The sequence below is a fragment of the Idiotropiscis lumnitzeri genome, unplaced genomic scaffold (assembly GCF_059441095.1).
Source record: "Idiotropiscis lumnitzeri isolate Australia: NSW breed Sydney's pygmy pipehorse unplaced genomic scaffold, RoL_Ilum_1.0 HiC_scaffold_149, whole genome shotgun sequence".
Taxonomy (NCBI): domain Eukaryota; kingdom Metazoa; phylum Chordata; class Actinopteri; order Syngnathiformes; family Syngnathidae; genus Idiotropiscis; species Idiotropiscis lumnitzeri.
In genome coordinates, this window is record NW_028283687.1 from 218,191 (window position 1) to 290,279 (window position 72,089).

A 72,089-nucleotide genomic window follows, 5' to 3' on the forward strand; every position below is an offset into this window, starting at 1 on the left:
ACGCGAGCATGCCCTCCTCCTCCGGAGCTTCCATTCGGTTAAACTTAGGGGCCGCTTGGAACCGCCCGTGCCCGGGGAAGGTGCTCCTCTTCGGCTTACTGTGACGCGAGCATGCCCTCCTCCTCCGGAGCTTCCATTCGGTTAAACTTAGGGGCCGCTTGGCACCGCCCGTGCCCGGGGAAGGTGCTCCTCTACGGCTTAACTGCCACGCACGCTGGCCGGAGCTCTGGTACGGTCCGAACCGCGCGAAACGTCGCCACCGATCGTGTCCGAGGGGAACGTGCTCTTCTTCGTCCACTCTCCTCTTCGCCCACGCTCTTCTTCGGCGCACGCCGGCCGTCTAACCGCTCCAGCGCCCCGTCGTGCCGCTCGGCGAAACTACAATGCCCCCGAATATTTTTTAGACCCGCGAAGCACTGAACCCGCGAAAGGTGAACCGCGAAGTAGCGAGGGTTCACTGTATGTATAAGACCAAGACCTACAAAAAAGTCTCTTGGAGCAATGAGCTAGGTTTTACAGGAAGTCGGCCATTTTGAATTTACTTAAAAGGGGGCGGGTCACCACAATGGACTTTGTGTAGAAATTATTATTGGGGCCCGAGCAGCGACCGCGGCGAGGTCCCGATTGTTTTTGTAGAAAATATTATTACTTTTATTATTATTATTATTATTATTATTATTAGGGCCTGAGCAGCGACCGCTGCGAAGTCCCTATTGTTTTTGTAGAAATTATTATTATTATTATTTTTCCGATTGTTCGATCGCATTTTTGACCCCCGAAACATGCACAAAAACTCACCAAACTTGGCAGTCTCATCGGGCATGGCGAAAAATTTGATATTTTAACGTCTAATATGAACAGGAAGTGAGTTATGAATTTTTGAAAGTCCGAGTTTTGCCCTTTTTTGCATGTTTACAGGGGTCATTCTTTTGCACCCTGATCCTAAAGGCTTCATCTGATTGCCTTAAAGTTCTGTCTGGAGCATCTTAAGACCTGGGACAAACACTGGGGCTAAAATTTTTTGTTTCCGAAATACTATATGACGGGGGCGGGGCTTCAAAGTTTTCACTTAAGATTTCCTTCGCCGCAATGGACAAAATGCTTAATAACTCTCCTGCACATGCTGCTAAAAATCCAAAACTTCACATGTACATAAAGAGTCGGTACCTGAAGACATCTATATGTTTATATTCAGTTATACACCTTGCGCCAATCAATATCAATTTTTACATTTTGACGTACTGCACGGTGCCCTTTTAACGAATCCGATTGAAAATTGGCTAGAAAAGACTCAAGACATTGATCTTACTCTATCCCTATTTTTACGACTTTCCTTCAAAGGGCGTGGCTATTACGGTGCTGCAGAGTCTGATTATTCTCCGTGGCAACAAAAGTTCCTGCAAAATGATTCAGATGATCCATCTTCTGGAAATCTTTCACATTTGAGGATATTCAGGCCCTGAAGACGGCTGCCAACTTATTTTTGATCGCAGTGGTAGTGCCACCAACTGGTTAAAACAAATACAAATTATTTTCGTTGATGTTTTTCTCCGGGCAGGTGAACAAAATCTACCTTATATTTGCTCGGATGAGTGTTTAGGCCTTGAGCATGTCACAATACGAAAGTCTTTCGCCTTCTTCAGAGTGTCACATGATGCTGTCTTGTGACCCGTCTTTATCAGCTGATGTTCCATGAGGGCGTGACTTACCTGTCACAAGAATGAAGGCAAGTCACGCCCCCCGCTGTCCGTTCACTCCGCCAAGATGCTGGTCCAGGTGGTAGAGAGGATGAAGGCTCCCTTGTCTCTGTTCATGGTTTTTATGCCTCGCTTGCAGATCTCAATGGCCTCTCTGATCCAGCGCTGTTGTTTGTTCTCTTCTGTGCGGATGACCCTGCCCTTCTCCCGGTCCATGATGTGGTTTTCCCTTTTGCAGTGGTCAGTGATTGCTGATTTGTAATGTTCATGTTGTGCTTGTTCTTTTACTGCTCTGATTTTTTCATTTTTTTGACAGGTAAGTCACACCCTCATGGAACATCAGCTCAAGACACCATCATGCGACACTCTGAAGAAGGCGAAAGACTCGCCGAAACATGTCAGGTAAAAAATTAACCTAAAACATAATTGTCTGCTTTTAATGAATCAGTCAAATATCAATAATAAGAAGACAAAATGAACCTAATACAAATAAATGAATGCTTAATAACTCCCCTGCACATGCTCCTAAAAATCCAAACCTTCACCTGTAAATAAAACGTCCCGACCTGAAGACATCTTAATGTTATTATTTTGTTATACACACAGTGCCGCCAAGTGGAATCAAAAATTTGTTTTTATTTTAATTTTCACGTACTGCACGGTGCCCTTTTGACGAATCCGACTGAAAATGAGTCAGAAAAGATTCAAGACAATGATCTTACTCTCTGCCGAATTTTGTGACGTTTTGGCAAAAGGCGTGGCTAATAAGGTGCTGAAAAGTCCGATTGTACTCTGTGGCAACAAAAGCTCCGGCAACATGACTCAGATGATCCTATCTTCTCGAAGTTGTACACATTTGAGGATACTTCAGCCCTGAAGACATCTACCAACTTATTTTACATCGTAGTAGTAGCGCCACCAACTGGTAAAAGCTAATACAAGTTATTTTCTTGGATGTTTTTCTCCGTGCAACTCAACAAGGTCGCCCTCATATATGCTCGGATGACTGTTTCGGCCATGAGGATGTCACAATACGAAATTCGTCCTTTTTCATGAAAAGTTGTGGGAGTGGCATTGCACTGTTCGGCAATAAAACAAAGCTGATTATGAGGTTCTAAATATGAACGACAACTTGTAAAACTTTACACACACATCAGGCCGAGCAAATTTATCAATATTTTATACGTTAGTTGTGCAGCTTTTTTGAAATGGCTCGCCATGGCCCTCGAGAAATGTTAAAAAAAGCAGCTCTGGTTGAGTGTTTCACCTCGCTTTTTGTAAATTTTATGGAGTACAGTGAACCCTCGGTTATCGCGGTTAACGGGGACCGAGACCACCCGCGAAAACTGAAAATCCGCGAAGTAGCGGCGCACCTTCAAAAATGCTTAAAAAAAATAAACAGGTCACTGCTCGGGCCCTAATAATAATAATAATAATAATTTCCACAAAAACAATGGGGACCTCGTAGCGGTCGCTGCTCGGGCCCTAATAATAATTTCTACAAAAACAATAGGGACCTCGCCGCGGTCGCTGCTCGGGCCCCAATAATAATTTCTACACAAAGTCCATTGTGGTGACCCGCCCCCTTTTAAGTAAATTCAAAATGGCCGACTTCCTGTAAAACCTAGCTCATTGCTCCAAGAGTCTTTTTTGTAGGTCTTGGTCTTATACATACAGTGAACCCTCGCTACTTTCGCGGGTTCAGTGCTTCGCGGGTCTAAAAAATATTCGGGGGCATTGTAGTTTCGCCGAGCGGCACGACGGGGCGCTGGAGCGGTTAGACGGCCGGCGTGCGCCAAAGAAGAGCGTGGGCGAAGAGGAGAGTGGACGAAGAAGAGCACGTTCCCCCGGACACGATCGGTGGCGACGTTTCGCGCGGTTCGGACAGTACCAGAGCTCCGGCCGGCGTGCGTGGCAGTTAAGCCGTAGAGGAGCACCTTCCCCGGGCACGGGCGGTGCCAAGCGGCCCCTAAGTTTAACCGAATGGAAGCTCCGGAGGAGGAGGGCATGCTCGCGTCACAGTAAGCCGAAGAGGAGCACCTTCCCCGGGCACCGGCGGTTCCAAGCGGCCCCTAAGTTTAACCGAATGGAAGCTCCGGAGGAGGAGGGCATGCTCGCGTCACAGTAAGCCGAAGAGGAGCACCTTCCCCGGCCACGGGCGGTTCCAAGCGGCCCCTAAGTTTAACCGAATGGAAGCTCCGGAGGAGGAGGGCATGCTCGCGTCACAGTAAGCCGAAGAGGAGCACCTTCCCCGGGCACGGGCGGTGCCAAGCGGCCCCTAAGTTTAACCGAATGGAAGCTCCGGGGGAGGAGGGTGGGCGTGTGTCACAGTTAAGCCGAATTGGAGCACCTCTTCCGCCCGGGCACGAGCGGAGCGCGAAGCTGTCAGTTATGAATGAATAAATGAATAAATAAATAAATAAATAAAGAATGGCACCTTTCATTTCACAGGGCACACCAGACGGCGTACCAGCAGGTAAAAGTCTGAGTAATTAAATAAATACAAAAAGAATGGCTGGGGAATAAAAAAATAATACGTTTTAATAATAATTTGGTTTTTTTGTTATAACATCAATTTCACTCTCTCTCTCTCTCCCCGTATATATATATATATATATATTTATATATTTATTATATATATTGTATTTTTTTTTAAGCATTTTTGAAGGTGCGCCGCTACTTCGCGGATTTTCAGTTTTCGCGGGTGGTCTCGGTCCCCATTAACCGCGATAACCGAGGGTTCACTGTACTCCATAAAATTTACAAAAAGCGAGGTGAAACACTCAACCAGGGCTGCTTTTTTTAACATTTCTCGAGGGCCATGGCGAGCCATTTCAAAATAGCTGCACAACTAACGTATAAAATATTGATAAATTTGCTCTGCCTGATGTGTGTGTAAAGTTTCACGAGTTGTCGTTCATATTTAGAACCTCATAATCAGCGTTGTTTTATTGCCGAACAGTGCAATGCCACTCCCACAACTTTTCACGAAAAAGGATGAATTTCGTATTGTGACATCCTCATGGCCGAAACAGTCATCCGAGCATATATGAGGGCGACCTTGTTGAGTTGCACGGAGAAAAACATCCAAAAAAATAACTTGTATTAGCTTTTACCAGTTGGTGGCGCTACTACTACGATGAAAAATAAGTTGGTGGATGTCTTCAGGGCTGAAGTATCCTCAAATGTGTACAACTTCGAGAAGATAGTATCATCTGAGTAATGTTGCCGGAGCTTTTGTTGCCACAGAGTACAATCGGACTTTTCAGCACCGTAATAGCCACGCCTTTTGCCAAAACGTCACAAAATTCGGCAGAGAGTAAGTGAGTCTTTTCTGACTAATTTTCAGTCGGATTCGTCAAAAGGGCACCGTGCAGTACGTGAAAATTAAAATAAAAACAAATTTTTGATTCCACTTGGCGGCGCTGTGTGTATAACAAAATAATAACATTAAGATGTCTTCAGGTCGGGACGTTTTATTTACAGGTGAAGGTTTGGATTTTTAGGAGCATGTCCAGGGGAGTTATTAAGCATTCATTTATTTGTATTAGGTTCATTTTGTCTTCTTATTATTGATATTTGACTGATTCATTAAAAGCAGACAATTATGTTTTAGGTTAATTTTTTACCTGACATGTTTCGGCGAGTCTTTCGCCTTCTTCAGAGTGTCGCATGATGGTGTCTTGAGACCCGTCTTTATCAGCTGATGTTCCATGAGGGTGTGACTTACCTGTCAAAAAAATTAAAAAATCAGAGCAGTAAAAGAACAAGCACAACATGAACATTACAAATCAGCAATCACTGACCACTGCAAAAGGGAAAACCACATCATGGACTGGGAGAAGGGCAGGGTCATCCGCACCGGAGAGAACAAACTACAGCGCTGGATCAAAGAAGCAATTGAGATCTGCAAGCGAGGCATAAAAACCATGAACAGAGACAAGGGAGCCTTCATCCTCTCTACCACCTGGAGCAGCATCTTGGCGGAGTGAACGGACAGCGGGGGGCGTGACTTGCCTTCATTCTTGTGACAGGTAAGGCACGCCTTCATGGAACATCAGCTGATTAAGACTGGTCACAAGACACCATCACAGGGTTCGAAGTTAACTTTAAAAACTGCTTCCCCATAGGGCAAGTGCCACTAAAATTTGCCTTGCCCGAGTGGCCAAATTACTTGCCCAACTTGGGCAAGTGACAATTCTTTTTCTCTTGCCCTGAGTGACTTTTTGTATGACAAAGTGTCTAATTACAAATTGCATGAATTTTTTGTTCGGACAGTTCCCGCCTAGAAAGAATTAAAAATACGTTACAATCATAAGTGTTGCTTATATAAAAATGTATCATGTATTAACACATTAATTAGGTGTCTGCTGACCCAGGATTATGTTATTGTTATGTTATGTTATATATCAATGAGAATGTGGAATGACACTGAACGATGGAAGGTGGAAGGATGTGGAAAGATCGTGAATGACATTGAATGATTTGGAATGACACTGAAAGATTTTGAATAATACTGAATGACACTGAATGAAGTAAAACTCTCTGGGAACGGGCCAATTCAAGATAGCTGCCGCACTGTGGGGGAGGCTTTGGTACCAAATTTGGAAAGAGACCCAAACGGTTGGGTCCATTTTATATCAGTGTGGGGGTGAAACGTTGGTCTCTGCGGAGCTGTCTGAATATTGGAGAAGTGAGAAGACAAAGTAAAACAGAACAATTAAAATCACTCTTCAAATACATATTGTTTGGTAAGCAGAGCATGATTTACAGCTCACCATTTTATTGCATGCACCAAGCATGTTATACATTTTTCTGTCCACGGGATGGCGTAGTCAAGAAAAATGAAGCATCTCGAAGCCCATTCGTGTGTGAAGTATTTCCCTGCAGGGCTTGGCTGCTTTATGGGGCTTCATTTTGCCATCACTAGTTTTAGATAGTTTTTATTTTTGAAAGAGCATTTTCATTTTACAGTGAACCCTCGCTACTTCGCGGTTCACCTTTCGCGGGTTCAGTGCTTCGCGGGTCTAAAAAATATTCGGGGGCATTGTAGTTTCGCCGAGCGGCACGACGGGGCGCTGGAGCTGTTAGACGGCCGGCATGCGCCGAAGAAGAGCGTGGGCGAAGAGGAGAGTGGACGAAGAAGAGCACGTTCCCACGGGCACGATTTGGGGCGACGTTTCGCGCGGTTCGGACCGTACCAGAGCTCCGGCCAGCGTGCGTGGCAGTTAAGCCGAAGAGGAACAACTTCCGCCCGGGCACTAGCGGGGCGACATTTCGCTCTGTTCGGGAGCGTACGAGAGCTCCGGAGGAGGCCGGCCGGCGTGCGTGGCAGTTAAGCCGAAGAGGAGCACCTTCCCCGGGCACGGGCGGTGTCAAGCGGCCCCTAAGTTTAACCGAATGGAAGCTCCGGAGGAGGAGGGCATGCTCGCGTCACAGTTAAGCCGAAGAGAAGCACCTTCCCCGGGCACGGGCGGGGCGAAATGAAACCGAGTTCAACCGAACGGAGACACGCTTCGGGGGAGCAGGTCCGGCGTGCATGACAATTAAGCCGAAGAGGAGCACCTCTTCCGCCCGAGCACGAGCGGAGCGCGAGGCTGTCAGTTATGAATGAATAAATGAATAAAAAAAATAAATGAAGAATGCCACCTTTCATTTCACAGGGCACACCGGACGGCGTACCAGCAGGTAAAGGTCGAAGTAATTAAAAAAATACAAAAAGAAGTAATTGAATAAATACAAAAATAATGGCTGGGGAATAAAAAAATAATAAGTTTTAATAATATTTTTTTTTTTTTTGTTATAGCATGAATTTCACTCTCTCTCTCTCTACCCGTGTATATATATATATATATATATACATATATATATATATATATACATATTTATTTTTTTTTTTTTTTAAGCATTTTTGAAGGTGCACCACTACTTCGCACTTTTTTTTTTGAAGCATTTTTGAAGGTGCGCCGCTACTTCGCGGATTTTCAGTTTTCGCGGGTGGTCTCGGTCCCCATTAACCGCGATAACCGAGGGTTCACTGTATTTTTTTCATTATCGAATTTTATTTTTTTCTATTCAAGTTTTGAGTTCATTTTCGTTTACTAAAATAACCTTGGGCTGCAACTACTATCACAGCAACGGCTCATTATATTTTGGCTGCTAAATATGCCAATTTGTCAGAGAGAAGACCGTGACAAAGAATGGCCCAATCGCAATAAACACTCTACACCATACGTTCCTCGTTGACGTGTACATGGGGTGTTGCAGAGCACAGGTTCCAAGCGTACCGATATTGCAAAATTGGGACAATGCGTGTGACGACACCAACTTCCGCCTCCTATGTCATCGAGCTTGGCGGCACGTTATCATTATGTATTTATTTGTAACAATTTTGACGTTGAGAGTGATATTAAAACTTAAGTAATGTGGTAGTTAAGAAAAAACCCTGGCTTGGGACCCACCGGAACAAGCTATAGCTTCATTTGTACTATTTGAGGCGCTCTCACAATCTGCGGCGCATGCACACAAGGTCGCTAAGTACGCTAGCTGCACTCGGACAAAACACGTAGGTGACTTTAAAAGAGTGACCGAAATTGCACACATGCAACTGTTTATCATAATGTCATAATTTGATATGTACATTTGAAGAGAATTTTTTTCAGCATGGGCACAAGAATTCCACCGAACATCGCCAGTTCAATGGGATTTTGGTTAAGTCCGCAAATAATTGTGGACAATATACTTTGGCTGCGCGCTCGAATAATTTTACTCGTATATACTTCAATGAGGGTGTAGTGTGGGTATCGGGATCTTTAACACGCCCTAACACGAAGCTGACTCTCCAACCGCCACAGCCTTTTAATGACGAAATTATAAAATAAACAAAAACACTGTTCAACAACATAAAATAAAATAAAAAATCACATCATACTTACATTTATAAACTTTAATCCTCAAGAACATTATTCTCAGGTTGACCGAAAGACGAGGACACGGGAGCGCCTCGGGCATGTTCTTCTTCCTTGTGTAGGCGAATGACGTTTTAAGGTGCTTGTCCGCCACCTGCTGTGCTGAACTATGTATTAAATAAGAAAAGCAAATTGTTGAATGTTTTTTCCCCAATGAAGACTGAATTGTAAAATACCCGGAAATGGCTTTTCTGTTTTATTGTGCATTTAAAAAAAATTCAGATTGTCCTTTTTTGTTGAGATAATTGTTGAATATTGAAATTGCACATGTAACTGGTAATTTAGTTTTAGATATTATTTGAACCAGTGGAGGGCCATGCATTTCACACCTGGGCCTTCAATGAAGTCCTACTTCGTCCTACTTGAATAAATCCCCCTCATAATACCATAATTTATGACACCACGGGTGGACAAACAATATACAGAAAAGCACTTAGACAGCACTGACCGAGTGTTGGACGATATAGCTTCTCTTGAAAGGTCCGTGTTGAAAATGGCCTCGCAAGTGAATCTTCAATTTCTAAAGATAAAGATGTCTTTTAATTGTCCCATAACGGGGACATTTGCAGTGTTACAGCAGCAAAGATATACATCACACAGTGGCACCGACGTAATGTAGCCGTTAATGTATAACATTGGCAGCAGGCATTCATAAAAAGCATGCAAATATACACAGTATATACGTATATACACAGATCCCCATGTATATACACACTTACAGCCCACAACATATACAAGTGTAAGGAAACACTCCTAATGCCTGTCTATGGTTCAGAGGGGAAATAAATAAAAACGCTGCAATGATAAAAAAAAATACTGAATGATTGAAAATACTGCAATGATAAAAATACTGCAAGAATAAAAGTACTGTACCCAGCCAACATGTCCAACTGGGCCCCAAATGGGGTAAATGCGGGATTCCTGGGTACCAAGTGGGAATGGGCTAGAAGTGGGCAATGGTACAGGGTTCCATGTGGGCGCCATCTGGGATTGGTGGGCATGGGCTTAAACTGGGCAAATATTGTGGGTGCAATACGGGTTGTGTATGGGCTAAGTGGGCATGGGTTAGAACTGGTAAAGATAAAGATAAAGATGTCCTTTATTAGTCCCACAATGGGGAAATTTGAGGTGTTACAGCAGCAAAGATATAGCTCACACAGAGTCGGCGGCGTAATGTAGCCGTTAATGTATAACATTAGCAGCAGACATTCATAAAAAGCATGCAAATATACACAGTATAAACGTATCTAAGTGTAAGGAAACACTCCTAATGTCTGTCCATTATACAGAGGGGAAAATGCTGTAATGATAAAAACTACTGAATCTACTACTGAAACCATTTATAGGTCCTATTTGGGTTATGTGTGGGCTAAGTGGGCATGGGTTAGAACTGGTCAACCATGTGAGGGTCTCATATGGGCTGTATATGGGCCAAGTGGGCATGGGTTAGAGCTGGTCAACCATGTCTGGGTCCTATTTGGGTTATGTGTGGGCTAAGTGGGCATGGGTTAGAAGTGGTCACCATTTATCGGTCCTGTTTGGGTTATGTGTGGGATAAGTGGGCATAGGTTAGAGCTGGTCAACCATGTCTGGGTCCTGTATGGGTTATAGATGAGCTAAGCGGGCATGGGTTTGAAAATTTGTTCTGGAGCCTTTTTGACATTTAATGCATGCTATGCTAATAGTAACCACCCGAAGACTATTCTCAGTAGAACTATTCAATGGATGCCAAAACGATAGAGACATGGCCATGGAGCCTATGCTGCGAGATTGTGAAAGGACTAAAATAAGTGTAGGATTTTTGAGGACCAGAAGTCAGCTTTTATTAGGTTTGACATTGATTTAACTTATGGAACAATGCAAATTATGGTCGGGTTGTTGTTGGACTTTTTCCGCTTTTGACTAAGGGACGGGTGTTTTTATTTTCTGGGACTCTTTAGAACAAGTGGCACGGTGGCGGACTGGTTAGCAAGTCCGCATCACAGTACAGAAGTGCAAGGTTCTCCCTATGCCTGCTAGGGTTTTCGCCGGTTTCCTCCCACTTTCCAAAAACATTCATGATAGGTTGATTGGTCACTGGTCCAAGGTCTGAGTGTGAGAGCGGATGGTTGCTTGTCTCTGTGTGCCCTGCGATTGACTGGCAACCAGTTCAGGGTGTACCCTGTCGACTGCCCGAAGACAGCTGGGATAGGCTCCAGCACTCCCGGGGACCCTTGTGAGGACAAGAAGCAGTACAGAGGATTGATTGATTTATTAAAATTAAAATTAAATTCATGTATTTATCTATGCTAAATTTAACAACGCTGGACGTTATATTTTGTGAATTTACATGTACCCCCAACTGTGACTTAATAACCCTTAAGGGACAAGATAACATTTTATAATATTCCAGACAGCTAAGATTGTCATCTATGAACTATTTGACAAGGCAGGTCCAGCATTGTCAGCCACATCCAACAGTCAACACAGTTACTTTTTTTTTAATAAACAAAATCAACATTATTAATTAATGTTATTTTATTAATTCTGTATGCTGTGAAAGATCTTTATTCAAAGTATATTTGAAGTTATTTCTACCTTATTGCTTGATTTTTGTAGATTCAAGTTGGAGTTGTCAAAATTACAGATTCTTTTGAAGGCAGCATATTCAAACTGTGAGAAAAGGAGCGAATGCAAGCTACGCGGTCTTTGAGGTGCGGCAGAAGAGCTGAAAGCACGGTGAGTCCCGAACGATAATTGAATTAATTAATTAATCTTGGGTAAATGTCTGGCTCTCATTTTTTAGACTTACTTTACAATGTGTTTTGTAATTTTTCAAGGTTGCCTGTGTTGGAAAACTGCTTGGTGCGTTAGCTAAAACACAGTATGCTAAAATGATAAGTGACGAGAACACAGAGGGTATATCAACAACGTACGTACTCGAATTATTTTGGGGAAAACTTAAGTACATTATAATCACCCTTTTAATAATACTGATAAGCGTTGTGTGTTTTATTTATTTTTATGAGGACCTTTACAACGAGCTACATATTGTTAGCATTGGGCCTACGACGCTAAACACAGTGTCCCTCGATCTCTCTCCAAAATTCTCCAAAAGACTTAAGCTTTCACTCAAATTAATACAATCTACTCCACTAGCTCATTTAAGGCTTTTTTGTGATGTGTTTGATTTGGGTAAGTAAAGCAAAACATATTAACTGTTGAATGTTGCCTGTTATTTAAATAATAGAAATTCAAGATGAAAGTTGAACAGATATTGAAATGCTAGATTGGCTCATTCAGAATCATGCCACAATGTGCTTTGTATGTTTTGTGTGTGGGTTTATCAAGCTCTAATTCAATGCAGTGTCCAAAACGAGCGCGCATAATTGTTGGATGAATGTTGGTTAATAGAGTCAGATAATAGTTAAAATTCCAACAGTTGAACAGATGTTGAAATGCTAGATTGGCTCATTCAGAATCATGCCACAATGTGCTTTGTATGTTTTGTGTGTAGGCTTATCAAGCTCTAATTCAATGCAGTGTTGAGCTGCATTTGAGAGGAACTACGTAAGTAACTAATGTGGAAAAATTGTGACTTCTTTGTGTACTTTTATTTTGAATATTCAAATTTTGTGGGTAAAGGTTAGAGAAAATAAGTTAAAAATGAGAGCTGTACAGGTATTTAAGTTTTTGGTTTGTAAAATACCCGAATGTGGGTTTCAGCAGGTGAGGCAATGATTGGACAGAGCAAAAGCTATGCTCCAAAATAGAAGTGATTACACCTTCACTAGACTAACCTGCAGCTAATTACATAATTATAAAATTAACACTTTAACCTGGCTTCCCCATCACAGATGTATTCTTTTAAATGCAAAGCTTTTTGTTCTAGCTTTTGTTGTTAAATGACATTCATGCCCAAGTGTCTATGCATCCATTGCAGGGATGTTTTCTCAAGTGACGAGTCTGATGCCTGTGATGACGAAGTACCATCTACACCTCCCCATGGATTGTCACAGAGAAAAAGCTTCCTAACCAAGAGAGGCGCTGCAGAAGGTCCTTGAGTACGTCCAACGTGTTGAGTCTGTGAGTCTACTGCAGGATCTAATGCAGGTATGAAAATGATGAAATTTTAATGTATTATCTTCAAAATTATAAATAATTATTTAATTTTTTTGAAATATAAAATTAGGTACCCTAAACCCAAGTAGGAACCCCAGTCCCAGTACATTCCTGATTCTGGAGCTACAGAGATCAAACCATCCTACTGTATCACTAAATAGCCCCACCTCTAAAACCCTGATTCGGAAGGCCGAGTTGAAAGACTTCAGAGTTCAAGATGGTCAACTGCAACTATGATAAGCCGAATGTGTTCACCCCAAGTCGGAAACTGAGAAAAAGACTCAATTTTCACATGATTTCAGTCCCTTCTATATTTAAAAGAATGTATTGGGGCTCTAAAAATGTGAAATATTTTTACAAGTATTTCTTTTACTACTCATAGGCAGTTTCATAATAATAGTACAATTTGGCATCGTGTATTGTTTTTTGGTTCCATTCAAAATGCACAAGACGTATAGACATATTTTGTTTGTGGATCGCTGCAGCATCACACGAGCGCACAGAGACAAACGTGGCAGCAACTTAAAACAATTAAAATATCGAATCGAAATCGAGAACTGAAAATCAAAAATCGAATCGGGGCTTGAGTGAATCGTTACCTCCCTAATCATAATCATTTTGGTAGAATGTTGGGCTCTTGCCCTTTGAGTGTATATGGCGTTACCGAAGCTGTTCACTTAATCGACAATTCCTTTCCTGTGACGTTTATCATACCCAGTTTAACTGCCAAAATATTTTTAAGTGTGTGATGATTATCTGGATCGAGTGACACCCATGTTATAATGGTTGCAGGTATTGGTGGATTGGACGATAGTGTCAGAACAATGATGGCGTTCATCATGACAAATCCTCTGTCTCTGAAGTACAATCTCTTTGGACATCGTAGCAAGAACAAGCGCCGAGACCTGCCTTTTTCTGATGTTCTATACGGTAATATATTTTTTATTTTTTTTAAGGGATTGTGGTGTGAAGACATTTCAGCATGTCCCATAAGGTTTCACAATCATTAAATAGCTTTACTAAGTTGGCTTCTTGTCTTTTTTGTTTTAGGAGCACTGAAAAGGAATGGAGCCACAAAGGACATCAACGAGAAGGACACAGGCAACCCTGTCCAAGTGGTTCATGGGAGCTTGTGATCAAGGTGGGAATAGGGCAGTTCGAGCTCAGAGATCTCAAGGCAACTGTCAGGTTTAAAACGTCCTGACGCCATTTTTAGACTGAAGGTGGCATAAATCCAGACCAAACCAGTTAGAGTTTTGTTTTTGACCATTCGCGAATGGGAGAGGAAGTCAGGAGGTGAAGCAGGCGTCTTGCCAGTTCAATCTCGCGCACTCTCTCTCACTCTCTACCACCCGTTCGGTCTTTTATCAGCAACCTAAGCAGACAATGGAGGTCTGTCTGAAATTCTAGCAGGCAGGCAGGAAGCAATCAACCACAGTAGTCAGTCAGGAATTCGAAACTAAAGTGTGTGCGTGTGTTCCAGTTGTGCGCGTGTGTGCTAAAGCAATAATGTGAGTGTCTGTGTGTGTGTGCGCAATTATAACTGATACAAATAGTGTATAAAAACATGATTAGAAATACACAAACTATTTACATATCCTCATCCCATCTCACATTCCCCCGTTTGTGGGTTTAAATCATGTCCTTACGGCTTTAAGACAGATCATCATAATGAAATCATACAACAGTGTGGTCATCCGTGGAGGGGCGAAAACCCTCAGTAGGGACAAAATTCCCCTCCTCCCTTCCGGCGTGGAACGAGATTCTCATGGTATGTTGGTCACTTGGGAATAAAACATAAAAAAACTTCAATATACCTAGTGAAAAATAACAAAACTGTCTCCACGCAGAGCTTGTCTCCACGCAGAGCTTGTCTCTGCGGCGACTTGATGGAGGCCCTTGCCTCGTTGTAGGAGGGGACAGCCGTCTTTACCTCCCGGATCTTCGTGTGTGGTGTATGTGTGTGCATGTGTGGGGGCAGGGGCAAAAGGGTCCATGTGTTATTTAGGTTTCAGTGTCCAGTTCGAGTTTGTCATTGTCCAGTTCGAATTCGTCATTCTCAACATCAATCAGGTTGTAATGGTACATTTGGGCAACAAACATGCAGTTAATAATCATCTTTGTCATAAGAATAATGCAACATGAACAGACTACACATAACAAAAATGAAAACCATAATTATCCCGATATATTGTCTTTCAAATTCTTCGTAGTGGTCATAACATCAATAATTGTTTCATTTTATTAAAAATGTAAATGCAGTAATGTTCTCCAATCAAGGCTAAAATTCTTTATGTACGTCATTAATTTCCAAACAATATCTAATCTTTTTGTTCTGTGGCTTCAACATTCGTATCTGTGGCTGGTTGTGCGGTTCCGATGTGCGTGTGGTCCGATATTGTGACTCAGGTGGGCTCCTGTTCGAGGGATTCGCGTTGCTCGGCCTTTAGCTGGAAACCGGAGAAGCTTGTACTGCAACTGGTGGATCCAGCTGCCACGCCCCGCGACCTTTGCTGCCGTCGGGGTCACTGCAATCATCTGGCGAGGGCCATCTCAGCATTCACTTGTCCCAACGAAGTCGTTTCAGCACCTTGAAGAAGAGTTGGTCTCCCACACGGACGTGATTTCTCTGTGGATCAGAACACACTGGCCAGTAATTGCGTCTTTTTTTTTTTTTTTTTTTTTTTTTTGGGCAAAACATGTTTCCCATGTGGACTGGGACTGATGTGCCAGTCGCTGGTGGTTCTGATGAACCTGAGAGTCGATAGGGGATAGTGTCCTAACTTCGGCTGGCACTATCCTCATTGCTGTGATTGAAACACAGTCTGGTCATTGTCTCCTTTTTTTCCCTCATATTCTTGATAAGTCTGCCCTTAACAGTCCCATTAGTGCGTTCCACAAGTCCTGCAGACTGTATGCACAATGACGCTTTGAGTCAATTTTGCAACAACTGTCCCACTTGTTACAACATCATTCACAAAATGCATAATTTTCACTTCAAATCACTTCTTGAAATTCCAAATGTCAGGATAATTTGTGTTAGGTTGAAGATGTATTTTATCCCATATTTTACTCTATTAGTATTGCAAAAGAATTGTTCCACAGCGTGACCCATGTTTGACCATATGGATGAGAAGACTTCACAGAGAAGCGGATGCCTGAAGACTGGATCAACGTCTGCAACATCAAAGGAGGTGTGCTGAGACACACCTCTGAAACAAAAGGACTGAGACTTTAGTACCAGAGCACTAAAAGGGCATATCTGCCTTTTCAATCAGTGGATGACTGCCATTGATGTCTGTCTTTCCTCTTGTGTCTGAGATGTTTACATGTTCCTGCTGGTGCTCCCCCCTTCATCTCTTAGTGCAAATACATTGTATTGTTAGGGACTTCCCTAATAAAATAGAGGGCTCGGCGGAGTGTGCTCCAGAACGAATTTGGAGATGTAACTGAGCACACCTCTGTTCGTTCTCCTCGCGAGTAAAAGATCAACTCTTGTCTTCCTTCCATTCATTTAGCCTATGTTCAGTGAATGCTTAGGTGATTGAACCTGACAATTTGATTACACAACACTTTTTCCAACTGTTTTAGCATCAACATATGTTGTCGGAAACAACTTAATCCATTTTGAAAACATATGAATTACAACCAAACAATATTGCATCTCAAACAAATAACACTGTCTAAAAAAAAGTTTTTTGTTGAAAAGTCTGTATGTGGGAACAATTTCATATCATACTACCCCTCTCTTGACTCATGGTTATGCTCGTGTGTCACTCTTATTACTTTTCCAATCAATGAATTAGGCAGCCAGGATTTGCCATCTGCCAATTTGCTGATCCTGTCCTCAGCAATGTTTGCACCTTTGTTCTCCCAATTTGTGCGTTCAATTACTGGTACCTTTTTCCCTGGCGTGGGATCAAATTGTCAAGTTGATTTTCTGCGTGTGTGTGCGTGTGGGGGTGTGTTCATTTTCCCTTTTAGCTGCGCTGTGTCGATATAAAGGCGAGGCAGTTTCCAATTGTAATTGTGTCATTTTCTGTTAAGTGAATTTTGCGTTCACAAATAACTATTTTAGACGTGCTTTATGCACAACTTTTCTTTTCCTGTTGTGGTTTTTAAAGCCCAATGTCGACAGAACGCATGAACATTTATCTTGACTGTCAGTCCACATTGTAACCATACAACTCATACAAGATGGGAAACCCCAAATTTTAATTAGCTCACACCCGCCTACGCTCTTCCTGCTTATCCTAACAATCTCTTATCCGTTGGTATCACAATGTTAGTACTCCCATCGCATAAAAGTCAGTTTGATTTCAGGCTGCGACCTTGGTTCTCAAACACTTTTACTTCTTATCAGTCTGGAATGCGCACCTGGTCTGTGTTACAAGTCTGAGTTCCTCCAGTCGGGAGGAAGGTCAAGTCGCGGTTTGGTGATAATTTGGACGGCTCCACAGTCGTGTGGCGCCTCCTAGATGATGCGGGGAAAAAATGACGCTGGGCTGAAATGCACCGCAACTTATCAGTATAATGTGTCCCTGTGACAATTAGGCCGGCGTGCAATGTGAATGTGGTGGGAAAAGAATGTAATTTTTTGATTCCTTAAAGCAGCAGTGAAAGCTCTTAATCACACTCTAAGTGGTTCTCTGCCACGAAATCCAAATTGTTGTGACTAAATATGCAAATGAATTCATTTTGCCCTGGTTCCTGCAGTAACCCAGGCTAATGAAGTCATTTTTTGCAGTCACTGTTTTGCTCAAATGGCTTATAATAATTTGGTAGTGCGTTAAGATGCTTTGTCGATACAATCTTGTAGTGTATCTTCACAAGTTCCAACATACACAACCCATTCCATGGCCATGACGATACTGTTTTAAAGATTACCAAGGCTTGTTGGACCTTTCTCTGCCACATAAATTACAGCCCTGAGAGGCACTGGGCCTCAACTTTATCTATGAAGGGTCAGGGATTTAATGGGGGTCACCGAGGCGTCCCAAGGAAAGTTTTTACAGAAAAGTGGTCTGGCAATATCTTTTCTCTTTCTTATCACTGACAATGCGCCCCTTTAAAGTTTTGACGTTTGTTTGAATTCGCCCGTGCTTATTAATTCTATTGAAGTCCAATTTTGTCAGTGTATCACGGCCTAATGAGTAAAACGCATGTTGATGTAGAACTCCTTCTACACACACTTTTATGTTTGACTTTTTACGTCACGTGATCCTCCATTGCTACCACAACTCGTCCTGAAAAGTTAATGTTTTGTAACAAGACTTACTGCTTCCTCCTTTCTTTCTTTTCTTTTTCCTTCCTTCTGCCCAACACGTTCATGCTTTCTGTGCATAATTTAGAATTTTCTTTTCCATTTTACAAGTTGGCCAATTTAAATTAGGTTGTTTTATTTGAAAAGCCTGTAATTCTCTTTTTTTTCCCCTTTTCACCTAATCACAAATTTCTTATCACAAAAATGAACATGTTAATTCTATTTTATTTCCTATTTTTCCAATCTTGTGACTCATTTCACTTCAACCAGTTCTACCTTAAAGTGGACAAGTACACATCAATGTTTTTTGTAGTTTCTATTTTCTTCTCTGCTTTAATGAAAATTATAGCCCTTCTAGCCAAATTTTTCCTGTGTCATTTCTATCTCTGCATTTCATTCCATTTCTGGCCTACCTTAATACTAAAACAAAAATGCTCTTTCAAAAATTAAAACTATCTAAAACTAGTGATGGCAAAATGAAGCCCCATAAAGCAGCCAAGCCCTGCAGGGAAATACTTCACACACGAATGGGCTTCGAGATGCTTCATTTTTCTTGACTACGCCATCCCATGGACAGAAAAATGTATAACATGCTTGGTGCATGCAATAAAATGGTGAGCTGTAAATCATGCTCTGCCCACCAAACAATATGTATTTGAAGAGTGATTTTAATTGTTCTGTTTTACTTTGTCTTCTAACTTCTCCAATATTCAGACAGCTCCGCCGAGACCAACGTTTCACCCCCACACTGATATAAAATGGACCCAACCGTTTGGGTCTCTTTCCAAATTTGGTACCAAAGCCTCCCCCACAGTGCGGCAGCTATCTTGAATTGGCCCGTTCCCAGAAAGTTTTACTTCATTCAGTGTCATTCAGTATTATTCAAAATCTTTCAGTGTCATTCCAAATCATTCAATGTCATTCACAATCTTTCCACATCCTTCCACCTTCCATCGTTCAGTGTCATTCCACATTCTCTTTCATATATAACATAACATAACAATAACATAATCCTGGGTCAGCAGACACCTAATTAATGTGTTAATACATGATACATTTTTCTATAAGCAACCCTTATGATTGTAACGTAATTTTAATTCTTTCTAGGCGGGAACTGTCCGAACAAAAAATTCATGCAATTTGTAATTAGACACTTTGTCATACAAAAAGTCACTCAGGGCAAGAGAAAAAAAATTGTCACTTGCCCAAGTTGGGCAAGTAATTTGGCCACTCGGGCAAGGCAAATTTTAGTGGCACTTGCCCTATGGGCAAGCAGTTTTTAAAGTTAACTTCGAACCCTGTGATGGTGTCTTGTGACCTGTCTTTATCAGCTGATGTTCCATGAAGGCGTGCCATACCTGTCACAAGAATGAAGGCAAGTCACGCCCCCCGCTGTCCATTCACTCCGCCAAGACGCTGCTCCAGGTGGTAGAGAGGATGAAGGCTCCCTTGTCTCTGTTCATGGTTTTTATGCCTCGCTTGCAGATCTCAATGGCCTCTCTGATCCAGCGCTGTTGTTTGTTCTCTTCTGTGCGGATGACCCTGCCCTTCTCCCGGTCCATGATGTGGTTTTCCCTTTTGCAGTGGTCAGTGATTGCTGATTTGTAATGTTCATGTTGTGCTTGTTCTTTTACTGCTCTGATTTTTCATTTTTTTGACAGGTAAGTCACACCCTCATGGAACATCAGCTGATAAAGACGGGTCTCAAGACACCATCATGCGACACTCTGAAGAAGGCGAAAGACTCGCCGAAACATGTCAGGTAAAAAATTAACCTAAAACATAATTGTCTGCTTTTAATGAATCAGTCAAATATCAATAATAAGAAGACAAAATGAACCTAATACAAATAAATGAATGCTTAATAACTCCCCTGCACATGCTCCTAAAAATCCAAACCTTCACCTGTAAATAAAACGTCCCGACCTGAAGACATCTTAATGTTATTATTTTGTTATACACACAGTGCCGCCAAGTGGAATCAAAAATTTGTTTTTATTTTAATTTTCACGTACTGCACGGTGCCCTTTTGACGAATCCGACTGAAAATTTGTCAGAAAAGACTCAAGACAATGATCTTACTCTCTGCCGAATTTTGTGACGTTTTGGCAAAAGGCGTGGCTATTAAGGTGCTGAAAAGTCCGATTGTACTTTGTGGCAACAAAAGCTCCGGCAACATGACTCAGATGATCCTATCTTCTCGAAGTTGTACACATTTGAGGATACTTCAGCCCTGAAGACATCTACCAACTTATTTTACATCGTAGTAGTAGCGCCACCAACTGGTAAAAGCTAATACAAGTTATTTTCTTGGATGTTTTTCTCCGTGCAACTCAACAAGGTCGCCCTCATATATGCTCGGATGACTGTTTCGGCCATGAGGATGTCACAATACGAAATTCGTGATTTTTCGTGAAAAGTTGTGGGAGTGGCATTGCACTGTTCGGCAATAAAACAAAGCTGATTATGAGGTTCTAAATATGAACGACAACTCGTAAAACTTTACACACACATCAGGCCGAGCAAATTTATCAATATTTTATAAGTTAGTTGTGCAGCTTTTTTGAAATGGCTCGCCATGGCCCTCGAGAAATGTTAAAAAAAAGCAGCTCTGGTTGAGTGTTTCACCTCGCTTTTTGTAAATTTTATGGAGTACAGTGAACCCTCGGTTATCGCGGTTAATGGGGACCGAGACCACCCGCGAAAACTGAAAATCCGCGAAGTAGCGGCGCACCTTCAAAAATGCTTAAAAAAAATATACAATATATATAATAAATATATATATATATATATATATATATATATATATATATATATATATATATACGGGGAGAGAGAGAGTGAAATTCATTTTACAACAAAAAAACCAAATTATTATTAAAACGTATTATTTTTTTATTCCCCAGCCATTCTTTTCGTATTTATTTAATTACTCCGACTTTTACCTGCTGGTACGCCGTCCGGTGTGCCCTGTGAAATGAAAGGTGGCATTCTTTATTTATTTATTCATTTATTCATTCATAACTGACAGCCTCGCGCTCCGCTCGTGCCCGGGCGGAAGAGGTGCTCCAATTCGGCTTAACTGTGACACACGCCCGCCCTCCTCCCCCGGAACTTCCATTCGGTTAAACTTAGGGGCCGCTTGGCACCGCCCGTGCCCGGGGAAGGTGCTCCTCTTCGGCTTACTGTGACGCGAGCATGCCCTCCTCCTCCGGAGCTTCCATTCAGTTAAACTTAGGGGCCGCTTGGAACCGCCCGTGCCCGGGGAAGGTGCTCCTCTTCGGCTTACTGTGACGCGAGCATGCCCTCCTCCTCCGGAGCTTCCATTCGGTTAACCTTAGGGGCCGCTTGGAACCGCCCGTGCCCGGGGAAGGTGCTCCTCTTCGGCTTACTGTGACGCGAGCATGCCCTCCTCCTCCGGAGCTTCCATTCGGTTAAACTTAGGGGCCGCTTGGCACCGCCCGTGCCCGGGGAAGGTGCTCCTCTACGGCTTAACTGCCACGCACGCCGGCCGGAGCTCTGGTACGGTCCGAACCGCGCGAAACGTCGCCACCGATCGTGTCCGGGAGAACGTGCTCTTCTTCGTCCACTCTCCTCTTCGCCCACGCTCTTCTTCGGCGCACGCCGGCCGTCTAACCGCTCCAGCGCCCCGTCGTGCCGCTCGGCGAAACTACAATGCCCCCGAATATTTTTTAGACCCGCGAAGCACTGAACCCGCGAAAGGTGAACCGCGAAGTAGCGAGGGTTCACTGTATGTATAAGACCAAGACCTACAAAAAAGTCTCTTGGAGCAATGAGCTAGGTTTTACAGGAAGTCGGGCATTTTGAATTTACTTAAAAGGGGGCGGGTCACCACAATGGACTTTGTGTAGAAATTATCATTGGGGCCCGAGCAGCGACGGCGGCGAGGTCCCTATTGTTTTTGTAGAAATTATTATTAGGGCCTGAGCAGCGACCGCTACGAGGTCCCCATTGTTTTTGTGGAAATTATTATTATTTTTATTATTATTATTATTAGGGCCCGAGCAGTGACCGCTGCGAGGTCCCTATTGTTTTTCTAGAAATTGTTATTAGGGCCCGAGCTGCGACGGCTGCGAGGTCCCTATTGTTTTTGTAGAAAATATTATTACTTTTATTATTATTAATATTATTATTATTATTATGAGGGCCTGAGCAGCGACCGCTGCGAAGTCCCTATTGTTTTTGTAGAAATTATTATTATTATTATTTTTCCGATTGTTCGATCGCATTTTTGACCCCGAAACATGCACAAAAACTCACCAAACTTGGCAGTCTCATCGGGCATGGCGAAAAATTTGATATTTTAACGTCTAATATGAACAGGAAGTGAGTTATGAATTTTTGAAAGTCCGACTTTTGCCCTTTTTTGCATGTTTACAGGGGTCATTCTTTTGCACCCTGATCCTAAAGGCTTCATCTGATTGCCTTAAAATTCTGTCTGTAGCATCTGAAGACCTGGGACAAACACTGGGGCTAAAATTTTTTGTTTCCGAAATACTATATGACGGGGGCGGGGCTTCAAAGTTTTCACTTAAGATTTCCTTCGCCGCAATGGACAAAATGCTTAATAACTCTCCTGCACATGCTGCTAAAAATCCAAAACTTCACATGTACATAAAAAGTCTGTACCTGAAGACATCTACATGTTTATATTCAGTTATACACCTTGCGCCAATCAATATCATTTTTTACATTTTGACGTACTGCACGGTGCCCTTTTAACGAATCTGATTGAAAATTGGCTAGAAAAGACTCAAGACATTGATCTTACTCTATCCCTATTTTTGTGACTTTCCTTCGAAGGGCGTGGCTATTACGGTGCCGCAGAGTCTGATTATTCTCCGTGGCAACAAAAGTTCCTGCAAAATGATTCATATGATCCATCTTCTCGAAATTTTTCACATTTGAGGATATTCAGGCCCTGAAGACGGCTGCCAACTTATTTTTGATCGCAGTGGTAGCGCCACCAACTGGTTAAAACAAATACAAATTATTTTCGTTGATGTTTTTCTCCGGGCAGGTGAACAAAATCTACCTTATATTTGCTCGGATGAGTGTTTAGGCCTTGAGCATGTCACAATACGAAAGTCTTTCGCCTTCTTCAGAGTGTCACATGATGCTGTCTTGTGACCCGTCTTTATCAGCTGATGTTCCATGAGGGCGTGACTTACCTGTCACAAGAATGAAGGCAAGTCACGCCCCCCGCTGTCCGTTCACTCCGCCAAGATGCTGGTCCAGGTGGTAGAGAGGATGAAGGCTCCCTTGTCTCTGTTCATGGTTTTTATGCCTCGCTTGCAGATCTCAATGGCCTCTCTGATCCAGCGCTGTTGTTTGTTCTCTTCTGTGCGGATGACCCTGCCCTTCTCCCGGTCCATGATGTGGTTTTCCCTTTTGCAGTGGTCAGTGATTGCTGATTTGTAATGTTCATGTTGTGCTTGTTCTTTTACTGCTCTGATTTTTTTCATTTTTTTGACAGGTAAGTCACACCCTCATGGAACATCAGCTCAAGACACCATCATGCGACACTCTGAAGAAGGCGAAAGACTCGCCGAAACATGTCAGGTAAAAAATTAACCTAAAACATAATTGTCTGCTTTTAATGAATCAGTCAAATATCAATAATAAGAAGACAAAATGAACCTAATACAAATAAATGAATGCTTAATAACTCCCCTGCACATGCTCCTAAAAATCCAAACCTTCACCTGTAAATAAAACGTCCCGACCTGAAGACATCTTAATGTTATTATTTTGTTATACACACAGTGCCGCCAAGTGGAATCAAAAATTTGTTTTTATTTTAATTTTCACGTACTGCACGGTGCCCTTTTGACGAATCTGACTGAAAATTTGTCAGAAAAGACTCAAGACAATGATCTTACTCTCTGCCGAATTTTGTGACGTTTTGGCAAAAGGCGTGGCTATTAAGGTGCTGAAAAGTCCGATTGTACTTTGTGGCAACAAAAGCTCCGGCAACATGACTCAGATGATCCTATCTTCTCGAAGTTGTACACATTTGAGGATACTTCAGCCCTGAAGACATCTACCAACTTATTTTACATCGTAGTAGTAGCGCCACCAACTGGTAAAAGCTAATACAAGTTATTTTCTTGGATGTTTTTCTCCGTGCAACTCAACAAGGTCGCCCTCATATATGCTCGGATGACTGTTTCGGCCATGAGGATGTCACAATACGAAATTCGTGATTTTTCGTGAAAAGTTGTGGGAGTGGCATTGCACTGTTCGGCAATAAAACAAAGCTGATTATGAGGTTCTAAATATGAACGACAACTCGTAAAACTTTACACACACATCAGGCCGAGCAAATTTATCAATATTTTATAAGTTAGTTGTGCAGCTTTTTTGAAATGGCTCGCCATGGCCCTCGAGAAATGTTAAAAAAAAGCAGCTCTGGTTGAGTGTTTCACCTCGCTTTTTGTAAATTTTATGGAGTACAGTGAACCCTCGGTTATCGCGGTTAATGGGGACCGAGACCACCCGCGAAAACTGAAAATCCGCGAAGTAGCGGCGCACCTTCAAAAATGCTTAAAAAAAATATACAATATATATAATAAATATATATATATATATATATATATATATATATATATATATATATATATATATATATATATATACGGGGAGAGAGAGAGTGAAATTCATTTTCCAACAAAAAAACCAAATTATTATTAAAACGTATTATTTTTTTATTCCCCAGCCATTCTTTTAGTATTTATTTAATTACTCCGACTTTTACCTGCTGGTACGCCGTCCGGTGTGCCCTGTGAAATGAAAGGTGGCATTCTTTATTTATTTATTCATTTATTCATTCATAACTGACAGCCTCGCGCTCCGCTCGTGCCCGGGCGGAAGAGGTGCTCCAATTCGGCTTAACTGTGACACACGCCCGCCCTCCTCCCCCGGAACTTCCATTCGGTTAAACTTAGGGGCCGCTTGGCACCGCCCGTGCCCGGGGAAGGTGCTCCTCTTCGGCTTACTGTGACGCGAGCATGCCCTCCTCCTCCGGAGCTTCCATTCAGTTAAACTTAGGGGCCGCTTGGAACCGCCCGTGCCCGGGGAAGGTGCTCCTCTTCGGCTTACTGTGACGCGAGCATGCCCTCCTCCTCCGGAGCTTCCATTCGGTTAACCTTAGGGGCCGCTTGGAACCGCCCGTGCCCGGGGAAGGTGCTCCTCTTCGGCTTACTGTGACGCGAGCATGCCCTCCTCCTCCGGAGCTTCCATTCGGTTAAATTTAGGGGCCGCTTGGCACCGCCCGTGCCCGGGGAGGGTGCTCCTCTACGGCTTAACTGCCACGCACGCCGGCCGGAGCTCTGGTACGGTCCGAACCGCGCGAAACGTCGCCATCGATCGTGTCCGGGAGAACGTGCTCTTCTTCGTCCACTCTCCTCTTCGCCCACGCTCTTCTTCGGCGCACGCCGGCCGTCTAACCGCTCCAGCGCCCCGTCGTGCCGCTCGGCGAAACTACAATGCCCCCGAATATTTTTTAGACCCGCGAAGCACTGAACCCGCGAAAGGTGAACCGCGAAGTAGCGAGGGTTCACTGTATGTATAAGACCAAGACCTACAAAAAAGTCTCTTGGAGCAATGAGCTAGGTTTTACAGGAAGTCGGCCATTTTGAATTTACTTAAAAGGGGGCGGGTCACCACAATGGACTTTGTGTAGAAATTATTATTGGGGCCCGAGCAGCGACGGCGGCGAGGTCCCTATTGTTTTTGTAGAAATTATTATTAGGGCCTGAGCAGCGACCGCTACGAGGTCCCCATTGTTTTTGTGGAAATTATTATTATTTTTATTATTATTATTATTAGGGCCCGAGCAGTGACCGCTGCGAGGTCCCTATTGTTTTTCTAGAAATTGTTATTAGGGCCCGAGCTGCGACGGCTGCGAGGTCCCTATTGTTTTTGTAGAAAATATTATTACTTTTATTATTATTAATATTATTATTATTATTATTAGGGCCTGAGCAGCGACCGCTGCGAAGTCCCTATTGTTTTTGTAGAAATTATTATTATTATTATTTTTCCGATTGTTCGATCGCATTTTTGACCCCGAAACATGCACAAAAACTCACCAAACTTGGCAGTCTCATCGGGCATGGCGAAAAATTTGATATTTTAACGTCTAATATGAACAGGAAGTGAGTTATGAATTTTTGAAAGTCCGACTTTTGCCCTTTTTTGCATGTTTACAGGGGTCATTCTTTTGCACCCTGATCCTAAAGGCTTCATCTGATTGCCTTAAAATTCTGTCTGTAGCATCTGAAGACCTGGGACAAACACTGGGGCTAAAATTTTTTGTTTCCGAAATACTATATGACGGGGGCGGGGCTTCAAAGTTTTCACTTAAGATTTCCTTCGCCGCAATGGACAAAATGCTTAATAACTCTCCTGCACATGCTGCTAAAAATCCAAAACTTCACATGTACATAAAAAGTCTGTACCTGAAGACATCTATATGTTTATATTCAGTTATACACCTTGCGCCAATCAATATCATTTTTTACATTTTGACGTACTGCACGGTGCCCTTTTAACGAATCTGATTGAAAATTGGCTAGAAAAGACTCAAGACATTGATCTTACTCTATCCCTATTTTTGTGACTTTCCTTCGAAGGGCGTGGCTATTACGGTGCCGCAGAGTCTGATTATTCTCCGTGGCAACAAAAGTTCCTGCAAAATGATTCAGATGATCCATCTTCTCGAAATTTTTCACATTTGAGGATATTCAGGCCCTGAAGACGGCTGCCAACTTATTTTTGATCGCAGTGGTAGCGCCACCAACTGGTTAAAACAAATACAAATTATTTTCGTTGATGTTTTTCTCCGGGCAGGTGAACAAAATCTACCTTATATTTGCTCGGATGAGTGTTTAGGCCTTGAGCATGTCACAATACGAAAGTCTTTCGCCTTCTTCAGAGTGTCACATGATGCTGTCTTGTGACCCGTCTTTATCAGCTGATGTTCCATGAGGGCGTGACTTACCTGTCACAAGAATGAAGGCAAGTCACGCCCCCCGCTGTCCGTTCACTCCGCCAAGATGCTGGTCCAGGTGGTAGAGAGGATGAAGGCTCCCTTGTCTCTGTTCATGGTTTTTATGCCTCGCTTGCAGATCTCAATGGCCTCTCTGATCCAGCGCTGTTGTTTGTTCTCTTCTGTGCGGATGACCCTGCCCTTCTCCCGGTCCATGATGTGGTTTTCCCTTTTGCAGTGGTCAGTGATTGCTGATTTGTAATGTTCATGTTGTGCTTGTTCTTTTACTGCTCTGATTTTTTTCATTTTTTTGACAGGTAAGTCACACCCTCATGGAACATCAGCTCAAGACACCATCATGCGACACTCTGAAGAAGGCGAAAGACTCGCCGAAACATGTCAGGTAAAAAATTAACCTAAAACATAATTGTCTGCTTTTAATGAATCAGTCAAATATCAATAATAAGAAGACAAAATGAACCTAATACAAATAAATGAATGCTTAATAACTCCCCTGCACATGCTCCTAAAAATCCAAACCTTCACCTGTAAATAAAACGTCCCGACCTGAAGACATCTTAATGTTATTATTTTGTTATACACACAGTGCCGCCAAGTGGAATCAAAAATTTTTTTTTATTTTAATTTTCACGTACTGCACGGTGCCCTTTTGACGAATCCGACTGAAAATTAGTCAGAAAAGACTCAAGACAATGATCTTACTCTCTGCCGAATTTTGTGACGTTTTGGCAAAAGGCGTGGCTATTAAGGTGCTGAAAAGTCCGATTGTACTCTGTGGCAACAAAAGCTCCGGCAACATGACTCAGATGATCCTATCTTCTCGAAGTTGTACACATTTGAGGATACTTCAGCCCTGAAGACATCTACCAACTTATTTTACATCGTAGTAGTAGCGCCACCAACTGGTAAAAGCTAATACAAGTTATTTTCTTGGATGTTTTTCTCCGTGCAACTCAACAAGGTCGCCCTCATATATGCTCGGATGACTGTTTCGGCCATGAGGATGTCACAATACGAAATTAGTCCTTTTTCGTGAAAAGTTGTGGGAGTGGCATTGCACTGTTCGGCAATAAAACAACGCTGATTATGAGGTTCTAAATATGAACGACAACTCGTGAAACTTTACACACACATCAGGCCGAGCAAATTTATCAATATTTTATACGTTAGTTGTGCAGCTTTTTTGAAATGGCTCGCCATGGCCCTCGAGAAATGTTTTAAAAAAAGCAGCTCTGGTTGAGTGTTTCACCTCGCTTTTTGTAAATTTTATGGAGTACAGTGAACCCTCGGTTATCGCGGTTAATGGGGACCGAGACCACCCGCGAAAACTGAAAATCCGCGAAGTAGCGGCGCACCTTCAAAAATGCTTAAAAAAAATATACAATATATATAATAAATATATATATATATATATATATATATATATATATATATATATATATATACGGGAAGAGAGAGAGTGAAATTCATGTTATAACAAAAAAAACTAATTATTATTAAAACGTATTATTTTTTTATTCCCCAGCCATTCTTTTTGTATTTATTTAATTACTCCGACTTTTACCTGCTGGTACGCCGTCCGGTGTGCCCTGTGAAATGAAAGGTGGCATTCTTTATTTATTTATTCATTTATTCATTCATAACTGACAGCCTCGCGCTCCGCTCGTGCCCGGGCAGAAGAGGTGCTCCAATTTGGCTTAACTGTGACACACGCCCGCCCTCCTCCCCCGGAGCTTCCATTCGGTTAAACTTAGGGGCCGCTTGGCACCGCCCGTGCCCGGGGAAGGTGCTCCTCTTCGGCTTACTGTGACGCGAGCATGCCCTCCTCCTCCGGAGCTTCCATTCGGTTAAACTTAGGGGCCGCTTGGAACCGCCCGTGCCCGGGGAAGGTGCTCCTCTTCGGCTTACTGTGACGCGAGCATGCCCTCCTCCTCCGGAGCTTCCATTCGGTTAAACTTAGGGGCCGCTTGGCACCGCCCGTGCCCGGGGAAGGTGCTCCTCTACGGCTTAACTGCCACGCACGCTGGCCGGAGCTCTGGTACGGTCCGAACCGCGCGAAACGTCGCCACCGATCGTGTCCGGGGGAACGTGCTCTTCTTCGTCCACTCTCCTCTTCGCCCACGCTCTTCTTCGGCGCACGCCGGCCGTCTAACCGCTCCAGCGCCCCGTCGTGCCGCTCGGCGAAACTACAATGCCCCCGAATATTTTTTAGACCCGCGAAGCACTGAACCTGCGAAAGGTGAACCGCGAAGTAGCGAGGGTTCACTGTATGTATAAGACCAAGACCTACAAAAAAGTCTCTTGGAGCAATGAGCTAGGTTTTACAGGAAGTCGGCCATTTTGAATTTACTTAAAAGGGGGCGGGTCACCACAATGGACTTTGTGTAGAAATTATTATTGGGGCCCGAGCAGCGACCGCGGCGAGGTCCCTATTGTTTTTGTAGAAAATATTATTACTTTTATTATTATTATTATTATTATTATTAGGGCCTGAGCAGCGACCGCTGCGAAGTCCCTATTGTTTTTGTAGAAATTATTATTATTATTATTTTTCCGATTGTTCGATCGCATTTTTGACCCCCGAAACATGCACAAAAACTCACCAAACTTGGCAGTCTCATCGGGCATGGCGAAAAATTTGATATTTTAACGTCTAATATGAACAGGAAGTGAGTTATGAAATTTTGAAAGTCCGACTTTTGCCCTTTTTTGCATGTTTACAGGGGTCATTCTTTTGCACCCTGTTCCTAAAGGCTTCATCTGATTGCCTTAAAATTCTGTCTGTAGCATCTGAAGACCTGGCACAAACACTGGGGCTAAAATTTTTTGTTTCCGAAATACTATATGACGGGGGCGGGGCATCAAAGTTTTCACTTAAGATTTCCTTCGCCGCAATGGACAAAATGCTTAATAACTCTCCTGCACATGCTGCTAAAAATCCAAAACTTCACATGTACATAAAGAGTCTGTACCTGAAGACATCTATATGTTTATATTCAGTTATACACCTTGCGCCAATCAATATCATTTTTTACATTTTGACGTACTGCACGGTGCCCTTTTAACGAATCTGATTGAAAATTGGCTAGAAAAGACTCAAGACATTGATCTTACTCTATCCCAATTTTTGTGACTTTCCTTCGAAGGGCGTGGCTATTACGGTGCCGCAGAGTCTGATTATTCTCCGTGGCAACAAAAGTTCCTGCAAAATGATTCAGATGATCCATCTTCTCGAAATTTTTCACATTTGAGGATATTCAGGCCCTGAAGACGGCTGCCAACTTATTTTTGATCGCAGTGGTAGCGCCACCAACTGGTTAAAACAAATACAAATTATTTTCGTTGATTTTTTTCTCCGGGCAGGTTAACAAAATCTACCTTACATTTGCTCGGATGAGTGTTTAGGCCTTGAGGATGTCACAATACGAAAGTCTTTCGCCTTCTTCAGAGTGTCACATGATGGTGTCTTGTGGCCCGTCTTTATCAGCTGATGTTCCATGAGGGCGTGACTTACCTGTCACAAGAATGAAGGCAAGTCACGCCCCCCGCTGTCCGTTCACTCCGCCAAAATGCTGCTCCAGGTGGTAGAGAGGATGAAGGCTCCCTTGTCTCTGTTCATGGTTTTTATGCCTCGCTTGCAGATCTCAATGGCCTCTCTGATCCAGCGCTGTTGTTTGTTCTCTTCGGTGCGGATGACCCTGCCCTTCTCCCGGTCCATGATGTGGTTTTCCCTTTTGCAGTGGTCAGTGATTGCTGATTTGTAATGTTCATGTTGTGCTTGTTCTTTTACTGCTCTGATTTTTCATTTTTTTGACAGGTAAGTCACACCCTCATGGAACATCAGCTGATAAAGACGGGTCTCAAGACACCATCATGCGACACTCTGAAGAAGGCGAAAGACTCGCCGAAACATGTCAGGTAAAAAATTAACCTAAAACATAATTGTCTGCTTTTAATGAATCAGTCAAATATCAATAATAAGAAGACAAAATGAACCTAATACAAATAAATGAATGCTTAATAACTCCCCTGCACATGCTCCTAAAAATCCAAACCTTCACCTGTAAATAAAACGTCCCGACCTGAAGACATCTTAATGTTATTATTTTGTTATACACACAGTGCCGCCAAGTGGAATCAAAAATGTGTTTTTATTTTAATTTTCACGTACTGCACGGTGCCCTTTTGACGAATCCGACTGAAAATTAGTCAGAAAAGACTCAAGACAATGATCTTACTCTCTGCCGAATTTTGTGACGTTTTGGCAAAAGGCGTGGCTATTAAGGTGCTGAAAAGTCCGATTGTACTCTGTGGCAACAAAAGCTCCGGCAACATGACTCAGATGATCCTATCTTCTCGAAGTTGTACACATTTGAGGATACTTCAGCCCTGAAGACATCTACCAACTTATTTTACATCGTAGTAGTAGCGCCACCAACTGGTAAAAGCTAATACAAGTTATTTTCTTGGATGTTTTTCTCCGTGCAACTCAACAAGGTCGCCCTCATATATGCTCGGATGACTGTTTCGGCCATGAGGATGTCACAATACGAAATTCGTGATTTTTCGTGAAAAGTTGTGGGAGTGGCATTGCACTGTTCGGCAATAAAACAAAGCTGATTATGAGGTTCTAAATATGAACGACATCTCGTAAAACTTTACACACACATCAGGCCGAGCAAATTTATCAATATTTTATAAGTTAGTTGTGCAGCTTTTTTGAAATGGCTCGCCATGGCCCTCGAGAAATGTTAAAAAAAAGCAGCTCTGGTTGAGTGTTTCACCTCGCTTTTTGTAAATTTTATGGAGTACAGTGAACCCTCGGTTATCGCGGTTAATGGGGACCGAGACCACCCGCGAAAACTGAAAATCCGCGAAGTAGCGGCGCACCTTCAAAAATGCTTAAAAAAAATATACAATATATATAATAAATATATAAATATATATATATATATATATATATATATATATATATATATATATATATATATATATATATATACGGGGAGAGAGAGAGTGAAATTCATGTTATAACAAAAAAACCAAATTATTATTAAAACGTATTATTTTTTTATTCCCCAGCCATTCTTTTTGTATTTATTTAATTACTCCGACTTTTACCTGCTGGTACGCCGTCCGGTGTGCCCTGTGAAATGAAAGGTGGCATTCTTTATTTATTTATTCATTCATAACTGACAGCCTCGCGCTCCGCTCGTGCCCGGGCAGAAGAGGTGCTCCAATTTGGCTTAACTGTGACACACGCCCGTCCTCCTCCCCCGGAGATCCCATTCGGTTAAACTTAGGGGCCGCTTGGCACCGCCCGTGCCCGGGGAAGGTGCTCCTCTTCGGCTTACTGTGACGCGAGCATGCCCTCCTCCTCCGGAGCTTCCATTCGGTTAAACTTAGGGGCCGCTTGGAACCGCCCGTGCCCGGGGAAGGTGCTCCTCTTTGGCTTACTGTGACGCGAGCATGCCCTCCTCCTCCGGAGCTTCCATTCGGTTAAACTTAGGGGCCGCTTGGCACCGCCCGTGCCCGGGGAAGGTGCTCCTCTACGGCTTAACTGCCACGCACGCTGGGCGGAGCTCTGGTACGGTCCGAACCGCGCGAAACGTCGCCACCGATCGTGTCCGGGGGAACGTGCTCTTCTTCGTCCACTCTCCTCTTCGCCCACGCTCTTCTTCGGCGCACGCCGGCCGTCTAACCGCTCCAGCGCCCTGTCGTGCCGCTCGGCGAAACTACAATGCCCCCGAATATTTTTTAGACCCGCGAAGCACTGAACCCGCGAAAGGTGAACCGCGAAGTAGCGAGGGTTCACTGTATGTATAAGACCAAGACCTACAAAAAAGTCTCTTGGAGCAATGAGCTAGGTTTTACAGGAAGTCGGCCATTTTGAATTTACTTAAAAGGGGGCGGGTCACCACAATGGACTTTGTGTAGAAATTATTATTGGGGCCCGAGCAGCGACGGCGGCGAGGTCCCTATTGTTTTTCTAGAAATTGTTATTAGGGCCCGAGCTGCGACGGCTGCGAGGTCCCTATTGTTTTTGTAGAAAATATTATTACTTTTATTATTATTATTATTATTATTATTAGGGCCTGAGCAGCGACCGCTGCGAAGTCCCTATTGTTTTTGTAGAAATTATTATTATTATTATTTTTCCGATTGTTCGATCGCATTTTTGACCCCCGAAACATGCACAAAAACTCACCAAACTTGGCAGTCTCATCGGGCATGGCGAAAAATTTGATATTTTAACGTCTAATATGAACAGGAAGTGAGTTATGAATTTTTGAAAGTCTGACTTTTGCCCTTTTTTGCATGTTTACAGGGGTCATTCTTTTGCACCCTGATCCTAAAGGCTTCATCTGATTGCCTTAAAATTCTGTCTGTAGCATCTGAAGACCTGGCACAAACACTGGGGCTAAAATTTTTTGTTTCCGAAATACTATATGACGGGGGCGGGGCATCAAAGTTTTCACTTAAGATTTCCTTCGCCGCAATGGACAAAATGCTTAATAACTCTCCTGCACATGCTGCTAAAAATCCAAAACTTCACATGTACATAAAGAGTCTGGACCTGAAGACATCTATATGTTTATATTCAGTTATACACCTTGCGCCAATCAATATCATTTTTTACATTTTGACGTACTGCACGGTGCCCTTTTAACGAATCTGATTGAAAATTGGCTAGAAAAGACTCAAGACATTGATCTTACTCTATCCCTATTTTTGTGACTTTCCTTCGAAGGGCGTGGGTATTACGGTGCCGCAGAGTCTGATTATTCTCCGTGGCAACAAAAGTTCCTGCAAAATGATTCAGATGATCCATCTTCTCGAAATTTTTTACATTTGAGGATATTCAGGCCCTGAAGACGGCTGCCAACTTATTTTTGATCGCAGTGGTAGCACCACCAACTGGTTAAAACAAATACAAATTATTTTCGTTGATTTTTTTCTCCGGGCAGGTTAACAAAATCTACCTTACATTTGCTCGGATGAGTGTTTAGGCCTTGAGGATGTCACAATACGAAAGTCTTTCGCCTTCTTCAGAGTGTCACATGATGGTGTCTTGTGGCCCGTCTTTATCAGCTGATGTTCCATGAGTGCGTGACTTACCTGTCACAAGAACGAAGGCAAGTCACGCCCCCCGCTGTCCGTTCACTCCGCCAAAATGCTGCTCCAGGTGGTAGAGAGGATGAAGGTTCCCTTGTCTCTGTTCATGGTTTTTATGCCTCGCTTGCAGATCTCAATGGCCTCTCTGATCCAGCGCTGTTGTTTGTTCTCTTCTGTGCGGATGACCCTGCCCTTCTCCCGGTCCATGATGTGGTTTTCCCTTTTGCAGTGGTCAGTGATTGCTGATTTGTAATGTTCATGTTGTGCTTGTTCTTTTACTGCTCTGATTTTTTAATTTTTTTGACAGGTAAGTCACACCCTCATGGAACATCAGCTGATAAAGACTGGTCTCAAGACACCATCATGCGACACTCTGAAGAAGGCGAAAGACTCGCCGAAACATGTCAGGTAAAAAATTAACCTAAAACATAAATGTCTGCTTTTAATGAATCAGTCAAATATCAATAATAAGAAGACAAAATGAACCTAATACAAATAAATGAATGCTTAATAACTCCCCTGCACATGCTCCTAAAAATCCAAACCTTCACCTGTAAATAAAACGTCCCGACCTGAAGACATCTTAATGTTATTATTTTGTTATACACACAGTGCCGCCAAGTGGAATAAAAAATTTGTTTTTATTTTAATTTTCACGTACTGCACGGTGCCCTTTTGACGAATCCGACTGAAAATTAGTCAGAAAAGACTCAAGACAATGATCTTACTCTCTGCCGAATTTTGTGACGTTTTGGCAAAAGGCGTGGCTATTAAGGTGCTGAAAAGTCCGATTGTACTTTGTGGCAACAAAAGCTCCGGCAACATGACTCAGATGATCCTATCTTCTCGAAGTTGTACACATTTGAGGATACTTCAGCCCTGAAGACATCTACCAACTTATTTTACATCGTAGTAGTAGCGCCACCAACTGGTAAAAGCTAATACAAGTTATTTTCTTGGATGTTTTTCTCCGTGCAACTCAACATGGTCGCCCTCATATATGCTCGGATGACTGTTTCGGCCATGAGGATGTCACAATACGAAATTCATGATTTTTCGTGAAAAGTTGTGGGAGTGGCATTGCACTGTTCGGCAATAAAACAAAGCTGATTATGAGGTTCTAAATATGAACGACAACTCGTAAAACTTTACACACACATCAGGCCGAGCAAATTTATCAATATTTTATAAGTTAGTTGTGCAGCTTTTTTGAAATGGCTCGCCATGGCCCTCGAGAAATGTTAAAAAAAAGCAGCTCTGGTTGAGTGTTTCACCTCGCTTTTTGTAAATTTTATGGAGTACAGTGAACCCTCGGTTATCGCGGTTAATGGGGACCGAGACCACCCGCGAAAACTGAAAATCCGCGAAGTAGCGGCGCACCTTCAAAAATGCTTAAAAAAAATATACAATATATATAATAAATATATATATATATATATATATATATATATATATATACGGGGAGAGAGAGAGTGAAATTCATTTTAGAACAAAAAAACCAAATTATTATTAAAACGTATTATTTTTTTATTCCCCAGCCATTCTTTTTGTATTTATTTAATTACTCCGACTTTTACCTGCTGGTACGCCGTCCGGTGTGCCCTGTGAAATGAAAGGTGGCATTCTTTATTTATTTATTCATTTATTCATTCATAACTGACAGCCTCGCGCTCCGCTCGTGCCCGGGCGGAAGAGGTGCTCCAATTCGGCTTAACTGTGACACACGCCCGCCCTCCTCCCCCGGAACTTCCATTCGGTTAAACTTAGGGGCCGCTTGGCACCGCCCGTGCCCGGGGAAGGTGCTCCTCTTCGGCTTACTGTGACGCGAGCATGCCCTCCTCCTCCGGAGCTTCCATTCAGTTAAACTTAGGGGCCGCTTGGAACCGCCCGTGCCCGGGGAAGGTGCTCCTCTTCGGCTTACTGTGACGCGAGCATGCCCTCCTCCTCCGGAGCTTCCATTCGGTTAAACTTAGGGGCCGCTTGGAACCGCCCGTGCCCGGGGAAGGTGCTCCTCTTCGGCTTACTGTGACGCGAGCATGCCCTCCTCCTCCGGAGCTTCCATTCGGTTAAACTTAGGGGCCGCTTGGCACCGCCCGTGCCCGGGGAAGGTGCTCCTCTACGGCTTAACTGCCACGCACGCCGGCCGGAGCTCTGGTACGGTCCGAACCGCGCGAAACGTCGCCACCGATCGTGTCCGGGAGAACGTGCTCTTCTTCGTCCACTCTCCTCTTCGCCCACGCTCTTCTTCGGCGCACGCCGGCCGTCTAACCGCTCCAGCGCCCCGTCGTGCCGCTCGGCGAAACTACAATGCCCCCGAATATTTTTTAGACCCGCGAAGCACTGAACCCGCGAAAGGTGAACCGCGAAGTAGCGAGGGTTCACTGTATGTATAAGACCAAGACCTACAAAAAAGTCTCTTGGAGCAATGAGCTAGGTTTTACAGGAAGTCGGCCATTTTGAATTTACTTAAAAGGGGGCGAGTCACCACAATGGACTTTGTGTAGAAATTATTATTGGGGCCCGAGCAGCGACGGCGGCGAGGTCCCTATTGTTTTTGTAGAAATTATTATTCGGGCCTGAGCAGCGACCGCTACGAGGTCCCCATTGTTTTTGTGGAAATTATTATTATTTTTATTATTATTATTATTAGGGCCCGAGCAGTGACCGCTGCGAGGTCCCTATTGTTTTTCTAGAAATTGTTATTAGGGCCCGAGCTGCGACGGCTGCGAGGTCCCTATTGTTTTTGTAGAAAATATTATTACTTTTATTATTATTAATATTATTATTATTATTATTAGGGCCTGAGCAGCGACCGCTGCGAAGTCCCTATTGTTTTTGTAGAAATTATTATTATTATTATTTTTCCGATTGTTCGATCGCATTTTTGACCCCCGAAACATGCACAAAAACTCACCAAACTTGGCAGTCTCACCGGGCATGGCGAAAAATTTGATATTTTAACGTCTAATATGAACAGGAAGTGAGTTATGAATTTTTGAAAGTCCGACTTTTGCCCTTTTTTGCATGTTTACAGGGGTCATTCTTTTGCACCCTGATCCTAAAGGCTTCATCTGATTGCCTTAAAATTCTGTCTGTAGCATCTGAAGACCTGGGACAAACACTGGGGCTAAAATTTTTTGTTTCCGAAATACTATATGACGGGGGCGGGGCTTCAAAGTTTTCACTTAAGATTTCCTTCGCCGCAATGGACAAAATGCTTAATAACTCTCCTGCACATGCTGCTAAAAATCCAAAACTTCACATGTACATAAAAAGTCTGTACCTGAAGACATCTATATGTTTATATTCAGTTATACACCTTGCGCCAATCAATATCATTTTTTACATTTTGACGTACTGCACGGTGCCCTTTTAACAAATCTGATTGAAAATTGGCTAGAAAAGACTCAAGACATTGATCTTACTCTATCCCTATTTTTGTGACTTTCCTTCGAAGGGCGTGGCTATTACGGTGCCGCAGAGTCTGATTATTCTCCGTGGCAACAAAAGTTCCTGCAAAATGATTCAGATGATCCATCTTCTCGAAATTTTTCACATTTGAGGATATTCAGGCCCTGAAGACGGCTGCCAACTTATTTTTGATCGCAGTGGTAGCGCCACCAACTGGTTAAAACAAATACAAATTATTTTCGTTGATGTTTTTCTCCGGGCAGGTGAACAAAATCTACCTTATATTTGCTCGGATGACTGTTTCGGCCATGAGGATGTCACAATACGAAATTCGTCCTTTTTCGTGAAAAGTTGTGGGAGTGGCATTGCACTGTTCGGCAATAAAACAAAGCTGATTATGAGGTTCTAAATATGAACGACAACTCGTAAAACTTTACACACACATCAGGCCGAGCAAATTTATCAATATTTTATACGTTAGTTGTGCAGCTTTTTTGAAATGGCTCGCCATGGCCCTCGAGAAATGTTAAAAAAAGCAGCTCTGGTTGAGTGTTTCACCTCGCTTTTTGTAAATTTTATGGAGTACAGTGAACCCTCGGTTATCGCGGTTAACGGGGACCGAGACCACCCGCGAAAACTGAAAATCCGCGAAGTAGCGGCGCACCTTCAAAAATGCTTAAAAAAAATAAACAATATATATAATAAATATATATATATATATATATATATATATATATATATATATATACGGGGAGAGAGAGAGTGAAATTCATGTTATAACAAAAAAACCAAATTATTATTAAAACGTATTATTTTTTTATTCCCCAGCCATTCTTTTAGTATTTATTTAATTACTCCGACTTTTACCTGCTGGTACGCCGTCCGGTGTGCCCTGTGAAATGAAAGGTGGCATTCTTTATTTATTTATTCATTTATTCATTCATAACTGACAGCCTCGCGCTCCGCTCGTGCCCGGGCAGAAGAGGTGCTCCAATTTGGCTTAACTGTGACACACGCCCGCCCTCCGCCCCCGGAGCTTCCATTCGGTTAAACTTAGGGGCCGCTTGGCACCGCCCGTGCCCGGGGAAGGTGCTCCTCTTCGGCTTACTGTGACGCGAGCATGCCCTCCTCCTCCGGAGCTTCCATTCGGTTAAACTTAGGGGCCGCTTGGAACCGCCCGTGCCCGGGGAAGGTGCTCCTCTACGGCTTAACTGCCACGCACGCCGGCCGGAGCTCTGGTACGGTCCGAACCGCGCGAAACGTCGCCACCGATCGTGTCCGGGGGAACGTGCTCTTCTTCGTCCACTCTCCTCTTCGCCCACGCTCTTCTTCGGCGCACGCCGGCCGTCTAACCGCTCCAGCGCCCCGTCGTGCCGCTCGGCGAAACTACAATGCCCCCGAATATTTTTTAGACCCGCGAAGCACTGAACCCGCGAAAGGTGAACCGCGAAGTAGCGAGGGTTCACTGTATGTATAAGACCAAGACCTACAAAAAAGTCTCTTGGAGCAATGAGCTAGGTTTTACAGGAAGTCGGCCATTTTGAATTTACTTAAAAGGGGGCGGGTCACCACAATGGACTTTGTGTAGAAATTATTATTGGGGCCCGAGCAGCGACCGCGGCCAGGTCCCTATTGTTTTTGTAGAAAACATTATTACTTTTATTATTATTATTATTATTATTATTAGGGCCTGAGCAGCGACCGCTGCGAAGTCCCTATTGTTTTTGTAGAAATTATTATTATTATTATTTTTCCGATTGTTCGATCGCATTTTTGACCCCCGAAACATGCACAAAAACTCACCAAACTTGGCAGTCTCATCGGGCATGGCGAAAAATTTGATATTTTAACGTCTAATATGAACAGGAAGTGAGTTATGAATTTTTGAAAGTCCGACTTTTGCCCTTTTTTGCATGTTTACAGGGGTCATTCTTTTGCACCCTGATCCTAAAGGCTTCATCTGATTGCCTTAAAATTCTGTCTGTAGCATCTGAAGACCTGGGACAAACACTGGGGCTAAAATTTTTTGTTTCCGAAATACTATATGACGGGGGCGGGGCTTCAAAGTTTTCACTTAAGATTTCCTTCGCCGCAATGGACAAAATGCTTAATAACTCTCCTGCACATGCTGCTAAAAATCCAAAACTTCACATGTACATAAAGAGTCTGTACCTGAAGACATCTATATGTTTATATTCAGTTATACACCTTGCGCCAATCAATATCATTTTTTACATTTTGACGTACTGCATGGTGCCCTTTTAACGAATCCGATTGAAAATTGGCTAGAAAAGACTCAAGACATTGATCTTACTCTATCCCTATTTTTGTGACTTTCCTTCGAAGGGCGTGGGTATTACGGTGCCGCAGAGTCTGATTATTCTCCGTGGCAACAAAAGTTCCTGCAAAATGATTCAGATGATCCATCTTCTCGAAATTTTTCACATTTGAGGATATTCAGGCCCTGAAGACGGCTGCCAACTTATTTTTGATCGCAGTGGTAGCACCACCAACTGGTTAAAACAAATACAAATTATTTTCGTTGATTTTTTTCTCCGGGCAGGTTAACAAAATCTACCTTACATTTGCTCGGATGAGTGTTTAGGCCTTGAGGATGTCACAATACGAAAGTCTTTCGCCTTCTTCAGAGTGTCACATGATGGTGTCTTGTGGCCCGTCTTTATCAGCTGATGTTCCATGAGGGCGTGACTTACCTGTCACAAGAACGAAGGCAAGTCACGCCCCCCGCTGTCCGTTCACTCCGCCAAAATGCTGCTCCAGGTGGTAGAGAGGATGAAGGCTCCCTTGTCTCTGTTCATGGTTTTTATGCCTCGCTTGCAGATCTCAATGGCCTCTCTGATCCAGCGCTGTTGTTTGTTCTCTTCTGTGCGGATGACCCTGCCCTTCTCCCGGTCCATGATGTGGTTTTCCCTTTTGCAGTGGTCAGTGATTGCTGATTTGTAATGTTCATGTTGTGCTTGTTCTTTTACTGCTCTGATTTTTTAATTTTTTTGACAGGTAAGTCACACCCTCATGGAACATCAGCTGATAAAGACTGGTCTCAAGACACCATCATGCGACACTCTGAAGAAGGCGAAAGACTCGCCGAAACATGTCAGGTAAAAAATTAACCTAAAACATAAATGTCTGCTTTTAATGAATCAGTCAAATATCAATAATAAGAAGACAAAATGAACCTAATACAAATAAATGAATGCTTAATAACTCCCCTGCACATGCTCCTAAAAATCCAAACCTTCACCTGTAAATAAAACGTCCCGACCTGAAGACATCTTAATGTTATTATTTTGTTATACACACAGTGCCGCCAAGTGGAATCAAAAATTTGTTTTTATTTTAATTTTCACGTACTGCACGGTGCCCTTTTGACGAATCCGACTGAAAATTAGTCAGAAAAGACTCAAGACAATGATCTTACTCTCTGCCGAATTTTGTGACGTTTTGGCAAAAGGCGTGGCTATTAAGGTGCTGAAAAGTCCGATTGTACTTTGTGGCAACAAAAGCTCCGGCAACATGACTCAGATGATCCTATCTTCTCGAAGTTGTACACATTTGAGGATACTTCAGCCCTGAAGACATCTACCAACTTATTTTACATCGTAGTAGTAGCGCCACCAACTGGTAAAAGCTAATACAAGTTATTTTCTTGGATGTTTTTCTCCGTGCAACTCAACATGGTCGCCCTCATATATTCTCGGATGACTGTTTCGGCCATGAGGATGTCACAATACGAAATTCATGATTTTTCGTGAAAAGTTGTGGGAGTGGCATTGCACTGTTCGGCAATAAAACAAAGCTGATTATGAGGTTCTAAATATGAACGACAACTCGTAAAACTTTACACACACATCAGGCCGAGCAAATTTATCAATATTTTATAAGTTAGTTGTGCAGCTTTTTTGAAATGGCTCGCCATGGCCCTCGAGAAATGTTAAAAAAAAGCAGCTCTGGTTGAGTGTTTCACCTCGCTTTTTGTAAATTTTATGGAGTACAGTGAACCCTCGGTTATCGCGGTTAATGGGGACCGAGACCACCCGCGAAAACTGAAAATCCGCGAAGTAGCGGCGCACCTTCAAAAATGCTTAAAAAAAATATACAATATATATAATAATATATATATATATATATATATATATATATATATATATATATATATATATATATACGGGGAGAGAGAGAGTGAAATTCATTTTAGAACAAAAAAAACAAATTATTATTAAAACGTTTTATTTTTTTATTCCCCAGCCATTCTTTTTGTATTTATTTAATTACTCCGACTTTTACCTGCTGGTACGCCGTCCGGTGTGCCCTGTGAAATGAAAGGTGGCATTCTTTATTTATTTATTCATTTATTCATTCATAACTGACAGCCTCGCGCTCCGCTCGTGCCCGGGCGGAAGAGGTGCTCCAATTCGGCTTAACTGTGACACACGCCCGCCCTCCTCCCCCGGAACTTCCATTCGGTTAAACTTAGGGGCCGCTTGGCACCGCCCGTGCCCGGGGAAGGTGCTCCTCTTCGGCTTACTGTGACGCGAGCATGCCCTCCTCCTCCGGAGCTTCCATTCAGTTAAACTTAGGGGCCGCTTGGAACCGCCCGTGCCCGGGGAAGGTGCTCCTCTTCGGCTTACTGTGACGCGAGCATGCCCTCCTCCTCCGGAGCTTCCATTCGGTTAAACTTAGGGGCCGCTTGGAACCGCCCGTGCCCGGGGAAGGTGCTCCTCTTCGGCTTACTGTGACGCGAGCATGCCCTCCTCCTCCGGAGCTTCCATTCGGTTAAACTTAGGGGCCGCTTGGCACCGCCCGTGCCCGGGGAAGGTGCTCCTCTACAGCTTAACTGCCACGCACGCCGGCCGGAGCTCTGGTACGGTCCGAACCGCGCGAAACGTCGCCACCGATCGTGTCCGGGAGAACGTGCTCTTCTTCGTCCACTCTCCTCTTCGCCCACGCTCTTCTTCGGCGCACGCCGGCCGTCTAACCGCTCCAGCGCCCCGTCGTGCCGCTCGGCGAAACTACAATGCCCCCGAATATTTTTTAGACCCGCGAAGCACTGAACCCGCGAAAGGTGAACCGCGAAGTAGCGAGGGTTCACTGTATGTATAAGACCAAGACCTACAAAAAAGTCTCTTGGAGCAATGAGCTAGGTTTTACAGGAAGTCGGCCATTTTGAATTTACTTAAAAGGGGGCGAGTCACCACAATGGACTTTGTGTAGAAATTATTATTGGGGCCCGAGCAGCGACGGCGGCGAGGTCCCTATTGTTTTTGTAGAAATTATTATTAGGGCCTGAGCAGCGACCGCTACGAGGTCCCCATTGTTTTTGTGGAAATTATTATTATTTTTATTATTATTATTATTAGGGCCCGAGCAGTGACCGCTGCGAGGTCCCTATTGTTTTTCTAGAAATTGTTATTAGGGCCCGAGCTGCGACGGCTGCGAGGTCCCTATTGTTTTTGTAGAAAATATTATTACTTTTATTATTATTAATATTATTATTATTATTATTAGGGCCTGAGCAGCGACCGCTGCGAAGTCCCTATTGTTTTTGTAGAAATTATTATTATTATTATTTTTCCGATTGTTCGATCGCATTTTTGACCCCCGAAACATGCACAAAAACTCACCAAACTTGGCAGTCTCATCGGGCATGGCGAAAAATTTGATATTTTAACGTCTAATATGAACAGGAAGTGAGTTATGAATTTTTGAAAGTCCGACTTTTGCCCTTTTTTGCATGTTTACAGGGGTCATTCTTTTGCACCCTGATCCTAAAGGCTTCATCTGATTGCCTTAAAATTCTGTCTGTAGCATCTGAAGACCTGGGACAAACACTGGGGCTAAAATTTTTTGTTTCCGAAATACTATATGACGGGGGCGGGGCTTCAAAGTTTTCACTTAAGATTTCCTTCGCCGCAATGGACAAAATGCTTAATAACTCTCCTGCACATGCTGCTAAAAATCCAAAACTTCACATGTACATAAAGAGTCTGTACCTGAAGACATCTATATGTTTATATTCAGTTATACACCTTGCGCCAATCAATATCATTTTTTACATTTTGACGTACTGCATGGTGCCCTTTTAACGAATCCGATTGAAAATTGGCTAGAAAAGACTCAAGACATTGATCTTACTCTATCCCTATTTTTATGACTTTCCTTCAAAGGGCGTGGCTATTACGGTGCCGCAGAGTCTGATTATTCTCCGTGGCAACAAAAGTTCCTGCAAAATGATTCAGATGATCCATCTTCTGGAAATCTTTCACATTTGAGGATATTCAGGCCCTGAAGACGGCTGCCAACTTATTTTTGATCGCAGTGGTAGCGCCACCAACTGGTTAAAACAAATACAAATTATTTTCGTTGATGTTTTTCTCCGGGCAGGTGAACAAAATCTACCTTATATTTGCTCGGATGAGTGTTTAGGCCTTGAGCATGTCACAATACAAAAGTCTTTCGCCTTCTTCAGAGTGTCACATGATGCTGTCTTGTGACCCGTCTTTATCAGCTGATGTTCCATGAGGGCGTGACTTACCTGTCACAAGAATGAAGGCAAGTCACGCCCCCCGCTGTCCGTTCACTCCGCCAAGATGCTGGTCCAGGTGGTAGAGAGGATGAAGGCTCCCTTGTCTCTGTTCATGGTTTTTATGCCTCGCTTGCAGATCTCAATGGCCTCTCTGATCCAGCGCTGTTGTTTGTTCTCTTCTGTGCGGATGACCCTGCCCTTCTCCCGGTCCATGATGTGGTTTTCCCTTTTGCAGTGGTCAGTGATTGCTGATTTGTAATGTTCATGTTGTGCTTGTTCTTTTACTGCTCTGATTTTTTCATTTTTTTGACAGGTAAGTCACACCCTCATGGAACATCAGCTGATAAAGACGGGTCTCAAGACACCATCATGCGACACTCTGAAGAAGGCGAAAGACTCGCCGAAACATGTCAGGTAAAAAATTAACCTAAAACATAATTGTCTGCTTTTAATGAATCAGTCAAATATCAATAATAAGAAGACAAAATGAACCTAATACAAATAAATGAATGCTTAATAACTCCCCTGCACATGCTCCTAAAAATCCAAACCTTCACCTGTAAATAAAACGTCCCGACCTGAAGACATCTTAATGTTATTATTTTGTTATACACACAGTGCCGCCAAGTGGAATCAAAAATTAGTTTTTATTTTAATTTTCACGTACTGCACGGTGCCCTTTTGACGAATCCGACTGAAAATGAGTCAGAAAAGACTCAAGACAATGATCTTACTCTCTGCCGAATTTTGTGACGTTTTGGCAAAAGGCGTGGCTATTAAGGTGCTGAAAAGTCCGATTGTACTCTGTGGCAACAAAAGCTCCGGCAACATGACTCAGATGATCCTATCTTCTCGAAGTTGTACACATTTGAGGATACTTCAGCCCTGAAGACATCTACCAACTTATTTTCCATCGTAGTAGTAGCGCCACCAACTGGTAAAAGCTAATACAAGTTATTTTCTTGGATGTTTTTCTCCGTGCAACTCAACAAGGTCGCCCTCATATATGCTCGGATGACTGTTTCGGCCATGAGGATGTCACAATACGAAATTCGTCCTTTTTCATGAAAAGTTGTGGGAGTGGCATTGCACTGTTCGGCAATAAAACAAAGCTGATTATGAGGTTCTAAATATGAACGACAACTCGTAAAACTTTACACACACATCAGGCCGAGCAAATTTATCAATATTTTATACGTTAGTTGTGCAGCTTTTTTGAAATGGCTCGCCATGGCCCTCGAGAAATGTTAAAAAAAGCAGCTCTGGTTGAGTGTTTCACCTCGCTTTTTGTAAATTTTATGGAGTACAGTGAACCCTCGGTTATCACGGTTAACGGGGACCGAGACCACCCGCGAAAACTGAAAATCCGCGAAGTAGCGGCGCACCTTCAAAAATGCTTAAAAAAAATAAACAATATATATAATAAATATATATATATATATATATATATATATATATATATATATATATACGGGGAGAGAGAGAGTGAAATTCATGTTATAACAAAAAAACCAAATTATTATTAAAACGTATTATTTTTTTATTCCCCAGCCATTCTTTTAGTATTTATTTAATTACTCCGACTTTTACCTGCTGGTACGCCGTCCGGTGTGCCCTGTGAAATGAAAGGTGGCATTCTTTATTTATTTATTCATTTATTCATTCATAACTGACAGCCTCGCGCTCCGCTCGTGCCCGGGCAGAAGAGGTGCTCCAATTTGGCTTAACTGTGACACACGCCCGCCCTCCTCCCCCGGAGCTTCCATTCGGTTAAACTTAGGGGCCGCTTGGCACCGCCCGTGCCCGGGGAAGGTGCTCCTCTTCGGCTTACTGTGACGCGAGCATGCCCTCCTCCTCCGGAGCTTCCATTCGGTTAAACTTAGGGGCCGCTTGGAACCGCCCGTGCCCGGGGAAGGTGCTCCTCTACGGCTTAACTGCCACGCACGCCGGCCGGAGCTCTGGTACGGTCCGAACCGCGCGAAACGTCGCCACCGATCGTGTCCGGGGGAACGTGCTCTTCTTCGTCCACTCTCCTCTTCGCCCACGCTCTTCTTCGGCGCACGCCGGCCGTCTAACCGCTCCAGCGCCCCGTCGTGCCGCTCGGCGAAACTAAAATGCCCCCGAATATTTTTTAGACCCGCGAAGCACTGAACCCGCGAAAGGTGAACCGCGAAGTAGCGAGGGTTCACTGTATGTATAAGACCAAGACCTACAAAAAAGTCTCTTGGAGCAATGAGCTAGGTTTTACAGGAAGTCGGCCATTTTGAATTTACTTAAAAGGGGGCGGGTCACCACAATGGACTTTGTGTAGAAATTATTATTGGGCCCCGAGCAGCGACCGCGGCGAGGTCCCTATTGTTTTTGTAGAAAACATTATTACTTTTATTATTATTATTATTATTATTATTAGGGCCTGAGCAGCGACCGCTGCGAAGTCCCTATTGTTTTTGTAGAAATTATTATTATTATTATTTTTCCGATTGTTCGATCGCATTTTTGACCCCCGAAACATGCACAAAAACTCACCAAACTTGGCAGTCTCATCGGGCATGGCGAAAAATTTGATATTTTAACGTCTAATATGAACAGGAAGTGAGTTATGAATTTTTGAAAGTCCGACTTTTGCCCTTTTTTGCATGTTTACAGGGGTCATTCTTTTGCACCCTGATCCTAAAGGCTTCATCTGATTGCCTTAAAATTCTGTCTGTAGCATCTGAAGACCTGGGACAAACACTGGGGCTAAAATTTTTTGTTTCCGAAATACTATATGACGGGGGCGGGGCTTCAAAGTTTTCACTTAAGATTTCCTTCGCCGCAATGGACAAAATGCTTAATAACATTCCTGCACATGCTGCTAAAAATCCAAAACTTCACATGTACATAAAGAGTCTGTACCTGAAGACATCTATATGTTTATATTCAGTTATACACCTTGCGCCAATCAATATCAATTTTTACATTTTGACGTACTGCACGGTGCCCTTTTAACGAATCTGATTGAAAATTGGCTAGAAAAGACTCAAGACATTGATCTTACTCTATCCCTATTTTTGTGACTTTCCTTCGAAGGGCGTGGCTATTACGGTGCCGCAGAGTCTGATTATTCTCCGTGGCAACAAAAGTTCCTGCAAAATGATTCAGATGATCCATCTTCTCGAAATTTTTCACATTTGAGGATATTCAGGCCCTGAAGACGGCTGCCAACTTATTTTTGATCGCAGTGGTAGCGCCACCAACTGGTTAAAACAAATACAAATTATTTTCGTTGATTTTTTTCTCCGGGCAGGTTAACAAAATCTACCTTACATTTGCTCGGATGAGTGTTTAGGCCTTGAGGATGTCACAATACGAAAGTCTTTCGCCTTCTTCAGAGTGTCACATGATGGTGTCTTGTGGCCCGTCTTTATCAGCTGATGTTCCATGAGGGCGTGACTTACCTGTCACAAGAATGCAGGCAAGTCACGCCCCCCGCTGTCCGTTCACTCCGCCAAAATGCTGCTCCAGGTGGTAGAGAGGATGAAGGCTCCCTTGTCTCTGTTCATGGTTTTTATGCCTCGCTTGCAGATCTCAATGGCCTCTCTGATCCAGCGCTGTTGTTTGTTCTCTTCGGTGCGGATGACCCTGCCCTTCTCCCGGTCCATGATGTGGTTTTCCCTTTTGCAGTGGTCAGTGATTGCTGATTTGTAATGTTCATGTTGTGCTTGTTCTTTTACTGCTCTGATTTTTTCATTTTTTTGACAGGTAAGTCACACCCTCATGGAACATCAGCTGATAAAGACGGGTCTCAAGACACCATCATGCGACACTCTGAAGAAGGCAAAAGACTCGCCGAAACATGTCAGGTAAAAAATTAACCTAAAACATAATTGTCTGCTTTTAATGAATCAGTCAAATATCAATAATAAGAAGACAAAATGAACCTAATACAAATAAATGAATGCTTAATAACTCCCCTGCACATGCTCCTAAAAATCCAAACCTTCACCTGTAAATAAAACGTCCCGACCTGAAGACATCTTAATGTTATTATTTTGTTATACACACAGCGCCGCCAAGTGGAATCAAAAATTTGTTTTTATTTTAATTTTCACGTACTGCACGGTGCCCTTTTGACGAATCCGACTGAAAATTAGTCAGAAAAGACTCAAGACAATGATCTTACTCTCTGCCGAATTTTGTGACGTTTTGGCAAAAGGCGTGGCTATTACGGTGCTGAAAAGTCCGATTGTACTCTGTGGCAACAAAAGCTCCGGCAACATGACTCAGATGATCCTATCTTCTCGAAGTTGTACACATTTGAGGATACTTCAGCCCAGAAGACATCTACCAACTTATTTTACATCGTAGTAGTAGCGCCACCAACTGCTAAAAGCTAATACAAGTTATTTTCTTGGATGTTTTTCTCCGTGCAACTCAACAAGGTCGCCCTCATATATGCTCGGATGACTGTTTCGGCCATGAGGATGTCACAATACGAAATTAGTCCTTTTTCGTGAAAAGTTGTGGGAGTGGCATTGCACTGTTCGGAAATAAAACAACGCTGATTATGAGGTTCTAAATATGAACGACAACTCGTGAAACTTTACACACACATCAGGCCGAGCAAATTTATCAATATTTTATACGTTAGTTGTGCAGCTTTTTTGAAATGGCTCGCCATGGCCCTCGAGAAATGTTAAAAAAAGCAGCTCTGGTTGAGTGTTTCACCTCGCTTTTTGTAAATTTTATGGAGTACAGTGAACCCTCGGTTATCACGGTTAACGGGGACCGAGACCACCCGCGAAAACTGAAAATCCGCGAAGTAGCGGCGCACCTTCAAAAATGCTTAAAAAAAATAAACAATATATATAATAAATATATATATATATATATATATATATATATATATATATATATATATATACGGGGAGAGAGAGAGTGAAATTCATGTTATAACAAAAAAACCAAATTATTATTAAAACGTATTATTTTTTTATTCCCCAGCCATTCTTTTAGTATTTATTTAATTACTCCGACTTTTACCTGCTGGTACGCCGTCCGGTGTGCCCTGTGAAATGAAAGGTGGCATTCTTTATTTATTTATTCATTTATTCATTCATAACTGACAGCCTCGCGCTCCGCTCGTGCCCGGGCAGAAGAGGTGCTCCAATTTGGCTTAACTGTGACACACGCCCGCCCTCCTCCCCCGGAGCTTCCATTCGGTTAAACTTAGGGGCCGCTTGGCACCGCCCGTGCCCGGGGAAGGTGCTCCTCTTCGGCTTACTGTGACGCGAGCATGCCCTCCTCCTCCGGAGCTTCCATTCGGTTAAACTTAGGGGCCGCTTGGAACCGCCCGTGCCCGGGGAAGGTGCTCCTCTACGGCTTAACTGCCACGCACGCCGGCCGGAGCTCTGGTACGGTCCGAACCGCGCGAAACGTCGCCACCGATCGTGTCCGGGGGAACGTGCTCTTCTTCGTCCACTCTCCTCTTCGCCCACGCTCTTCTTCGGCGCACGCCGGCCGTCTAACCGCTCCAGCGCCCCGTCGTGCCGCTCGGCGAAACTAAAATGCCCCCGAATATTTTTTAGACCCGCGAAGCACTGAACCCGCGAAAGGTGAACCGCGAAGTAGCGAGGGTTCACTGTATGTATAAGACCAAGACCTACAAAAAAGTCTCTTGGAGCAATGAGCTAGGTTTTACAGGAAGTCGGCCATTTTGAATTTACTTAAAAGGGGGCGGGTCACCACAATGGACTTTGTGTAGAAATTATTATTGGGCCCCGAGCAGCGACCGCGGCGAGGTCCCTATTGTTTTTGTAGAAAACATTATTACTTTTATTATTATTATTATTATTATTATTAGGGCCTGAGCAGCGACCGCTGCGAAGTCCCTATTGTTTTTGTAGAAATTATTATTATTATTATTTTTCCGATTGTTCGATCGCATTTTTGACCCCCGAAACATGCACAAAAACTCACCAAACTTGGCAGTCTCATCGGGCATGGCGAAAAATTTGATATTTTAACGTCTAATATGAACAGGAAGTGAGTTATGAATTTTTGAAAGTCCGACTTTTGCCCTTTTTTGCATGTTTACAGGGGTCATTCTTTTGCACCCTGATCCTAAAGGCTTCATCTGATTGCCTTAAAATTCTGTCTGTAGCATCTGAAGACCTGGGACAAACACTGGGGCTAAAATTTTTTGTTTCCGAAATACTATATGACGGGGGCGGGGCTTCAAAGTTTTCACTTAAGATTTCCTTCGCCGCAATGGACAAAATGCTTAATAACATTCCTGCACATGCTGCTAAAAATCCAAAACTTCACATGTACATAAAGAGTCTGTACCTGAAGACATCTATATGTTTATATTCAGTTATACACCTTGCGCCAATCAATATCAATTTTTACATTTTGACGTACTGCACGGTGCCCTTTTAACGAATCTGATTGAAAATTGGCTAGAAAAGACTCAAGACATTGATCTTACTCTATCCCTATTTTTGTGACTTTCCTTCGAAGGGCGTGGCTATTACGGTGCCGCAGAGTCTGATTATTCTCCGTGGCAACAAAAGTTCCTGCAAAATGATTCAGATGATCCATCTTCTCGAAATTTTTCACATTTGAGGATATTCAGGCCCTGAAGACGGCTGCCAACTTATTTTTGATCGCAGTGGTAGCGCCACCAACTGGTTAAAACAAATACAAATTATTTTCGTTGATTTTTTTCTCCGGGCAGGTTAACAAAATCTACCTTACATTTGCTCGGATGAGTGTTTAGGCCTTGAGGATGTCACAATACGAAAGTCTTTCGCCTTCTTCAGAGTGTCACATGATGGTGTCTTGTGGCCCGTCTTTATCAGCTGATGTTCCATGAGGGCGTGACTTACCTGTCACAAGAATGCAGGCAAGTCACGCCCCCCGCTGTCCGTTCACTCCGCCAAAATGCTGCTCCAGGTGGTAGAGAGGATGAAGGCTCCCTTGTCTCTGTTCATGGTTTTTATGCCTCGCTTGCAGATCTCAATGGCCTCTCTGATCCAGCGCTGTTGTTTGTTCTCTTCGGTGCGGATGACCCTGCCCTTCTCCCGGTCCATGATGTGGTTTTCCCTTTTGCAGTGGTCAGTGATTGCTGATTTGTAATGTTCATGTTGTGCTTGTTCTTTTACTGCTCTGATTTTTTCATTTTTTTGACAGGTAAGTCACACCCTCATGGAACATCAGCTGATAAAGACGGGTCTCAAGACACCATCATGCGACACTCTGAAGAAGGCAAAAGACTCGCCGAAACATGTCAGGTAAAAAATTAACCTAAAACATAATTGTCTGCTTTTAATGAATCAGTCAAATATCAATAATAAGAAGACAAAATGAACCTAATACAAATAAATGAATGCTTAATAACTCCCCTGCACATGCTCCTAAAAATCCAAACCTTCACCTGTAAATAAAACGTCCCGACCTGAAGACATCTTAATGTTATTATTTTGTTATACACACAGCGCCGCCAAGTGGAATCAAAAATTTGTTTTTATTTTAATTTTCACGTACTGCACGGTGCCCTTTTGACGAATCCGACTGAAAATTAGTCAGAAAAGACTCAAGACAATGATCTTACTCTCTGCCGAATTTTGTGACGTTTTGGCAAAAGGCGTGGCTATTACGGTGCTGAAAAGTCCGATTGTACTCTGTGGCAACAAAAGCTCCGGCAACATGACTCAGATGATCCTATCTTCTCGAAGTTGTACACATTTGAGGATACTTCAGCCCAGAAGACATCTACCAACTTATTTTACATCGTAGTAGTAGCGCCACCAACTGCTAAAAGCTAATACAAGTTATTTTCTTGGATGTTTTTCTCCGTGCAACTCAACAAGGTCGCCCTCATATATGCTCGGATGACTGTTTCGGCCATGAGGATGTCACAATACGAAATTAGTCCTTTTTCGTGAAAAGTTGTGGGAGTGGCATTGCACTGTTCGGAAATAAAACAACGCTGATTATGAGGTTCTAAATATGAACGACAACTCGTGAAACTTTACACACACATCAGGCCGAGCAAATTTATCAATATTTTATACGTTAGTTGTGCAGCTTTTTTGAAATGGCTCGCCATGGCCCTCGAGAAATGTTCAAAAAAGCAGCCCTGATTGAGTGTTTCACCTCGCTTTTTGTAAATTTTATGGAGTACAGTGAACCCTCGGTTATCGCGGTTAATGGGGACCGAGACCACCCGCGAAAACTGAAAATCCGCGAAGTAGCGGCGCACCTTCAAAAATGCTTAAAAAAAATATACAATATATATATATATATATATATATATATATATATATATATATATATATATACGGGGAGAGAGAGAGTGAAATTCATTTTATAACAAAAAAACCAAATTATTATTAAAACGTATTATTTTTTTATTCCCCAGCCATTCTTTTTGTATTTATTTAATTACTCCGACTTTTACCTGCTGGTACGCCGTCCGGTGTGCCCTGTGAAATGAAAGGTGGCATTCTTTATTTATTTATTCATTTATTCATTCATAACTGACAGCCTCGCGCTCCGCTCGTGCCCGGGCGGAAGAGGTGCTCCAATTCGGCTTAACTGTGACACACGCCCGCCCTCCTCCCCCGGAACTTCCATTCTGTTAAACTTAGGGGCCGCTTGGCACCGCCCGTGCCCGGGGAAGGTGCTCCTCTTCGGCTTACTGTGACGCGAGCATGCCCTCCTCCTCCGGAGCTTCCATTCAGTTAAACTTAGGGGCCGCTTGGAACCGCCCGTGCCCGGCCGGGGAAGGTGCTCCTCTTCGGCTTACTGTGACGCGAGCATGCCCTCCTCCTCCGGAGCTTCCATTCGGTTAAACTTAGGGGCCGCTTGGAACCGCCCGTGCCCGGGGAAGGTGCTCCTCTTCGGCTTACTGTGACGCGAGCATGCCCTCCTCCTCCGGAGCTTCCATTCGGTTAAACTTAGGGGCCGCTTGGCACCGCCCGTGCCCGGGGAAGGTGCTCCTCTACGGCTTAACTGCCACGCACGCCGGCCGGAGCTCTGGTACGGTCCGAACCGCGCGAAACGTCGCCACCGATCGTGTCCGGGAGAACGTGCTCTTCTTCGTCCACTCTCCTCTTCGCCCACGCTCTTCTTCGGCGCACGCCGGCCGTCTAACCGCTCCAGCGCCCCATTTGAGGATATTCAGGCCCTGAAGACGGCTGCCAACTTATTTTTGATCGCAGTGGTAGCGCCACCAACTGGTTAAAACAAATACAAATTATTTTCGTTGATTTTTTTCTCCGGGCAGGTTAACAAAATCTACCTTACATTTGCTCGGATGAGTGTTTAGGCCTTGAGGATGTCACAATACGAAAGTCTTTCGCCTTCTTCAGAGTGTCACATGATGGTGTCTTGTGGCCCGTCTTTATCAGCTGATGTTCCATGAGGGCGTGACTTACCTGTCACAAGAATGAAGGCAAGTCACGCCCCCCGCTGTCCGTTCACTCCGCCAAAATGCTGCTCCAGGTGGTAGGTGCTCCAATTCGGCTTAACTGTGACACACGCCCGCCCTCCTCCCCCGGAACTTCCATTCTGTTAAACTTAGGGGCCGCTTGGCACCGCCCGTGCCCGGGGAAGGTGCTCCTCTTCGGCTTACTGTGACGCGAGCATGCCCTCCTCCTCCGGAGCTTCCATTCAGTTAAACTTAGGGGCCGCTTGGAACCGCCCGTGCCCGGGGAAGGTGCTCCTCTTCGGCTTACTGTGACGCGAGCATGCCCTCCTCCTCCGGAGCTTCCATTCGGTTAAACTTAGGGGCCGCTTGGAACCGCCCGTGCCCGGGGAAGGTGCTCCTCTTCGGCTTACTGTGACGCGAGCATGCCCTCCTCCTCCGGAGCTTCCATTCGGTTAAACTTAGGGGCCGCTTGGCACCGCCCGTGCCCGGGGAAGGTGCTCCTCTACGGCTTAACTGCCACGCACGCCGGCCGGAGCTCTGGTACGGTCCGAACCGCGCGAAACGTCGCCACCGATCGTGTCCGGGAGAACGTGCTCTTCTTCGTCCACTCTCCTCTTCGCCCACGCTCTTCTTCGGCGCACGCCGGCCGTCTAACCGCTCCAGCGCCCCATTTGAGGATATTCAGGCCCTGAAGACGGCTGCCAACTTATTTTTGATCGCAGTGGTAGCGCCACCAACTGGTTAAAACAAATACAAATTATTTTCGCTCGGCGAAACTACAATGCCCCCGAATATTTTTTAGACCCGCGAAGCACTGAACCCGCGAAAGGTGAACCGCGAAGTAGCGAGGGTTCACTGTATGTATAAGACCAAGACCTACAAAAAAGTCTCTTGGAGCAATGAGCTAGGTTTTACAGGAAGTCGGCCATTTTGAATTTACTTAAAAGGGGGCGGGTCACCACAATGGACTTTGTGTAGAAATTATTATTGGGGCCCGAGCAGCGACGGCGGCGAGGTCCCTATTGTTTTTGTAGAAATTATTATTAGGGCCTGAGCAGCGACCGCTACGAGGTCCCCATTGTTTTTGTGGAAATTATTATTATTTTTATTATTATTATTATTAGGGCCCGAGCAGTGACCGCTGCGAGGTCCCTATTGTTTTTCTAGAAATTGTTATTAGGGCCCGAGCTGCGACGGCTGCGAGGTCCCTATTGTTTTTGTAGAAAATATTATTACTTTTATTATTATTAATATTATTATTATTATTATTAGGGCCTGAGCAGCGACCGCTGCGAAGTCCCTATTGTTTTTGTAGAAATTATTATTATTATTATTTTTCCGATTGTTCGATCGCATTTTTGACCCCCGAAACATGCACAAAAACTCACCAAACTTGGCAGTCTCATCGGGCATGGCGAAAAATTTGATATTTTAACGTCTAATATGAACAGGAAGTGAGTTATGAATTTTTGAAAGTCCGACTTTTGCCCTTTTTTGCATGTTTACAGGGGTCATTCTTTTGCACCCTGATCCTAAAGGCTTCATCTGATTGCCTTAAAATTCTGTCTGTAGCATCTGAAGACCTGGGACAAACACTGGGGCTAAAATTTTTTGTTTCCGAAATACTATATGACGGGGGCGGGTCTTCAAAGTTTTCACTTAAGATTTCCTTCGCCGCAATGGACAAAATGCTTAATAACTCTCCTGCACATGCTGCTAAAAATCCAAAACTTCACATGTACATAAAAAGTCTGTACCTGAAGACATCTATATGTTTATATTCAGTTATACACCTTGCGCCAATCAATATCATTTTTTACATTTTGACGTACTGCACGGTGCCCTTTTAACGAATCTGATTGAAAATTGGCTAGAAAAGACTCAAGACATTGATCTTACTCTATCCCTATTTTTGTGACTTTCCTTCGAAGGGCGTGGCTATTACGGTGCCGCAGAGTCTGATTATTCTCCGTGGCAACAAAAGTTCCTGCAAAATGATTCAGATGATCCATCTTCTCGAAATTTTTCACATTTGAGGATATTCAGGCCCTGAAGACGGCTGCCAACTTATTTTTGATCGCAGTGGTAGCGCCACCAACTGGTTAAAACAAATACAAATTATTTTCGTTGATTTTTTTCTCCGGGCAGGTTAACAAAATCTACCTTACATTTGCTCGGATGAGTGTTTAGGCCTTGAGGATGTCACAATACGAAAGTCTTTCGCCTTCTTCAGAGTGTCACATGATGGTGTCTTGTGGCCCGTCTTTATCAGCTGATGTTCCATGAGGGCGTGACTTACCTGTCACAAGAATGCAGGCAAGTCACGCCCCCCGCTGTCCGTTCACTCCGCCAAAATGCTGCTCCAGGTGGTAGAGAGGATGAAGGCTCCCTTGTCTCTGTTCATGGTTTTTATGCCTCGCTTGCAGATCTCAATGGCCTCTCTGATCCAGCGCTGTTGTTTGTTCTCTTCGGTGCGGATGACCCTGCCCTTCTCCCGGTCCATGATGTGGTTTTCCCTTTTGCAGTGGTCAGTGATTGCTGATTTGTAATGTTCATGTTGTGCTTGTTCTTTTACTGCTCTGATTTTTTCATTTTTTTGACAGGTAAGTCACACCCTCATGGAACATCAGCTGATAAAGACGGGTCTCAAGACACCATCATGCGACACTCTGAAGAAGGCAAAAGACTCGCCGAAACATGTCAGGTAAAAAATTAACCTAAAAGATAATTGTCTGCTTTTAATGAATCAGTCAAATATCAATAATAAGAAGACAAAATGAACCTAATACAAATAAATGAATGCTTAATAACTCCCCTGCACATGCTCCTAAAAATCCAAACCTTCACCTGTAAATAAAACGTCCCGACCTGAAGACATCTTAATGTTATTATTTTGTTATACACACAGCGCCGCCAAGTGGAATCAAAAATTTGTTTTTATTTTAATTTTCACGTACTGCACGGTGCCCTTTTGACGAATCCGACTGAAAATTAGTCAGAAAAGACTCAAGACAATGATCTTACTCTCTGCCGAATTTTGTGACGTTTTGGCAAAAGGCGTGGCTATTACGGTGCTGAAAAGTCCGATTGTACTCTGTGGCAACAAAAGCTCCGGCAACATGACTCAGATGATCCTATCTTCTCGAAGTTGTACACATTTGAGGATACTTCAGCCCAGAAGACATCTACCAACTTATTTTACATCGTAGTAGTTGCGCCACCAACTGGTAAAAGCTAATACAAGTTATTTTCTTGGATGTTTTTCTCCGTGCAACTCAACAAGGTCGCCCTCATATATGCTCGGATGACTGTTTCGGCCATGAGGATGTCACAATACGAAATTAGTCCTTTTTCGTGAAAAGTTGTGGGAGTGGCATTGCACTGTTCGGAAATAAAACAACGCTGATTATGAGGTTCTAAATATGAACGACAACTCGTGAAACTTTACACACACATCAGGCCGAGCAAATTTATCAATATTTTATACGTTAGTTGTGCAGCTTTTTTGAAATGGCTCGCCATGGCCCTCGAGAAATGTTCAAAAAAGCAGCCCTGATTGAGTGTTTCACCTCGCTTTTTGTAAATTTTATGGAGTACAGTGAACCCTCGGTTATCGCGGTTAATGGGGACCGAGACCACCCGCGAAAACTGAAAATCCGCGAAGTAGCGGCGCACCTTCAAAAATGCTTAAAAAAAATATACAATATATATATATATAGATATATATATATATATATATATATATATATACGGGGAGAGAGAGAGTGAAATTCATTTTATAACAAAAAAACCAAATTATTATTAAAACGTATTATTTTTTTATTCCCCAGCCATTCTTTTTGTATTTATTTAATTACTCCGACTTTTACCTGCTGGTACGCCGTCCGGTGTGCCCTGTGAAATGAAAGGTGGCATTCTTTATTTATTTATTCATTCATAACTGACAGCCTCGCGCTCCGCTCGTGCCCGGGCGGAAGAGGTGCTCCAATTCGGCTTAACTGTGACACACGCCCGCCCTCCTCCCCCGGAACTTCCATTCTGTTAAACTTAGGGGCCGCTTGGCACCGCCCGTGCCCGGGGAAGGTGCTCCTCTTCGGCTTACTGTGACGCGAGCATGCCCTCCTCCTCCGGAGCTTCCATTCAGTTAAACTTAGGGGCCGCTTGGAACCGCCCGTGCCCGGGGAAGGTGCTCCTCTTCGGCTTACTGTGACGCGAGCATGCCCTCCTCCTCCGGAGCTTCCATTCGGTTAAACTTAGGGGCCGCTTGGAACCGCCCGTGCCCGGGGAAGGTGCTCCTCTTCGGCTTACTGTGACGCGAGCATGCCCTCCTCCTCCGGCGCTTCCATTCGGTTAAACTTAGGGGCCGCTTGGCACCGCCCGTGCCCGGGGAAGGTGCTCCTCTACGGCTTAACTGCCACGCACGCCGGCCGGAGCTCTGGTACGGTCCGAACCGCGCGAAACGTCGCCACCGATCGTGTCCGGGAGAACGTGCTCTTCTTCGTCCACTCTCCTCTTCGCCCACGCTCTTCTTCGGCGCACGCCGGCCGTCTAACCGCTCCAGCGCCCCATTTGAGGATATTCAGGCCCTGAAGACGGCTGCCAACTTATTTTTGATCGCAGTGGTAGCGCCACCAACTGGTTAAAACAAATACAAATTATTTTCGTTGATTTTTTTCTCCGGGCAGGTTAACAAAATCTACCTTACATTTGCTCGGATGAGTGTTTAGGCCTTGAGGATGTCACAATACGAAAGTCTTTCGCCTTCTTCAGAGTGTCACATGATGGTGTCTTGTGGCCCGTCTTTATCAGCTGATGTTCCATGAGGGCGTGACTTACCTGTCACAAGAATGAAGGCAAGTCACGCCCCCCGCTGTCCGTTCACTCCGCCAAAATGCTGCTCCAGGTGGTAGGTGCTCCAATTCGGCTTAACTGTGACACACGCCCGCCCTCCTCCCCCGGAACTTCCATTCTGTTAAACTTAGGGGCCGCTTGGCACCGCCCGTGCCCGGGGAAGGTGCTCCTCTTCGGCTTACTGTGACGCGAGCATGCCCTCCTCCTCCGGAGCTTCCATTCAGTTAAACTTAGGGGCCGCTTGGAACCGCCCGTGCCCGGGGAAGGTGCTCCTCTTTGGCTTACTGTGACGCGAGCATGCCCTCCTCCTCCGGAGCTTCCATTCGGTTAAACTTAGGGGCCGCTTGGAACCGCCCGTGCCCGGGGAAGGTGCTCCTCTTCGGCTTACTGTGACGCGAGCATGCCCTCCTCCTCCGGAGCTTCCATTCGGTTAAACTTAGGGGCCGCTTGGCACCGCCCGTGCCCGGGGAAGGTGCTCCTCTACGGCTTAACTGCCACGCACGCCGGCCGGAGCTCTGGTACGGTCCGAACCGCGCGAAACGTCGCCACCGATCGTGTCCGGGAGAACGTGCTCTTCTTCGTCCACTCTCCTCTTCGCCCACGCTCTTCTTCGGCGCACGCCGGCCGTCTAACCGCTCCAGCGCCCCATTTGAGGATATTCAGGCCCTGAAGACGGCTGCCAACTTATTTTTGATCGCAGTGGTAGCGCCACCAACTGGTTAAAACAAATACAAATTATTTTCGCTCGGCGAAACTACAATGCCCCCGAATATTTTTTAGACCCGCGAAGCACTGAACCCGCGAAAGGTGAACCGCGAAGTAGCGAGGGTTCACTGTATGTATAAGACCAAGACCTACAAAAAAGTCTCTTGGAGCAATGAGCTAGGTTTTACAGGAAGTCGGCCATTTTGAATTTACTTAAAAGGGGGCGGGTCACCACAATGGACTTTGTGTAGAAATTATTATTGGGGCCCGAGCAGCGACGGCGGCGAGGTCCCTATTGTTTTTGTAGAAATTATTATTAGGGCCTGAGCAGCGACCGCTACGAGGTCCCCATTGTTTTTGTGGAAATTATTATTATTTTTATTATTATTATTATTAGGGCCCGAGCAGTGACCGCTGCGAGGTCCCTATTGTTTTTCTAGAAATTGTTATTAGGGCCCGAGCTGCGACGGCTGCGAGGTCCCTATTGTTTTTGTAGAAAATATTATTACTTTTATTATTATTAATATTATTATTATTATTATTAGGGCCTGAGCAGCGACCGCTGCGAAGTCCCTATTGTTTTTGTAGAAATTATTATTATTATTATTTTTCCGATTGTTCGATCGCATTTTTGACCCCCGAAACATGCACAAAAACTCACCAAACTTGGCAGTCTCATCGGGCATGGCGAAAAATTTGATATTTTAACGTCTAATATGAACAGGAAGTGAGTTATGAATTTTTGAAAGTCCGACTTTTGCCCTTTTTTGCATGTTTACAGGGGTCATTCTTTTGCACCCTGATCCTAAAGGCTTCATCTGATTGCCTTAAAATTCTGTCTGTAGCATCTGAAGACCTGGGACAAACACTGGGGCTAAAATTTTTTGTTTCCGAAATACTATATGACGGGGGCGGGTCTTCAAAGTTTTCACTTAAGATTTCCTTCGCCGCAATGGACAAAATGCTTAATAACTCTCCTGCACATGCTGCTAAAAATCCAAAACTTCACATGTACATAAAAAGTCTGTACCTGAAGACATCTATATGTTTATATTCAGTTATACACCTTGCGCCAATCAATATCATTTTTTACATTTTGACGTACTGCACGGTGCCCTTTTAACGAATCTGATTGAAAATTGGCTAGAAAAGACTCAAGACATTGATCTTACTCTATCCCTATTTTTGTGACTTTCCTTCGAAGGGCGTGGCTATTACGGTGCCGCAGAGTCTGATTATTCTCAGTGGCAACAAAAGTTCCTGCAAAATGATTCAGATGATCCATCTTCTCGAAATTTTTCACATTTGAGGATATTCAGGCCCTGAAGACGGCTGCCAACTTATTTTTGATCGCAGTGGTAGCGCCACCAACTGGTTAAAACAAATACAAATTATTTTCGTTGATGTTTTTCTCCGGGCAGGTGAACAAAATCTACCTTATATTTGCTCGGATGAGTGTTTAGGCCTTGAGCATGTCACAATACGAAAGTCTTTCGCCTTCTTCAGAGTGTCACATGATGCTGTCTTGTGACCCGTCTTTATCAGCTGATGTTCCATGAGGGCGTGACTTACCTGTCACAAGAATGAAGGCAAGTCACGCCCCCCGCTGTCCGTTCACTCCGCCAAAATGCTGCTCCAGGTGGTAGAGAGGATGAAGGCTCCCTTGTCTCTGTTCATGGTTTTTATGCCTCGCTTGCAGATCTCAATGGCCTCTCTGATCCAGTGCTGTTGTTTGTTCTCTTCGGTGCGGATGACCCTGCCCTTCTCCCGGTCCATGATGTGGTTTTCCCTTTTGCAGTGGTCAGTGATTGCTGATTTGTAATGTTCATGTTGTGCTTGTTCTTTTACTGCTCTGATTTTTTCATTTTTTTGACAGGTAAGTCACACCCTCATGGAACATCAGCTGATAAAGACGGGTCTCAAGACACCATCATGCGACACTCTGAAGAAGGCAAAAGACTCGCCGAAACATGTCAGGTAAAAAATTAACCTAAAACATAATTGTCTGCTTTTAATGAATCAGTCAAATATCAATAATAAGAAGACAAAATGAACCTAATACAAATAAATGAATACTTAATAACTCCCCTGCACATGCTCCTAAAAATCCAAACCTTCACCTGTAAATAAAACGTCCCGACCTGAAGACATCTTAATGTTATTATTTTGTTATACACACAGCGCCGCCAAGTGGAATCAAAAATTTGTTTTTATTTTAATTTTCACGTACTGCACGGTGCCCTTTTGACGAATCCGACTGAAAATTAGTCAGAAAAGACTCAAGACAATGATCTTACTTTCTGCCGAATTTTGTGACGTTTTGGCAAAAGGCGTGGCTATTACGGTGCTGAAAAGTCCGATTGTACTCTGTGGCAACAAAAGCTCCGGCAACATGACTCAGATGATCCTATCTTCTCGAAGTTGTACACATTTGAGGATACTTCAGCCCAGAAGACATCTACCAACTTATTTTACATCGTAGTAGTAGCGCCACCAACTGGTAAAAGCTAATACAAGTTATTTTCTTGGATGTTTTTCTCCGTGCAACTCAACAAGGTCGCCCTCATATATGCTCGGATGACTGTTTCGGCCATGAGGATGTCACAATACGAAATTAGTCCTTTTTCGTGAAAAGTTGTGGGAGTGGCATTGCACTGTTCGGCAATAAAACAACGCTGATTATGAGGTTCTAAATATGAACGACAACTCGTGAAACTTTACACACACATCAGGCCGAGCAAATTTATCAATATTTTATACGTTAGTTGTGCAGCTTTTTTGAAATGGCTCGCCATGGCCCTCGAGAAATGTTCAAAAAAGCAGCCCTGATTGAGTGTTTCACCTCGCTTTTTGTAAATTTTATGGAGTACAGTGAACCCTCGGTTATCGCGGTTAATGGGGAACGAGACCACCCGCGAAAACTGAAAATCCGCGAAGTAGCGGCGCACCTTCAAAAATGCTTAAAAAAAATATACAATATATATATATATAGATATATATATATATATATATATATACATATATACGGGGAGAGAGAGAGTGAAATTCATTTTATAACAAAAAAACCAAATTATTATTAAAACGTATTATTTTTTTATTCCCCAGCCATTCTTTTTGTATTTATTTAATTACTCCGACTTTTACCTGCTGGTACGCCGTCCGGTGTGCCCTGTGAAATGAAAGGTGGCATTCTTTATTTATTTATTCATTTATTCATTCATAACTGACAGCCTCGCGCTCCGCTCGTGCCCGGGCGGAAGAGGTGCTCCAATTCGGCTTAACTGTGACACACGCCCGCCCTCCTCCCCCGGAACTTCCATTCTGTTAAACTTAGGGGCCGCTTGGCACCGCCCGTGCCCGGGGAAGGTGCTCCTCTTCGGCTTACTGTGACGCGAGCATGCCCTCCTCCTCCGGAGCTTCCATTCAGTTAAACTTAGGGGCCGCTTGGAACCGCCCGTGCCCGGGGAAGGTGCTCCTCTTCGGCTTACTGTGACGCGAGCATGCCCTCCTCCTCCGGAGCTTCCATTCGGTTAAACTTAGGGGCCGCTTGGAACCGCCCGTGCCCGGGGAAGGTGCTCCTCTTCGGCTTACTGTGACGCGAGCATGCCCTCCTCCTCCGGCGCTTCCATTCGGTTAAACTTAGGGGCCGCTTGGCACCGCCCGTGCCCGGGGAAGGTGCTCCTCTACGGCTTAACTGCCACGCACGCCGGCCGGAGCTCTGGTACGGTCCGAACCGCGCGAAACGTCGCCACCGATCGTGTCCGGGAGAACGTGCTCTTCTTCGTCCACTCTCCTCTTCGCCCACGCTCTTCTTCGGCGCACGCCGGCCGTCTAACCGCTTCAGCGCCCCGTCGTGCCGCTCGGCGAAACTACAATGCCCCCGAATATTTTTTAGACCCGCGAAGCACTGAACCCGCGAAAGGTGAACCGCGAAGTAGCGAGGGTTCACTGTATGTATAAGACCAAGACCTACAAAAAAGTCTCTTGGAGCAATGAGCTAGGTTTTACAGGAAGTCGGCCATTTTGAATTTACTTAAAAGGGGGCGGGTCACCACAATGGACTTTGTGTAGAAATTATTATTGGGGCCCGAGCAGCGACGGCGGCGAGGTCCCTATTGTTTTTGTAGAAATTATTAATAGGGCCTGAGCAGCGACCGCTACGAGGTCCCCATTGTTTTTGTGGAAATTATTATTATTTTTATTATTATTATTATTAGGGCCCGAGCAGTGACCGCTGCGAGGTCCCTATTGTTTTTCTAGAAATTGTTATTAGGGCCCGAGCTGCGACGGCTGCGAGGTCCCTATTGTTTTTGTAGAAAATATTATTACTTTTATTATTATTAATATTATTATTATTATTATTAGGGCCTGAGCAGCGACCGCTGCGAAGTCCCTATTGTTTTTGTAGAAATTATTATTATTATTATTTTTCCGATTGTTCGATCGCATTTTTGACCCCCGAAACATGCACAAAAACTCACCAAACTTGGCAGTCTCATCGGGCATGGCGAAAAATTTGATATTTTAACGTCTAATATGAACAGGAAGTGAGTTATGAATTTTTGAAAGTCCGACTTTTGCCCTTTTTTGCATGTTTACAGGGGTCATTCTTTTGCACCCTGATCCTAAAGGCTTCATCTGATTGCCTTAAAATTCTGTCTGTAGCATCTGAAGACCTGGGACAAACACTGGGGCTAAAATTTTTTGTTTCCGAAATACTATATGACGGGGGCGGGTCTTCAAAGTTTTCACTTAAGATTTCCTTCGCCGCAATGGACAAAATGCTTAATAACTCTCCTGCACATGCTGCTAAAAATCCAAAACTTCACATGTACATAAAAAGTCTGTACCTGAAGACATCTATATGTTTATATTCAGTTATACACCTTGCGCCAATCAATATCATTTTTTACATTTTGACGTACTGCACGGTGCCCTTTTAACGAATCTGATTGAAAATTGGCTAGAAAAGACTCAAGACATTGATCTTACTCTATCCCTATTTTTGTGACTTTCCTTCGAAGGGCGTGGCTATTACGGTGCCGCAGAGTCTGATTATTCTCCGTGGCAACAAAAGTTCCTGCAAAATGATTCAGATGATCCATCTTCTCGAAATTTTTCACATTTGAGGATATTCAGGCCCTGAAGACGGCTGCCAACTTATTTTTGATCGCAGTGGTAGCGCCACCAACTGGTTAAAACAAATACAAATTATTTTCGTTGATGTTTTTCTCCGGGCAGGTGAACAAAATCTACCTTATATTTGCTCGGATGAGTGTTTAGGCCTTGAGCATGTCACAATACGAAAGTCTTTCGCCTTCTTCAGAGTGTCACATGATGCTGTCTTGTGTCCCGTCTTTATCAGCTGATGTTCCATGAGGGCGTGACTTACCTGTCACAAGAATGAAGGCAAGTCACGCCCCCCGCTGTCCGTTCACTCCGCCAAGATGCTGGTCCAGGTGGTAGAGAGGATGAAGGCTCCCTTGTCTCTGTTCATGGTTTTTATGCCTCGCTTGCAGATCTCAATGGCCTCTCTGATCCAGCGCTGTTGTTTGTTCTCTTCTGTGCGGATGACCCTGCCCTTCTCCCGGTCCATGATGTGGTTTTCCCTTTTGCAGTGGTCAGTGATTGCTGATTTGTAATGTTCATGTTGTGCTTGTTCTTTTACTGCTCTGATTTTTTTCATTTTTTTGACAGGTAAGTCACACCCTCATGGAACATCAGCTCAAGACACCATCATGCGACACTCTGAAGAAGGCGAAAGACTCGCCGAAACATGTCAGGTAAAAAATTAACCTAAAACATAATTGTCTGCTTTTAATGAATCAGTCAAATATCAATAATAAGAAGACAAAATGAACCTAATACAAATAAATGAATGCTTAATAACTCCCCTGCACATGCTCCTAAAAATCCAAACCTTCACCTGTAAATAAAACGTCCCGACCTGAAGACATCGTAATGTTATTATTTTGTTATACACACAGTGCCGCCAAGTGGAATCAAAAATTTGTTTTTATTTTAATTTTCACGTACTGCACGGTGCCCTTTTGACGAATCCGACTGAAAATTAGTCAGAAAAGACTCAAGACAATGATCTTACTCTCTGCCGAATTTTGTGACGTTTTGGCAAAAGGCGTGGCTATTAAGGTGCTGAAAAGTCCGATTGTACTCTGTGGCAACAAAAGCTCCGGCAACATGACTCAGATGATCCTATCTTCTCGAAGTTGTACACATTTGAGGATACTTCAGCCCTGAAGACATCTACCAACTTATTTTACATCGTAGTAGTAGCGCCACCAACTGGTAAAAGCTAATACAAGTTATTTTCTTGGATGTTTTTCTCCGTGCAACTCAACAAGGTCGCCCTCATATATGCTCGGATGACTGTTTCGGCCATGAGGATGTCACAATACGAAATTCGTGATTTTTCGTGAAAAGTTGTGGGAGTGGCATTGCACTGTTCGGCAATAAAACAAAGCTGATTATGAGGTTCTAAATATGAACGACAACTCGTAAAACTTTACACACACATCAGGCCGAGCAAATTTATCAATATTTTATACGTTAGTTGTGCAGCTTTTTTGAAATGGCTCGCCATGGCCCTCGAGAAATGTTAAAAAAAAGCAGCTCTGGTTGAGTGTTTCACCTCGCTTTTTGTAAATTTTATGGAGTACAGTGAACCCTCGGTTATCGCGGTTAATGGGGACCGAGACCATCCGCGAAAACTGAAAATCCGCGAAGTAGCGGCGCACCTTCAAAAATGCTTAAAAAAAATATACAATATATATAATAATATATATATATATATATATATATATATATATATATATATATATATATATATATATATACGGGGAGAGAGAGAGTGAAATTCATGTTATAACAAAAAAACCAAATTATTATTAAAACGTATTATTTTTTTATTCCCCAGCCATTCTTTTTGTATTTATTTAATTACTCCGACTTTTACCTGCTGGTACGCCGTCCGGTGTGCCCTGTGAAATGAAAGGTGGCATTCTTTATTTATTTATTCATTTATTCATTCATAACTGACAGCCTCGCGCTCCGCTCGTGCCCGGGCAGAAGAGGTGCTCCAATTTGGCTTAACTGTGACACACGCCCGCCCTCCTCCCCCGGAGCTTCCATTCGGTTAAACTTAGGGGCCGCTTGGCACCGCCCGTGCCCGGGGAAGGTGCTCCTCTTCGGCTTACTGTGACGCGAGCATGCCCTCCTCCTCCGGAGCTTCCATTCGGTTAAACTTAGGGGCCGCTTGGAACCGCCCGTGCCCGGGGAAGGTGCTCCTCTACGGCTTAACTGCCACGCACGCTGGCCGGAGCTCTGGTACGGTCCGAACCGCGCGAAACGTCGCCACCGATCGTGTCCGGGGGAACGTGCTCTTCTTCGTCCACTCTCCTCTTCGCCCACGCTCTTCTTCGGCGCACGCCGGCCGTCTAACCGCTCCAGCGCCCCGTTGTGTCGCTCGGCGAAACTACAATGCCCCCGAATATTTTTTAGACCCGCGAAGCACTGAACCCGCGAAAGGTGAACCGCGAAGTAGCGAGGGTTCACTGTATGTATAAGACCAAGACCTACAAAATAGTCTCTTGGAGCAATGAGCTAGGTTTTACAGGAAGTCGGCCATTTTGAATTTACTTAAAAGGGGGCGGGTCACCACAATGGACTTTGTGTAGAAATTATTATTGGGGCCCGAGCAGCGACCGCGGCGAGGTCCCTATTGTTTTTGTAGAAATTGTTATTAGGGCCCGAGCTGCGACGGCTGCGAGGTCCCTATTGTTTTTGTAGAAAATATTATTACTTTTATTATTATTATTATTATTATTATTATTAGGGCCTGAGCAGCGACCACCTTGCACCACCCAGTGGTGACAAAAATTATAATTTTTTACATTTTGACGTACTGCACGGTGCCCTTTTAACGAATCTGATTGAAAATTGGCCAAAAATGACTTTAGACATTGATCTTGTTGAATCCTTTTGGGCAATTTATCGATACTCATAGTGGTGTCTTTGAAAAAGGTACCGATGACGCGCTGGTCCAATGATCAGCATCTCGGTTTTATCTGAGTTAAGACGCAAAAAATTGAAAGACATTCATAGTTTAATTTCGGCAAGGCATGCCTCTAATTTATAGCAATCACACGGATTCGTTATATCCAACGGCATGTATAATTGCGTATCATCAGCATAACAATGAAAACTAATGTTATATTTCCGTATAATATCACCAAGCGGTAGCATCTAGTACCAATCCCTGCGGAACTCCGCGTGTGATCTTACAAAGATCAGAAGTCGCATTGCCATGAATTACACGGTGCCTCCTCTCCGACAGATACGAATTAAACCAAGAAAGCGCTGAACCTGAAATTCCAACACAAGTTTCAAGGCGTTTTAATAATATGTTATGATCAAGTGTCAAAAGCGGCGCCAAGATCGAGTAAGAGTAATACAGTGAACCCTCGGTTATCGCGGTTAATGGGGACCGAGACCACCCGCGAAAACTGAAAATCCGCGAAGTAGCGGCGCACCTTCAAAAATGCTTATATATATATATATATATATATATATATATATACGGGTAGAGAGAGAGAGAGTGAAATTCATGTTATAACAAAAAAAAATTATTATTAAAACTTCTTATTTTTTTATTCCCCAGCCATTATTTTTGTATTTATTCAATTACTTATTTTTGTATTTATTTAATTACTTCGACTTTTAACTTCTGGTACGCCGTCCGGTGTGCCCTGTGAATGTTATGATCCTCCAGCAGAGCTGGAGGATTGAGCAGGACTCTCCAAACGCAGACACAAGTAGGATAACAATCCGACGCCAGGTAGTCAGTGTAGGTGGTAGTGAGTGTAATCAGTGAGTGAATGGGAATCCGGTGCGGGGCTGGTGGGCGCGTCTCGCAGCAGCTGACCGCATGGCGCGAGACGATCGCTGGAGGAACGCCCACACAGCTGAAAAAACAAAAACACACGCGGCATGACAGGCACGGATCATGCCAGTGAAATGAAAGGTGGCATTCTTCATTTATTTATTTATTCATTTATTCATTCATAACTGACAGCCTCGCGCTCCGCTCGTGCCCGGGGGGAAGAGGTGCTCCTCTTCGGCTTAACTGTGACGCGAGCATGCCCTCCTCCTCCGGAGCTTCCATTCGGTTAAACTTAGGGGCCGCTTGACACCGCCCGTGCCCGGGGAAGGTGCTCCTCTTCGGCTTAACTGTGACGCGAGCATGCCCTCCTCCTCCGTAGCTTCCATTCGGTAAAACCTGATTGGAAAGGTTCAAATTGATTATTACTAGTCATATATTCATTAAGTTTTTCAAGATTTTTGCAATAAACGGAAGATTTGAAACCGGTCTATAGTTGTTGAGACTCTCTGGGTCGAGGTTTGGTTGCTTAAGTAGCGGTCGCATAATGGCGGTCCTAAAGCTGCTGGTACTATACCCGTGGTAAGTGATAGATTAATAATATTTAAGACAGACGGTCCTAGGGTCATAAACAGTTCTTTAATTAGTTTGCCAGGAAGCGGATCGAGCACACAAGTTGTCGGTTTTGCCCCACTAACCAATTTTGTTTGGCTTTCAAGAGATACTTTTTTAAATTGAGATAAGGTTATCGGACAGTTATCAGCCCTAATGTCCCTATTAACACCATTTATGACGGAATTCAACGGAATTGTAAGAACAGTGTCTTTAATCTCATCACGAATACACTCAATCTTCTGAGTAAAGAATTGCATGAAATCGTGAGCTGAATAGGAAGAGCTATCCGAGGTTGGTTGCTGTTGCGTTAGCATTGCTACAGTAGCAAATAAATATTTAGGGTTGTTTTTATGTAAAACAATTAATCTAGAGTAATAATTAGTTTTGGCTAGATTGAGCGCTTCCTTGTATAAACTAGCGCACCATGCCTGACGGAAGACCTCCAGTTTGGTCGCACGCCATTTGCGCTCAAGCTTCCTACAAGAATCGTTTCAGTATGCGTGTTTCCTCATAAAACCACGGAGTCAGCCTCTTTGGACAAGTTTTAGTTTTTAAAGGTGCGACGGAGTCAGGCGCATTTAACAGAGCGACATTAAAGTTGTTTGTAAGATCATCAATCGTACCAATATAATTAGGAAACGAATCGGTTACTAAAGGGAGTAGCTCAGAGAGCGCAGCGGTGGTTAAGGAGCTAATGTTGCGGCTGCTATAGCTTTGATCATGGTCAGAACGATGGCAATGCGCCAAGACTTCAAATTTGATTAAGTAATGGTCAGCTATAGCACTAGTATATGGTAATACAATTATTTTTGAGGATGCTAAGCCCCGGGTTAATACCAAATCTAACGTGTTACCATTTATATGCGTTGCTTCATCTATTATTTGCATGAAACCAAACATATCAATTATTGTCCGAAACGCCACGGTAAGTGGTTCCGACGGGAGATTCATATGAATGTTGAAGTCGCCCATGATATATTATCCGCATGAGTTACCAAATCAGCCACAAATTCAGAAAATTCATCTAAAAAGCCTGAGTAAGAGCCAGGGGGACGGTAAAAAACGGCAAGATAAAACGGCAGTGCGGCCGTGGATCGCATAATGAGAACTTCAAATGTTTTGAAGGAATTGCTAGGACGAGGACTAAGTTTTAGATTAAATTCGGAAATGAGGGCTACACCCCCATCTTTCTCATCATTGCCTCTCGCAGGCAAGGGGCCAGAGACAATTACTCGACTCAGACTCATCTTTCTGGCGAGATCACAAGTCCTTGCTATGTTTTTTCTTTGTGATCTCTGATTGCTTCATCCTAGTTGTTGGAGCAGTTTTCTTTTGAGTAATGCAGTATGGCAACACCACCACTAGGGCAATTGATGACGTCAGCACTGGTTGCGTTCATCCATAAATAACAAATGCAGGACAGGTGGGGGAACGCTGGTCGGATACCGTTTTTCAACCGCACTTACTCAAGACGCATTATTTATGTACAAACTGGAAGATAGAAGATAGTATATTGTATTGATTACCGCATATGCGCGGATGTTTTTGATTTGAAGTTTGGAAGACCGTAGCCATTGATTTATTTATTTGATTTACTTGACTTCACGGCATGACATCTGGACTGAAATGACTACGATTAAGACTAACCCTTGACTGTTTGACGTGACATACATAACTACACATCAACATCAAGACCAGTGAAGCCGAGCGAACGTCATCGCAACTTCAACCCATGGTGAGTGAGTGCGCGTTAAAACTTTCTTTAGCCAGCGTATCATTGAAACGGCAGTAACACTAGTGTCATTGGAGCCGACGTGTATTACTATATCTGAATAGCTAGCGTTGTTTGCACTGCGCTGGTGTCTAGGTCTCTTGTGTGCTAGCTCCATAAGATTAGCTTCAATGTCGGGTGCTCTGGCCCCAGCAATACACATTCTGTGGTTGGATTTTCAAGCTTAATGTATCGAGTAATGGAGTCACCTTTCACTAAAGTGCGGGAGCCAGGAGACCGAGGTGGAATGGAACTGCTCTGTGTCTTAACAGGCTCAACGCGATTAGCAAGCCGTTTACGGCCAATGCTAACCGGTGCTGTCCGCCACATTTACGCTTACCACAGTACTCTGCTCTAGCTGGCGGACACGTCCCTCCAGCAGGGAGAGTCTTTCCATGAGAATGGTGCAAGTGTTGCATGTGGTGGTGCACGAAACCATAGTTGCGTTTTCACTTACTTTTGATACATTGTATCTGATAGTCCCTTGCAGACTAACCATGTGTTGCACGTCATCGCCCAAACAGACTCTATTGTGAGCTACTTCTAATAATTTATTGACGTCCTATTTTGTTCTTCCAAATGTAGCAACCGATAATAATGTGCCCTTTTAAAGTTTTGACGTTTGTTTGAATTCGCCCTTGCTTATTGACTCTGATATTAAGGTCCAATTGTGTCAGTGTATCACGGCCTAATAAGTAAAACGCACGTTCATGTAGAACTGCTTCTCCACTTGCTTTTTTTGTTTGTTTTTTACGTCACGTGATCCTCCGTTGCTTTCACGACTGGTCCTGACAAATCACAAATTTCTTATCAAACTTGATTCTGTCTGTGTAAATTGTAATCGGTTTTCCTGGGTGGTTGACGGCAGTTTCGAGCAAAGTGGCCATGTTTCCTACAGTTGTAGCAGACGTCGTCTTTTGTTGGCAGGTGTCCTCTTCCTCTTCCACGTCCTTGGTAGAAGATCGGTGCTGACGGGGTGGTCGTGAGGCCCGCAGCCCATTTACGCATATTATCTTGGATTGGTGTGATTGTTTGGCAGGCCGCTTTGCATTCATCTCTTGTGGCAGGCTTCCCAGGGCGCTGTTGTCCACTTGTTGAGGCAATCCCGGCTCCTTTTCTCGCTGGCCCTCCTCCTCAGCTCTCTCACCCTGACTTCCTTTTTCACTGTCACTGTCTCTTTGATCCTCGGCTGGTGCATTTCCTCCTTTTTTTCTCGCTCCTGTTTCTTCGTCTTTCTTTATCTCCATATTAAGTACTTTCTGCTTCTTCTCTTAAACGTCTTTCACTCTCTTTCTAAATCAGCACACATCTTTCTTGGAGATGATAACCACCGGACTGCACCACTCCGACTTGGAAGGCTCAATGACTCCAAGCTTCAGCATTTCCTGGAGCTCCTTGGTTAGTCTCTCCACCAAGTGTTGCGGAACTCGGTAGGGGCGCTGACGAATTGGTAATCCTTCTTTGAGACGAATGACGTGTTCTACCACCGTCGTCTTCCCTGGGCTGGCGGAAAAAAGAGAAGGCACCGTCTTGAAAATTAAGCACATCTCTGTGACTTGCTTGGGTTTCCGACGTGCCAGTGCAGGCGCATCTGTCGTCGTCGAGGACTCCAGCTCTGCCTCGTCATCATCATCATCATCATCATCATTGTCGTCGTCCTCGTCCTTGTCGTCGTCGTCGTCCTCCTCCACCTTCCGCGCGA